Here is a 72,089-nt window from a genome sequence, read left to right as displayed (position 1 = left end):
AATATTTAATTTTGAAATTTGAAAATACTACCAAATTTGGCTTTATTAATTGACTAGGAATTGTCAAATATGTTGAGGTGTACTGTGGATCTTGGTTAATGATGTAGATAGACAATAGAAGGATTCCTTGGTATGATAATATAGCATTAGAATCTCAAAGACTGGTCAATATATTTTTGTTTTGTTTTGTTTTGTTTAGGGAGTACTCATGGTATTCAGAGTTTATTCCTGCCTCTGCACTCAGGAATGACTCCTAGCAGTGCTCGGGCACCATATGGAATGCCAGGGATTGAACCCAGGTGGGCCACACGCAAGGCAAACACCTTCTCGCTCCAGCCCTGGTCAGTATGTTTCTATCTAGTTAGAATTATTTCAAGCAAAGCTTTGTCTTCCTGATAATTCAATTTTTGGTTGAATTATTCACTACAATGTTCTTAGCCTTGTAATATTAATACTTGAAAATGACTAATATGATTTTTCTTTTTCATTCCTGTAAATTGAGCTCCTCGTTTCTTGAAATCACAAGTTTTAGAAATATTACGAAATTCAAGTTCAACAACTCCACTTTGTAGATAAGTCCTTCTCTCCAAGGTCCAAAATAATGGCAATAACACAAATTATTGCATTATTACATGTTATTTAATCTAGATAATATATAAGAGGGAAAAGTTTTTAAGGCAATTTTCTGGAATGTGAGAACAGTATATTCAGTATTAGATGGTTGCCAATTGACTAACAGACATTCAATAGAGAGTGAAAGTTAGAATTCTTAAATTGTTGGGAATTGGCATAATTTCTTTACAATGAAACTTCAAAAGTAGAAAAAGATAACTGAAGTCTCAGATAAACCAGAAAAATTTCATTCCTGCCATCCATGTGTTCCGGTTACCTATTGGATCAGAAACCGTTTAAATATGAAGAGCAATCCTTTTTGTGAGTTAACTGCTATGGATGAGTAATTTGGACAGGGTTCAGCTGAGTGATTTTTCTGTTGGCAAGGTTGGCTGGATTCAACTTGGAGCTATTCATCAGGCAGCTGAGCCAGTCTAGAGGGTCCAAGAAATCTTTTTGTTAACATGTGGGGTAGTTCAGTGGGTATGATGGATAGTTTTAGCTAGGACCAGAGGGATAGTATAGCAGGTATGGCATTGCCCTGCACACTGCCAACCCAGGTTTGATTGCTGGCATTCCATATGGTCCCCCAAGTTCACCAGTAATGATTTTTGAGTGCAGAGCTAGGAATAATCCCTGAGCACAGCTGGATTTGAGCCCCAAACAAAACAAAACAAAATTAGCTTACTCTACCCCTGACATATTTTATAGGGGATTTTTTTGGTTTCTTTGCAGGAGGTATGGGGAAGATTTTACCTGAAAGTGTTCCAGTGCTGTTATAATCTCAGATCTCCAGTTTATTGTGCTCAGTGCAGGGGATCTTGAAATGTGAATGAAACTCAGGCCTCCAGCCCTTTGAGACATCTCTCCCTGAAGTTTCATCTCCTCTTCACGTCCTCGCTCTACTGGATATTTCCTTTCTACAGGGTTAAAAAGTTAATATTAAAGACTTAATATTTTATGGAAACAAAAAGTAAAATTTCTTTTCTACAGAGTTAGAATTAATATTAAGGAGTTAATATTTTATGGAAATGAAGAGTAAAAATTGTCCATATCTTAGAAATAAGACCTTGAAATTCATGTGACATTCCTTCAAATAAAGGAAGAGGTTATGGGATAAGATACCTCCTTATGGTAGAAAAAGAATAAATAGCTACTTTAAACTTAAGATGACATAAAACAAATGTTTTATTCCAATTTCCCTTTTCTTATATAATCTGAATCATCTTTTGCAAAAACATAGGTTGATGAGATGGCTTGAGTAGTTTTCCTAGACATACATTACTTGTAAAGAGTCAAGCTAATTTAGCTATGTATATGTCACTACATCTAGTTCACAATTTAAATGCTAAGTTCTGGAAATAATTACGAACTTATAGTGTTCAATGAACTTATTTCTATTTCTCAATAGTTGGTATTTTCCTTTTCAGGTAGTCTTAATTAAAAATGTCTCGGTGTCACACCAGTTAGACTTGAATACCAACCAGCTGTACGACTGGAGTTGTGTGTGTGTGTGAGAGAGAGAGGGAGAGAGAGAGAGGGGTGGGGGGAGGCAAGAGATAGAAAGTGTGTGTGACTGTGTGAAAGCATGTTTGAGAGTGTTTGTGTGTTTATTTCTATTTTAGGATGCAATTAGCATAAAAGGGATTGGTAAATAGAGCCACGTGTTAGCTATTATTTATAAGGAATTGTATATTTCTTTTCTTCTAAAAGAAAAATAAAATGTCAGACTTAAAATTTGGTGTCAAACTGGAAATAAAAAACCTCAAACAGAAGATTCAAACTAAGTATCATCTAAATATCATTTTAATTTCATGGAGATTAAATAGATTTTATGACATTCCTTGGAGAAATGTGTATCTAATGGTTCATTCTTTGTTGGTATATTTTGTTACTTCTGAAGTAATAATATATTTCTCTTAATGTTTTTTTTATAAATTTTACATCTTACAATTTCAGCATTTTAATTAGCAATGTGGTATGACTATAAAAGATATTTCTAAATTCTTTGATTTAAAATTATTATTAAATAGATTTCCTTACAAAAGGCATAAACATTATTTATGAATTTTATATATTCTTAAGTTAGTTTCTCCAAATACAATTTTTTACAAAAGCATATTACAACTATCAAGATCCAGTAATTTAAGTGTAATAGTTCATTATAAATATATCTGTAGTCCTAACTCAAATATTTACTACTAAAGTTTATTTTTAATCTGACCCAGGATTCAATCAGAATCATCATTTCACTGAATTTCAGGTCACTTAATACCCTTAAAGTCAATGACGTTCTCTAATTTTCTTGTTTTTTAATAGCCTTGACAAACTGGAAAAAATATTGACCAATAATTTTGCTCTTTTTCAAAAAATACCACAGAAGTAGCTTTGTGCTTTCCTCAATCATCATATTAAAAACTATATCATGTGTACATATCTACTGTTATGCTAACATAATTTTGACTTAGGAGATAGTCACTAGTCTCCTCTACTTTTCAATAATAGTCTCTATGAAGTGTTTCATAAGGAGACATTTTAATAGTATATACATATCTTGTTTCTCATTATAATTTTGTCCACAATTTTTGACCTACATTAATGGTTCCTAACTGTAAAAGATATTGCTATGATTTCTACTAATGGGCCTTTCTATTTTAATCATTCTTTGTATATTTGTTCATTTATCCACTGCAAATGGTACTGGTTAATGAAACAGTTCTGCGTTTTTATTTTTCACTTTGTGGTTTTGTCATAACAATTATTACCATTTTTTTGAGAATTGTTCTGGGTTTCAGGTTTTATTAGCTTCACTTTGTTTCACTTGTCATTAAGTTCATTTTGTAGGGAAAGATTATTTTTGTGATCTCTGTAGGAAATAATATTTTTCTTTCTTTATATCACTTTCTTTCTTTTCTAAAGGTTTTTACTCTTTTGGAGGGCACACAAGCAGAGTTTAAGAAATTTTATGGCTGGAGCAATAGCACAGCGTGTAGAGCATTTGTCTTGCATGCAGCCTAACTGGGTTCGATTCCTCTGCCCCTTTTGGAGAGCCCAGCGAGCTACCGAGAGTATCTTGCCTGCAGGGTAAAGCCTGGCAAGCTACCAGTGATGTATTTGAATATGCCAAAGACAGTAACAAGTCTCACAATTTGTTGTGAGATGTTACTGGTGCCCGCTCAAGCAAATTGATGAACAACAGGAGGACAGTGACACTTCTCTTAATATACAGTCAGCCAGGCTGCTGGTTCAATGCTAGGGCCAAGGAGACAAAGTTATCCAGCCTGTCACTGTGTTTGGGGAGCTCCTTAAAAACCTTTTAATTGCGAATTGATATTTCCTTTTAAATGATATTTTGTGTTCCTTACTCTATCATCCCCTTATGCTGAAGATCTTTCCCATAATATAAAGACATCAAATGTGATACCATTTGATAAATACACTCATTAACAAAAGAGAAGGGATATTTTTCTACTTTGAATTTTGGTCAGAAAATGGACATATTAGGGCAATGAGAGAAAGTTAGTTTGCTTGGGCAAGAATTCTCAGTAATATTATTGTCCTGGCTTCAGTCTTTTCTAGAAAGACTAGTTGAAAGCAAAATTCAAACAAAACAAAGGGCTGGTAAGGAAAGAATTAAGTAAACAAGCTCCAAAAATGAGAATAACTGTCCTTTAACATGTTTTTAAAACAGAAGAATTTTAACAGGATCTTAAAATAAATGTTCCTGACATTGTTTGAACAAAAAGAGAAGCAACCTTCTAACCCTAGATCGAATGTTCTAGGGAGAATGGGATGTGTCACTTTGGAATTCCACAAACAACAGCAAAGTGGGGCTGGGAAGGTTGTTAAGATGAATGACTGGGATGATTCCAGAGGATCAAAAGAGGGCAGTAGTTAAAGAAAGATGTCAATGAAAACATTAATAAAAAAAAGTGAGCCATAAATTAAGTTCAGTCTTATCCTGTGTGTGATTAAGAAAGTGTATTACATGATTGTTCCGCAAGTGTCTAATCAGCTAACAAAGCATTTCAAAAAGTAGTCCTTCCATATAGACATTTAGCACTGATGGGTAGATGATAAGACAGTTTACTTGTAATCTCCTGATAAAGTTAAATAGCCCAATAAAAAGAGACAAAATGAAACGTTGGTCCTGTCCTTAACCTTTGCATACCTCTACCATTGTCTGCACAAGCTTAGTAGCAAATGATTTGCACATTACCTTGTCTATATCTACAAAGGGTTTTAAGCTCCCAAGATAAAACTTCAATCCAGCCTTAGAGGTGATGGCATAAAGAAACCATAGCAGATGTCATCTGCTACTCAATGTCCTTGAACCTTGCCGCTATTCGTGGACCACATCTGTGTAGATCTATGAAAAAGACCAGAAACCATTAGGAAGAAGACAGGAAGGCTTTTTTCATATGCTCTTTAACCATGTGCATTGTAAGTTACATTTTCAGAACACAATCTTCCACTTCTTAATGTTTTATCACATACTAGCTTAATGTCAGTTTTCTAATTTTTCCACTTTGGAAATGTTGAGATTTCCTACCAGAGAGAATAGCTTTGTGATTGAAAGAGTACTAGTAAGTACTAAGCAAACCAATTTCCATGCATTAGCCCACTCATATTTGTGACTTGGATCACTGTCATTGTCTTCCTGTTGTTCTTCAATTTGCTCGAGTGGGCCCAGTAACGTTCCCCTTGTGGTACTCGTTGTTACTGTGTTTGGCATATCAAATATGTCACGGGTAGCTTGCCAGGCTTTGCCGTGCGGGTGAGATACTCTCTGTAGCTTTCCAGGCTCTCGAAGAGGGGCGGACGAATCTAACCTGACTCAACCAGGCCTGCCGCACACAAGGCAAAAACCCTACCATTCCCCATGGGGCCCAGCATCCCCCCCACCCTCCATCCCCCCAGTCCCACCCTGCCTCTGTGGTGGAGGGATGGGTACTTGATCATACCCAAGCACAAGAATTTGTAAGTCTATAACTGTACCTCATGGTGTTTCACTAATAAAAAAAAAAAAACCCTACCATTGTGCTATCACTCCAGCCCTGGATATCAAATCTAATAGCTAAGACATTTATCAGTTCACATGTGCTCATTTTTGAGCTTTCCTGTGAAAATGATATCTGTTTTAACAAAAGTAAGAATAATTATGATTTCATTTTAATAGAAAATAGAAGTGAAGCTCAGAATAAAATGACTCGCCTCTAGATATATGTGAAAAACTATGAAAATCAGGATGTAAAGCTAAAGTTTAATATAATCTAATTAATCCTTGCTTATTTCTCCCGTTTTCTTCAGATTGAAGTTTCCACTTATAAGTTACATATTTTCTCCACCATAGAAATACACTCATTTATAAAAGGAAAAAATGTGTGATCACTTAATTCAATTTCTTTGCATAATTATCACTGGATATAATTTGAATTCCTAGTAGTATACTTTTTAAAAATCCAGTCTAATAATGCTTTTGGAATGGAAAAGGGTGCCATGTTATTAGTCAAGAAATTGTTGGAGTGATTTGGGACTGAGTGGGGACTGAGGGGCAAGAGATTAGTGTAGTGTCAAGAGACAGTCATATGTGGAAATAGCAATACCCTAGACAGATAAATTACTGGATTTGCAATGATTTACTTCCTTTAACTCCTATAATTCAATTCTGAACGGCGTATTATTTTAGAACTTTCTTCTTAATATTTTAGCAATACATTCTCCGTTAAAAATAATGTTGAACTCATGCACTCACAAAAGTATACACATACACACAGGGAAATTTTTATATTTTTGTAAGTTTCCTGTAAACTGGAATAATATTTAAAGATAATTTTTGAAAGGTTTGTATTACTTGACCAGGTAAGAATGCATCATTTCACTAGATAAGGTACAGACTGAGCTAAAGTAAGAGAGAAGGAAATGGCTGGAAGAAGAGGAATATTGTAGATCCAACTATGTCCATATGAATAGGCAGAAATGAGAAATAAGGAAGCTACATGTTTCTCTTTTAACGTGTTATCTAGTTATTTACATCTATTTTATTTTTTCTCTTAATTCCCCTATGCTTTTAAATAAAATATGTGTGATTAGTGTTAAATTCTATAACTCAATGTTTTAGTTGCATGATATCAAAAGGTGTGTGTGACCAAAAAAGGAATAAAGCATTATAACCCAGAATTAGAAAAGCAATAAATGGGAGTACCTATCACTTAGGAATATCTGATATAGTACCATAAACTTAATCAGGACTGTAACTGAATCATAATTTGTAAAGACTTATGAATGATGCTTTTCACAAAGAGAAATAAATAGGAATGCGTGGATTAAAAATTTAACCAAGTTTTCAAGCTTCATTGTATTGCCAAAAGGACTACTTGCTTCAAATTAAAGGGCTAATAGTCAAAGAAAATAAACTTTTAGGACCTCCTCTCCTCCAAGACTCTAAAAATAGAAGTCTGGTAAAACACAAAAGCAAAAAAACAAAAACCAAACATCCTAAATTACATATTAACTAATATCTTCTCATTTTTCTCATTTGGGACTAAAGAACATTATATATTTCAGAACATGAAGGTCAGAAAGAGCTATAGAGAACCACAGATGCTGCAAAGTTACCTGAGAGAGAAAAGGGTGAACATTGTTCACTTTAGAAGATATGAAAAAAAAATTTGAATTAGCATAAAAAAGCCAGTCAGGGCTTACTCCTGACTCTGTGCTCAGGGATTAACTCTGGTAGTGCTTGGGGACCATAGGCGACCCAGAGTTGGTAACATGCAAGTTGCCTTCATGTCTTCCGATACTCTCTCAAACCCTTCCATATATTTTTATATATGTACTTCCCCCAAATTGAGCCTCCCTAGGACATCTGAAGAAGCTTGGAGGTCATCCAACAGTGCTCCACCATGATATGCTTTCTGTGTCACCTAAAGAATTCAGTGCTTGTAGAGGGTGATGGTAATGCTGAATGGCACCAGGACTATACCGAGAAGTGCTCTGAGACATGCAGTGCTTGGGATTAAACCCAGAGTTTCACGCTTCATACTCTTGAGTTAGCCCTTTGTTCCAAAGGAGCCAAGGAGCAATTTTTAATGCAACTAAACGTATCCATTTTTTAATTGAATTGTTTGTGTCAGACATATATGAATTTCTGACATACAGTATTCAAGGGGGACCACACTTGGTGGTGATTGGGGCCACTCACAGCGGTGCTAAGAGATTATGCGGTGTTTGAGATTTAAACTAGGTCTTTGAACTGATCCACACAATTGAGTTGCAGAACTGGGTTGGAAGAAAGGGACTTTGGGGTCCCTGGCAGATGAACATGAGTGTGGTATTGGAATTAAGTGCATGAGAAAGCATTTTAATAGTATTATAAAACAAAAAAATCTCATTAAAATATTTTAATTAAATAAACAAACTAGACCTCTTGTAATCAAAGCATTTGCTCCAGCCCTGTGAACAATCTTTCTGGTACTATGAACTGATATTTCATGAAGAGCTGGAGAGATAGCACAGAGGGGAAGGCACTTGCCTTATCTGTGATCAATCTGGATTCACTGCCAGTAACCCATATAATTCCCCAAACCTGCTAGCATCAACCCCTGAGCACAGAGCCAGAAGTAAGCCCTGGAGAGTGGCCCCAAAACAAAACAAAAGGTACTTCATTGAAAAAATGAAGAACAAGTAGAGACCTATCAGTTTATTTTTTCTGTTGCTGTGGCAACTTCAGCAATAAAAGATGATGTCACAATGAGAGAACAATTAGATATGATAATAGGAACCAAATGTACAATTTACCTAAGCAAATAAATAATTCTAAGATGCTTCAAATTTCTTAGTTTTCTAAACTATTTGTTTATATTTTGTTATTAAATATAAGTAACAAGTCTCACAATGGAGATGTTACTGGTTCCCGCTTGCGCAAATCAGTGAACAATGGGAGAACAGTGCTACAGACAGTGCCATTAAATATAAAATTTTAGGTTGTTTGGATAGTTCAGGATATTGTTGTACTAATTAAGACAGAAAATTAAATATAAGAATCAAAGAGAAATTTAAGTACAAGTAAATATCTGTGGGCCTGAGGAATTTGGGCCATAATAGAAGGTGCTCCTGGTATGACTCAGGCATCTCTGTAGTTCCAGGGATCAAAATTGTGTTGATTACATCCAAGGAAGACTCCCTACCACTGTACTATCTTCCTACACATTGAGAAATATTTTATTCTTATGCAACAAATACTTCACTATTAAGGAGAAACATATTTGCCTACTTTCAGAATACAATCTTTAATTACAAGATTCAGTTTTGACTACTACTAAATGTGTCCTTAAACTTGTGAAAACTAGAAGTGTATATACCTCCTCTCAAATATTACTCTGATATAGATGACTTTAAATCATCTAAAATTAACCTAAAATGTCAATGGAATAACTAAGAACTTCTGAGTCATTAAACTGAAATACCTATGTATAATTGTTTAGTCTAAGACTTAAGCAGATACTTCGAGTAAAATCATTATTAAATCTTAATTGACCTGGAGTCAGAGATATAGTACAGTGAATAATGCATTTCCCTTGTATGTGGTCAACTCGGGTTCCATTCCTGGTACCTCTTGTTGCACAATTCTGAGCACCACTAGGAGTGATTCCCTAACAAAGAGCCAGTATTAAGCTCTAAGCAGTGCCTTGGATGGCCCAAAACATTGACCACCACCCCAATCAATTAAGATGAATTGTTCTATCAGTCACTTGTCACTTGACACTTGTCATCCTGTTGATCCTCAATTTGCTCAAGCGGGCGCTAGTAATGTCTCCATTCATACCTGTCATGTGCTCGTGTAGCCCAATGGCATATGCTCTCTCCAGGAACAGGAAGAGCCTCAAACTGTTTATTCAGGGTTTTAACGAAGAAGTCTGACCATCTCATACGTGGGTGGACATGTCCCATGGAATCCAGTCGATAACAGCTCTAGTCCAGCAGTCATCTCTAAATCGCATTACGTGTCCAGCCCATCTGATTTTCAACACCTTGGCAAACAAGACAGCGCCCCTGATTCTTGATTGTCAATAGAGGTCAGAACTCCGGATTCCTTTTCTCACTTGAGTGAAGCATGATACTCCAAGCATAGCTCTTTCAATTCCTCTTTGGGAGACTGGAACAGCGTTCTCATCCTGTTTTTGTGGGGCCCAGGTCTCTGAGGTGTATGTTAGTGCAGGAAGAATGGTAGAGTTGAAAGGATGTGCCCATAGTCGAGGGTTCTTCATCCTCTTAACAACTACTTTGATGCTCTTGAAGGCGTTCTCGCAACTCTCTTCCTCCTGTGCAGCTCTGGGGCCAGTTCATTCCTCATGTTGTGTTCTTGACCCAGGTACATAAAGCTGCTGCATTCAGAGATGTTTGTTCCATAGAGAGCAGATGCAACATCAGGAACTAGTTCATTTTTCATGAACGCTGTCTTGGTGAGATTCACCTGTAGTCCGACCTTTCCACACTCATGGTCAAAGTCGGCCAGCATTTGTGCCACTTGGCTAATGTTTGGTGTTATTAGAACAATGTCATCAGCAAAGCGGAGGTGGTGAAGTTGCCGACCATCTATCTTTACTCCCATTTCTTCCCATTCCAGTCATCGCATGATGTTCTTGAGGGTGGCACTGAAAAGTTTCAGTGAAATGATGTCACACTGCTGAACCCCTCTCTTGATGTCGATGATCACTTCCTTGTAGAATGGTGAAATCACAGCTTGCGGAGGATCCTGATGTACTGAGTTTGAAAGCCCTGTTTGGCTAGGGCTGCGATGACCACTTCAGTCTCAACAGAATCAAAGGACTTCTTTAAATCATTGAACGTTAGATAGAGTGACATCTTGAACTCTTGCGAAAACTCAATGAGCTTGGTCACCACATGGATATGGTCAATCGTGCTGGAAAAAAAAAGAATGTATCAGGTATGCTTTCAATTTATAGAGATGAGTTCTACAGTTTCTAATAAAGGATCTGACTAAAAGGAAACTAGAGTGGAAACTAATGAATTGAGTTAGCTTAGACATTCTAAAATAAATCAGACAATAGTAGTTAAACTCATGAAATATTAAAATTAATATGTACAAAAATCTGCCAGTAAGGCGGTTACCTGAGAGAAGATGAAATAGACAGTCACTTCTGTAAAGAGTCATATGAATGTCAATAAGCATAAGAAAAAGTGTTTGTCACCTAACATTAGGGAAATGCAAATCAAAACAACAATGAGAACCATCTCACATCAGTTAGAGGTAATTGTATACATCAAAACTTTGAGTCAACATTAATGTATGTCTGTGACTAAAACTATAATAATCATATATATGTATATATGATACATACATACTATATATAAATATGTGTATATATAAATCAGTTTGCTAAAAAGGGGCTTAGGAATGAGGAAACTTTGAGACAATGGTCAAGGGACATTGAGACTAGTGGAGGGTTTATAATTGGAACATTGTATGCCAGACTATTATTAATAACATGGTGCTGTCAGGGAGATAGTACAGTAAGAAATGTGCTGGTCTTGCATTTGGCTGACATTGGTATAATTCCTGGCACTCCATATAGTCCCCTGAATCCTATTAGAAGTGATACCTGAGCATTTGTCCAGGAGTAATTCCTGCGCATGACTGGATGTGACCCAAGAAATAAAACAATCAAGCAGACAAACATTGTAAATCATAGTGCCTAAATAAATTTGTTTAAAGGAAGGTGATCTGAGGAACTTGTAATCAAAACTGTATCATTATAACTACATATGCTTTTAAAGGCTATGTTTAAAATAGATTCATTGTATTTCTTTAAGATAAGAAAAGCATAATGTAAATTGATCAATATATTGATAAATATAACAACTTCCCTGTAAAAATTACTAGTAGTTTCATGTAAAGTCTTTATTTTTATTACAAGTTATAAATTTATAGAAAATCTGAAATTAATGTAATAAAATACATGTTTCATCAAATATATTTCAAATTAGGGCGTTTGCCTTGCACGCAGCCAACATTGCCGACCTGAGTTCGATTCCTCCGCCCCTCTCAGAGAGCCCGGCAAGCTACCGAGAGTATCTTGCCCGCACGGCAGAGCCTGGCAAGCTTCCCGTGATGTATTCGATATGCCAAACACAGTAACAAGAAGTCTCATGATGGAGACGTTACTGGGCCCACTCGAGCAAATTGATGAACAACGGGAGTACTGTGACAGTGACCATGATTGTTTTATAAGAATGCTACAATATTACTAATCTTATGTCTTAAATGAAATTTTTGCAACAATAGAGGCCAGAAAGTAAGGGAAAAGGAGAAAAGATAAAGAGAGGAAAAAGAAATAAAGAATGAAAGAGAAAGAAAGAAAAAAAGAACAAAAGAAAGAAAGAAAGAAGGAAGAAAGGAGGGAGAATCAAAGACAGTGACAATGAAATACAAAGAGAGGAAGAAAATAAGAGAAAGGAAGACAGAGAGAACAAGGGGGAATACCCTGCCACAGAGGCAGGATGGGACGGGGGACAGGAGGGAATGAGGGGTGGGAAGGGATGCTGGGACCCGTGGTGATGGATGACGGGCACTGGTGGAGGGATGGGCACTTGATCATTGTATAACTGAAATCCAAGCACAAAATTTGTAAGCCTATAACTGTACCTCATGGTGTTTCACTAATAAAAAAGGGAAAAAAAAGAGAAAGGAAGGAAGGAAGGGAGGGAGGGAGGGAGGGAGGGAGGGAGGGAGGGAGGGAGGGATAAGGAAGGAAGGAAAGAAGAAAGGGAGGGAGAAGGGGAGGAAAAGAGGGAAAGAAAGAGCAAGAAAGAAAGGAAGAAAGGAAAGAAGGAAGGGAGGGACAGAAAGAATGGAACAAAGGAACAAAGTAAGGAAAGAAAGAAAGAAAGAAAGAAAGAAAGAAAGAAAGAAAGAAAGAGATAAAGAAAGAAAAAAGAAAGAGATAAGAAAGAAAGAAAGAAAGAAAGAAAGAAAGAAAGAAAGAAAGAAAATCGTTTTATCTTCAGATAAAATGAAATCCTTGGATGACTTCCATAGCTGATGCAGGGGAAATCCCAGGAAACAGGCAGACTTCCAAACATAATGCTTTCCTCCACATCACACCTCATATAACATTTCAGATACCATAAATTTGAATGACAGTGAATGCTAATCACACCAGTCAGTACAGCTAGGAACCCTGCTTACAATGATTGTCATCTTTGTAAACTAGATTATCAATTTTTAAGCTAAATTTCTTAAATATATATATATATTTACTTTGCTTTCCCTTTTCTAACATATTCCCAGGGGGAAATCTAAAGAACAAATTGCTTTCAGTAGAAATTAGCAAATACCTCTCTCAGGATGTAGTTACCTCTATAATTTTTAAATCTTCAGGTTAAAATGACATAAAAATTCTCATTTGTCATGAATTTCTAATTCTCTGTGCTCGCATGTCCAATGCAAGCTTAATCTGGACCACATTTGTCTCCTTTTGTCAATACTGGTTTGCCTTTCAGTTTGGTTTTGTTCACTTTTTGGTCCTTGCCTTGCTGAGCACCTCAAAGCAGTCAACAAATACTTTTTTTTTAAGGTCTCTTTACTTAAAAAAAATTCTCTGTTCTTTACAATGATTATTGAACCCAAATCCTTACACATATATGAGAAATATTCTGCTACTGAACAACATCTCTAGCACACCTACAAGTGTATATGATACCTGTATCTTTATATGTAATATCTACTATAGCAATATATATATACTATATATATTACATTACTATAGTAGATATAAAATATGTATTATATAATATACATTATAAAATATGCATTACATTAAATGTAATATATATGTTGTATTATATTCATAATTTAATAACTGTGCCCTGTTTGGGAAGATTTTACATTGAGGAGTTTGAGGGAATTTGAGGGTTTTCTTTAAAATAGTGTTCTAATTCATTGTAGAAACCTGTCATTCATGTCAAAGTGAAATGTTTCAAAACAGAAAAAATAGATGTCAAAAGTGTGTGCCAACAACAAATGGAAGAATAAGGAAAGAAGCATTAGAGATATTCTAAGGAAAACAAAAATTTAATATTAAAATATCTTTGGATTTTTTTTTCAAAGGTTGAGGATTTGGACCCAACAACATGTATGGTTTTAGGATTTTGGTTGTAATTTCAGCAGATTATGAGTCTCTGCTATTATTTCCAAGGAACACAATCTGTCCTCAAATTTACCTTTGAGCAAATACTATCTACTGCTGTTTTGTAGTGAAAACGGAGGCACCTTAAAAACACACTCAGTTTACCAGTTTTTTCCCTATGCACCACAGGACTTATATCAAATTTCAGAAGCTTTTCCTTTTCTGGGAAGTCCAATTATCCTTTACCAATCATTCGTTTAATCTTTGCGAAACTCTCCTTTTGACTTTAAACCACATCATTTTATTCTCACTGGTTTATTCTGTTGAGCTTTCCTTCAGAAATGGGCATGGAATTCCCTCCTCGTTTAAATTACTTTGCATTCCGGTCATTAATTGGCCAATGTTGGGAGCGCCACATGTGTTTCACATAAAGCTACCAACTTCCTCTGGTGTTATGTGACAGCCTCCTTGAAAGCTGAAGACAAGGTACTTGCACTTTGTCTCACCCAAAGACATACTTTGAACTAACATAAATTTACAGTAATTGAGGTTACAGCAATAATCGAGAACACTGCGTCACTGGAAGAAGAGTCACAAGGACAACTTGGAAGAGCAATGCATTCTAGGAGGGGGTGGAAGCATGTCGTGCATGTATTTGGAAGTGTCAGAAGCAAGGAAGGAAAAAGAAACAGAAGTTGATTAAATATTGGATTGCTCTCCATATGCAAATTAAAAGCAATCTTGAAGTCTTGGTTGAAGTAAATAGAATTACACTCTGTAAAGCAAGAAGTGCTTCTGAGGTTAAAGAGATGCTTACGGTACCTGTGCCAGACTTATGCAAATATCTTGAATTCTTTTTGGGCAAATGTTCCCTTCTAGATTATTTGCAGGCTTGAATAAACATACATATGTAGACCTATAAATTAAAATTAAATGTGTTTGTGTATGTGTTTAAAATGAACTCCAAAGAAAGGGATTCACTAAGAGGAGAGCTGCAAACCAGACTAGGAAATAGACTTAAATTAGTATTATGTGTTCTTAAAGTGCCTTTATTCCCTTTCCTTTACTGAATTAAAAAATAATAACCAATATAAAATGAAACATGGAGAAAGATCAAAAGTATCAGAACTGAAAATGGACATGGCAACATAAGTCAATGAAGAAAAGTAAAAGGAGAAACCAAGAGAGATGAATTGTGGCAAAGTATAAGGAGAAAGCTAAAGACTCTTGTGGCAATAATAAATGACCTCTTATTGATATATAGCACTGTTAATTGAATTTTTTTCTCATGAACTCAAGGGGTTATTATCACACATATTATTTAGAAACATTTTTAACACCTCTCTATTGTTCAAATTGAGAGAAATTGTTTAGAAAGTTTGAATATAGAGCAGTGGAATTTTGCAATATATTTAGAGGTGTCCTTCGGATTATCTATATTGATGATAATGATGATGAAGTCCAACAACTTTTCATATTCTAGCTTGTAAGTCCGTGTGCTGTGTAAATTTGGTGCCATTATTTTTTATTTCTTAAAACTTCATTTAGCTATTCTCTACATGTCTAGAAAAGTCAATTTTATATAAACCAATAAAATATAATGTTGTTTATAAGAAATGAGATGGGTCTTATGCCCTGCAAAAGTAGATTTTTTTTATATAGAAATGATTTATTTAAAAGTCATTTCCATTGACTACCAAGTTCATATTTATATTTGGTTAAACTTGAAGTACTTTTACTTTTGTCTTATTTTTTTTTTGCAATAAAGTACTTTTGTAGAAGTAGTTTGTTTTTTACTTATGTGAGAATTTCAAAATATGTCACATCACATTTTAATACGTAGATCAAAATTTGCTTTAGAGATACATATTTTACTTAAGAGATAATGTCATATTTTGCTCATCAGATCAGAATTTACTTTATTCTATACCTAAATAGACCCATTCACAGTCACGGTCCTCCCGTTGTTCATCGATTTGCTCGAGCGGGCCCAGTAACATTTCCATCATGAGACTTGTTGTTACTGTGTTTGGCATATCGAATACATCATGGGTAGCTTGCCAGGCTCTGCCGTGCAGGCAAGATACTCTCGGTAGCTTGCCGGGAGAGGGGCGGAGGAATCGAACTCAGGTCGGCCATGTTGATCGCTTGTAAGGCAAACGTCCTACTGCTGTGCTATAGCTCTAGCCCAAATAGACCGATTAATATCAAGAAAATCAAAATTGTAATCAAAAGTCTTCCCAAAACCAAAAACCCAGCCCCAGATGGATTCACTAGCAAATTTGTCCAAACATTTAAAGAAGACTTGTTGCCAGTTCTCTTTAAGCTTTCCCAGAAAATCGAAAAAACAGGAACTCTCCCAAACAGTTTCTACAAGGCACATATCTCCTTAATATCAAAAGCCAACAAAGACACCATTAACAAATGAAATTACAGGCCAATATCTCTCATAAACACGGATGCAAAGATCCACAACAAAATATTAGCAAACAGAAGCCAATAACTCATCAAAAAGATCATAAACATGACCAAGTGGGATTCATCCCGGAGATGCAAGGATGGTTTAACATTCTGAAATCAATCAACATAATCCATCAACAAAAGTAAAGATAAAAACCATATGATCATATCAATAGATGCAGAGAAAACATTTGACAAGATCCAACACCCGTTTTAGATGAAAATTCTCACCAAAATGGGCTTAGAAGAAACTTTCCTCAAGATAGTCAAAGCCATCTATGACAAGCCTATGGAAAGCATTATCCTCAATGGGGAAAAACTAAGGGCCTACCCTCTAAGATCAGGGACAAGACAAGGATGAGCCCTCTCACCACTTCTGTTCAATATAGTACTGGAAGTACTTAGGCAACAAAAAGATATTAAAGGCATCCAGATAGAAAAGGGAGAAATCAAGCTCTCACTATTTGCAGATGTTATGATACTGTATCTAAAGAATCCTTAAGTCTCTACCAAGAAACTCATAGAAACAATAGACTTGTACAGTAAACTCGCAGCTTATAAAATCAATACTCAAAAATCCATTACTTTCCTATACGCAAATAATGAGACATAGGAAAGAGACATGAAAAAACAATCTCATTCACAATTGTGCCCCAGAAAATCAAGTACCTTGGAATCAGCCTAACTAACGAGGTAAAGGACCTCTACAAAGAAACTACAAAACATTACACCATGAAATAAAAGAGAATATGAGGAAATGGAAACATATTCCTTGCTGATGGATAGAAAGAATTAACATTGTCAAAATGGCAATACTCCCCAACGCACTTACAGATTCAATGCGATCTCTATAAGGATACCCATGAAATTTTTCAAAGAAATACATCAAGCACTCCTTAAATTCATTTGGAACAACAAATGCCCATGAATAGCTAAAGAATTCTTGGAAAAAAGACATTGGGAGGCATCACCCTCCCCAACCTCAAACTTTACTACAAGCGGCAACAATTAAAACAGCATGGTACTGGAAGAAAGGCAGAGTTGCAGACCAATGGAGCAGGGTGGAATATCCTTACACACAACCCCAAATCTAGGAACATCTAATCTTTGATAAGGGAGCAAGAAATGAGAAGTGGAACAAGGAAAGCCTCATTAACAAATGGTGCTGGCATAACTGGACAACCACATGCAAAGAAATGAGCTTAGGCCTTGACTTAACACCATGCACAAAAGTCATCACTTAATCACTTAACTTCCTGTTAGTCGTCGATTTGCTCGAGCGGGCACCAGTAAAGTCTCCATTTGTCCCTGTCGCGTGCTAGTGTAGCCCAATGGCATCTGGTCGCTCCGGGAACATGAAGGGCCTCAAACCGATCGTTCATGATCTTGACGAAGAAGTCTGACCATCTGGTAGGTGGGTGGCCACGCGGTCTTTTGACATCCCGTGGAATCCAATCAGTAACAGCTCTAGTCCAACGGTCGTCTTTAAATCTCATTACGTGACCAGCCCATCTGATTTTCGACACCTTGGCAAATGAGACAGCGTCCCTGATCCTTGATCGTTGACGGATGTCAGAACTCCGGATTCGTTCTCTCATTTGAGTGAAACATGATATTCCAAGCATAGCTCTTTCTATTCTTCTTTGGGAGACCTGAATAGCGTTCTCATCTTGTTTGTGTAGGGCCCAGGTCTCTGAGGCATATGTTAATGCAGGAAGAACAGTGGAATCAAAGAGATGTGCCCGGAGCCAGAGATTCTTCGTCCTCTTCAAGGTTCTTCGTCCTCACAAAAGTCATATCAAAATGAATTAAAGACCTCAACATCAGACCACAATCTATAAGGTGCATTGAAGATAAGGTCGGCGAAACCCTCCACGATACTGAGGCCAATGGTATCTTCAGAGATGACATGCCGCTGATCAACCAAGTGGAAACAGAGATAAAGAAATGGGACTATATTAAACTAAGAAGCATCTTCACCACAAATAGTACAGTGACCAAAATACAAAGACAATCTACAGAATGGGAAAGGATATTCACTCAATACCCATCTGATAAGGGGTTGATATCAAGGATATACAAAGCAGTGGTTGAGCTCCACAAGAAGAAAACATCCAACCCCATGAAATAAAGGGGTGATAAAATAAACAGAAAGAAATCCAAATGGCTAAAAGGCACATAAGAAAAATGCTCTACATCATTAATCATTAGGGAGATGCAGTTCAAAACAATGAGATATCATCTCACACCACAGAGGCTGGCCCAGATCCAAAAGAACAAAAGCAACCGGTGTTGGCATGGATGTGGGGAGAAAGGGACTTTCCCTCACTGATGGTGGGAATGCCAACTGGTCCAGCCCTTTTGGAAAACAGTATGGAGGATTCTCAAAAAATTAGAAATTGAGCTCCCATTTGACCCAGCAATACTACTTCTGGAATATATCCTGGAGAGGCAAAAAAGTATAGTCGAAATGACATCTGCACTTGTATGTTCATTGCTGCACTGTTCACAATAGCCCAAAACTGGAAAAAACCTGAGTGCCCAAGAACAGATGACTGGTTAAAGAAACTTTGGTACATCTACACAAAGGAATACTATGCAGCTGTTAGAAAAGATAAAGTCATGAAATTTGCATAGAAGTATCATGCTAAGTGAAATGAGTCAGAAAGAGAGGGATAGACATAGAAAGACTGAATTCATCTTGGGAATATAAAGTAACAGAATGGGAGACAAACACCCAAGAAGAGTTGAGATAAGTACCAGGAGGTCTGCACAAGGGTTTGGAAGCCGGCAGCACATGCTAGGAGAAAAGGCAGCTCAGATAGAAAAGGGAACACCAAGTAAAGGGTGTTTAGAGGACTTGCTTGGGATGCAAGATGCTTGCTGAAAGTGGACTCTAAACTGAACACGATGGCCACTCAATACCTCTATTGCAAACCACAACACCCTAAAGGAAAGAAAGAGCAAAAGGGAATGCCCTGACACAGAGGTGGGGTGGGGTGGGGCAGAAAGTGGGGGTGGGTGGGAGGGCTACTGGGTTCATTGGTGGTGGAGAATGGGCACTGGTGGAGGTATGGGTACTTGATCATTGTATAACTGAAACTCAAGTATGAAAGTTTGTAAGTCTACAACTGTACCTCATGGTGTTTCACTAATAAAAAAACAAACAAATAAATAAATTTTTTAAAAAAGAATTTACTTTATTCTATATTTACTATGGGCTGCAGCGATAGCATAGTGGTAGGGCATTTGCCTTTCGTGCAGCCAGCCCTAATGAGCCAGGTTCAATTCCTCTGCCGCTCTCGGAGAGCCTGGCAAGCTACAAGAGTATCTCGCCCACATGGCAAAGTCTGGCAAGCTACCCATGACGTATTCAATATACCAAACACAGTAACAAGTCTCAAAACGGAGACCTTACTGGGCCTGCTAGAGAAAATCGGTGAACAATGGGAGGACAGTGCTACAGTTCTATCTTTACTAACATTATTGTATTGGATCAAATCAATCAACATAAGTGAAAATAAAATAATGCTGATTTACCACTATAGAATTTAAGAATTTAAACGTAAAAAATAGCAAATCAGTCATAAATTTCAAGATTTGATGATGAGAGAAAAATTTTTAACTGATATGCTCTATGATTTTACAATGGGGTACTGGGTAGTAAAGTGAAATTGCAGCCAGATGTAGATAAGTGAAAAATTCACATTTTTCTTGAGTAACGTTTAAAGCTTTCAGAACAGTTGATACATGCTATTAGGCCACACGTTACTTTTTTGACAGCTCAACTGATAAAACTGGCAATTAAAATATTTTGGAACTACATAAAACTTTTACAGATCTCTTTTGGCAATACAGATTACTTTACATATAACTATCAATACGCCCACTCCAGCAAATCGATGAATAGCGGGATGACAAGTGATACATGTGCTAACTATCAATAATGAAAATGCTTCAATCCAAAGGAAAAACAATTGAAAAAGTCTGCAATGTTGAGAAAATACAAACAATGTTATTTTTAATTTTGAGTTTCCCTAACTGGTTTATATACTTCAAAGTTATTTTGCAGTACTAAGAATTATAGCAATTATATCAATCACAGCATTTTACTGGTTTGGCAATTCATATGTTTATTGCCATGATTCATCATTACCAGTTTCATACAAGATTGTCTTTCACATAGAAGAGAATATGGAGTAAAGTATTAATTCCCTGGCAGAGATGTGGTTAAAAGGTAGCGCACATATCTCCCACTTAAAAAGCTCTGGTTTTTACCCCCAGAACAAAAGCAAAAAAAATGAATTAACCTCATTCATTTGAAAATGAATGGACCATAGGTAAAGTAAATAAAGAGGATCTTGGAAGAAAGAAGAAGGAAGGAAGTAGATAAAATACTGAATGAAGCACTGTAGAACTGTCCTCCCATTGTTCATCGATTTGCTTGAGCAGGTCCAGTAAAGGCTCCATCATTGTGAGACTTGTTGTTACTGTGTTTGGCATATCAAATGCATCACAGGTAGCTTGCCAGGCTTTGCTGTGCAGGTGAGATACTCTCGGTAGCTTGTCGGGCTCTCCGAGAGGGGCAGAGGAATCAAACCTGGGTCAGCCAGGTCTGCTGCATGCAAGGGAAATGCCCTACCTGCTGGGCTGTCACTCCAGCCCACTGAATGAAGAGAGAAAGAAGAGAAATTAAAAAGACAGAAATAGTAGTTTGAAGGGGGCCAGAGTGATAGTACAGCAGGTAGGGTGTTTGCCTCATAGGAGATGAACCCAGGATCCATCTCTTACTTAGTTACTATCCCTGCCAGTCTATTTGGTTCCTCAAGCCCACCAAGAAAGATCTCTGAGATCACATCCAGGACTAAGCCCTGAGAAATGTTGGATGTGCCTACCCCCTCAACCACCCAAACAGGGTAGTTTGAGGGAGTTAGGGTTGTAAGTTAAAAAGAAAGCCTATGGAAGGAATTTTCTAGAAAGAAATATTTGTTTGCTACCAGCCTGCTATTCTGTCACAAGAGCCTATCACACTTATTTTGGATTGCAAGGCCCACAGCAACTTAAAACCAATCCCTCCAACTATGCATAGAAATACTTCCATAGGGATACAGGTGTTGGTAGATAAATGTAGAAATACATAAAATAGACAAATAGATATGAATATATTCTCTAGAAAATGCTGATCAGCATAGATATTTATGAGGGGTAATAAGACGTTTTCTGTCTACAGGGAACTGCAGAGCAGAGCTAAATCAAATGCTGGTCAGTGGTGTTCAGGAGGAAGATAGATACCCAGTGACCTGGATCACCAGGGCTACCACCAGGTGCTTAGGGGCAATGTGACTGGGACTGAGCCCAATTCCTCCTGTGTACTAATCATAAGCTCTATCATTTCAGCACTTTGCTGGCATCAATCAACATATGACTTAATAAAAATAATAGCCACAGAGCCACATATTATGAACTCGAAACTTGAAATCAGTGACAGAGTCCATACAGGGATTAAGCCAATACGAATAGTGGACTTGGTCACCTGGACCAGAGAGATAGTGCAGGAGGCTGGGTTCTTGCCTTGCTCACAGTTAAGCTCAATTCGAATTCCTGGCACTGCATAGGGTCCCGTGAGCACTGTCATAATAGATCCCTGAGTACAGAGCCAAGAGTAATTCCTGAGCATTGCTAAGTTAGGAACAGAGACACAAAAATGAGTTGGCATCCTTAAAATTAGAGACTCACTCTCATTTTAGTGAGTCTCTACAGACCAATCTCCCATTATAAAAGTGAGTAGTATGGCATTACAATATGATCAGATCATGCTGCTAGGTAAAGAATTAAAAAATGTGAAGAAAAGTCTTTAGGACTTATGGGTACTTTCTAGTGGGGCTTGAGGGACCATACTAAATGCCAGGGAGTAAATTCGAGTAGGTCTTATGAAAGACAAGCACCCTACCTAATGTACTATTGCTCTGGCCCCTAAAATTTTATCTTTGAGACAAACTAATTCACCCAGATTTTTGTATTCTCGTGTTGTACAATTCAACTTGGAAGCTTATTTTGCCTTAAAAGTCAAGTTACACAAATTCTTCTAAAATTTCAACAAAATGTCGATGTTTTACCATAAAACAGTAATTAAGTAAAGCCCATTTCTGTAGAAACTATTAAAACTACAAATACTTATGCATCAATACCTTAAAGTTTAATAAATAATGCAGATTCAAAGTTTAAAATTTACAAATTATCTACGATATATGAAAGAGGTATATTTCCATCATTTTGCTAAAGCAAAAAAAAAGACCTTTTTTAAAAAGCATAGCTTAAAACGTACGTATTTCCTCAAAAGTCACCATCAAGCAATAAATATTCTAAACAAAGTAAGAAAATGAAACAATTAAATTTGGTTTTCCTTCTTAATCTAGAACATTGAGTTTTTGTGACATGAGGAACAGTGTTACCCAATAGTTCTTAGGGCTTACTCCTGGCTCTGTGATCAGGAGTACAGATACTTAGGAGACTATATACAGAGTTGGGGATTGAAAAGCATTTGGAGTATAGAAGACATATTTTTGTAATATCTCTCTGAATCTTGAGAAATCCTCTTCTTTTATCAGAAAATTGATTCATTCTCAAAGCATTTGTATTTCTACTACATCAGAGGTTACACTACATGAGAGGTTTCCAAACTTGTCTGATCAATTGGCCATTGTTCAGATAAAAAAAATATATATTCAGAGTTTCTTTGGAAATTTCCCTTCCTTCCTTCCTTCCTTCCTTCCTTCCTTCCTTCCTTCCTTCCTCCCTCCCTCCCTCCCTTCCTTCCTTCCTTCCTCCCCCTTCCCTCCTTCTTCCCTCCTTCACTCCTCCCTCCCTTCTCCCTTCCTTCCTCCCTTCCTCTTCCCTCCCTCCCTCCTCCCTCCCTTCCTTCATTCCCTCCTCTTTTCCTCTTTCATCTCTCCCTCCCTTCCTTCCTTCCTTCCTTCCTTCCTTCCTTCCTTCATCGTCCTTCCCTCCTCCCTCCTTTGCTCCTCCCACTATCCTTCCTCCCTCCCCACCCCTCGCTCCCTCCCTCCCTCCTTCCTTCCTTCCTCATTCCCTCCCCCTCCTTCTTTCGTCCTTACTCCCTTCCCTCCTCCCTTCCTCTTCCCTTCCTTCCTCCCCTCCTCCTTCCCTTCTCCCTCCCTCCCTCCCTTCCTCACTTCCCTCCTCCCTCCTTCTGTCCTCCCTTCCATCCATCCTTCCTCTTCCTTCCCTCCCTCCCTCCCCTCCCTCCCTCCCTCCCTCCCTCCCTTCCTCCCTCCCTCCCTCCCTTCTTTCCTTATTTCTTTCCTTCCATCCTTTCTTCCTTCCTTCTTTCCTCAATCCCTCCTCCCTCCTGATTCCATTCTTCCCTCCTTCCTTCCCCTCCTCCCTCCTTCTTCACTCTCTCCCTCTTCCCTCCTTCTCCCATCTCCCTCCCTCTTCCCAACTTCCTTCCTCTCTCCTTCCTTCCTTCCTTCCTTCCTTCCTTCCTTCCTTCCTTCCTTCCTTCCTTCCTTCCTTCCTTCCTCACTCTCTCCTCCCTCCCTCCATCCTTCCTTTCTCCCTTCCTTCTTTCATTCCTTCCTCACTCCCTCCTCGCTCCCTCTTTTCTCCTTCCCTCCTTCCTTCCATCCTCCCTTTCTCTTCCCTCTGTCCCTCCCTTCTTTCCTTCCTCCCTCCCTTCCCTCTCCTCCCTCCTTCCATTCCTCCTTAACCCACTCCCTCTTTCCTGCCTTACTTCCTCCTTCCCCCCTTCCTCCCTCCCTCCCTCTCTCCTTCCTTTGTCCCTTCCTTCCCTCCTTCCTGCTTTCCTTCCTTCCTCCTCCCTCCCTCTTCCCTCCTTCCCTCCTTCCTTCCCTTCTTCCTCTCTCCTTCCTCCCTCTTCTCTCCTTTCCTCTTTCCTCCCTCCCTCCCTCCCTCCCTCCCTCCCTCCTTCTTTCCCTCCTTCCTTCCTTCCTTCCTTCCTTCCTTCCTTCCTTCCTTCCTTCCTCCTTCTTCCCCTTCTCTCCTCCCTCCCTCCCTCCCTCCCTCCCTTCCTTCCTTCCTTCCTTCCTTCCTTCCTTCCTTCCTTCCTTCCTTCCTTCCTTGCTTCTCCCTCTCCCCTTCCTTCCCTCCTCTCTCCCCTTCCCCTCATTTTCTCTATTTTGGGTGAGGGTACATCCAGCAGTGCCCAGCGACTATTTTACTATATTCTGGCCTGTGCTCAAAAGTGAACTCTGGCTGAGCTCATAGGACCTTATACATTGCCAGTGATTGAACCCTGGGTCATCCAAATGGCTGCCTGAAGAGCAAGTGCCTTACTTTCTGCTCTATTTCCTTCAGCCCTGGAAATCTATCTTTGTCAAGAAAATAAACAGAAAGCATTGCCACCCAATCCACTCAAGACTACTACTACCAGCAATCAGTCCCCCACAGTGGGTGTTATTGTTGAGCATCATGAGATGACATTGGCGACCCTAGCATTGAACTATAAACCTACATGACAGAGTTTTTCAAAACTGATACATATGCACTATTTGGGAAGCCTGTTATGCCAAAAATAGAGCCAGTATATTATATGTTCCCTGATTATATGATATTGAAATAGAAATAGAAACATAAGTCAATGGCATAAAATCCAGAAACTATCCCAGAAAATTACTAATATTAAATATAAGATAAAATGGAACCTATACAATGGAAAACAGAAAGTCTCTTCAACAAATAGTGTTAGGAAACTGTACTCTCACAGGCAAAAAAATAAAACTGGACTAACCAGCAGTCCAATTTTTCAAATAAATTCAAACTAAATAAAATGCCTCAATGTAGGATCTGAAACCATAAGGAATTTAGAAAATAATATATGTGACATATTTTACGATATAGCATTTAGTGGTATCTTTTAGTGGTGACTTTGGGGACGCTAACCCAACAGACAGTTATGTGAACATGACAGAAAAAGAAGATTGCAATAAGTAAAAAACTTTATATAGCAAAAAATAAAGAAAATGATAAAACAACTGAACAGGAAATATTTGCACTTTATACAGCTGATAATGGTTAACGCTAATATCCAAGATATAAAAAGAAGTTTTATAATTTATTACCAGTCTCGTGCCTACCCTCCAAAATTTTCAGTCAAAAAAATGGATACCCAATCTTTATAAATACTTTGCAAAAGCGGAGCTACATATGGCCAATAGGCAAATTTGACAAATGTTCAACATCACTGATTAACAGGGAAGTTAAAAATTCAGATGTCTCTTCATATCTGTGAGAATTACTTACATCAAAATCAACAAACACTGTTGGGGAGGAGAAAAAGTAAGCACTGATGGTGGAATCTAAATTGAGGCAACAACTTTGAAAAACTCTATGGTGCTTCCTCAAGAAGGCATAGCTAGAGCTACTATAAGACATGTGATCCTTACCACAATGTCAACATAAATGGTTACATTCACTCAACATGTGTCCATTATTATTGGCAAAAGGTAAAAGGTAAAGGTCCTCCCGTTGATCGTCGATTTGCTCGAGGGGGCCCAGTAACGTCTCCATTGGAGACTTTGTTGTTACTATGTCTGGCATATCGAATACTCTCGGTAGCTTGCCCGGCTCTATTATTGGTAACTATTATTGGTATCTATTATTGGCAACTATTATTGGTTACTATTATTGGTAGTAACTGAAATTTGAAAGAAATTAAAGTGCACTTCAGTTGAGGATTTGATCATGAAAATTTGTAATAGATTAGTATTTATAACAGATTAGTATTCAACTATTTGATATTTTGCTTGGTATTTTGATAACTATTATTGGTAATCTATTATTGGTAACTATTATTGGTTACTATTATTGGTAGTAACTGAAATTTGAAAGATATTAAAGTGCACTTCAGTTGAGGATTTGATCATGAAAATTTGTAATAGATTAGTATTTATAACAGATTAGTATTCAACTATTTGATATTTTGCTTTCACAGCAGAACTGAAGCATCCTAAACAATGTATAAGAAGCGAAGTAAGAAAGAAAATTTTACTGTTTTATTTCACTATTGTTTCTAATATGAGGATATAACATTGATGAACAGACAAAGTACAAAAGAAAACCAATAAATACTGATTGTTGAACAAGATTACCTGAGGAGGACGTGGGTTGACGTTAAGGGTTTGAAATTAATTTTTCAGCTAATAAATGGAAGTGAACAATTTTAGGAAACTGATTATAATTTACCTTTCACTGAAATGTATATTCTGAGTGAGAGAAGAAAGAGTTATTTTCAGTAAAATTATATACTAGTTAGAAAGTGTGTTTATAAATTTATCCAAACTCAATAAAAATTTTAGAGTGAAGTTAAGAGGCTATAAGCAAAGTACAGAGTTTCTCCAATTCTTTGATTTTTAAATTTGTATAACTCATCCAAGTGATTTGTTTCTCAAATATTTTTCTATTTCTTTCAATAAAATATGTGGTTAAATTGCCATAATTTAAGTTATGTTTTATTGGCTTCTTCCCACCACATATCAAAAGCAACAGCTTCGTTTTTACTTCTGTGTTTCTTTACTTTTCTTACTATGAAAATTTTTAATTTTATTTGTGCACTGAAATTTGAAAAAAATTTAAGTGCACTTTAGCACCTCTGAGCATTTTTTATTGTTATGCTGATTGAAGATATACAAAAAATACTTTCTTAAAAAGTATAGTGTAGTGGACAGAAAAACAAATAATAAAATTAATTGGTGCTATGATGTTTAGCAACCAGTTATTGTGGGATCAACACTATTTAAGGCATTGGAGTAGAATAAAAGATGCTTAATGAAGATCTCATCTGAGCAGAATTTCAAAGGATGAGCTAGTATAAATAATGGTGAATACTGACAAAGATCATTTCACAGAGCTGAAATAACGTGTACAAAATAAAGAAAGTCTGAGAAAATAAGGGTGTTGCGTTTCTTACAATATGCAATTTGGCAACAAACTCTTCTTAATGGTTTATGAGTCTGCTTTTGCCCAAAAATGCAAACTTTTTTAGTAGGGGAGAGGTGGCGGTTAGGCCACACCAAGCAGCGCTCATGGCTTATTCCTGGAACTATGCTCAGGAATCCCTCTTGGTGGTACTCCTGAAAACATCTGCAATGCCAGGGATTAAACTGGGGTGAAATATGCATGCCAGGCAACAGTTTTAATTCAGGGACTATCTCTCTAACCTGCAAACACTTTTGGTTGAAATAAAATTATCAACAGTAAGAACAACTATAAAAGAAGCTTGGAGATGTGATATGTCAATACATTTACTACAGGAAATTTTAACTCAGCTGTTCTACGTACTGCACAAGTCAGACATTTAAAAATCTTTTTTAATTGAATGCATATACTCACAGAGAAAAAGATTTTCTATCCAAACTTACAAAGGGATTTCACTGTATGTCAAATCAGATCTGATAAAACATGAAAAAAATGGAAATGTTTCCAGTAATAAAAACCATATTTTTCTTTTCTAGACTATTTAGTAAGGTCACTTGAGCATTCAGCAAAGTCATTCTAAGATTAATCACTGCATGATAAATGCATATTGAACATGAGAGATGTGTAACATCCAAGAACTTTGCATTTGTAGTTAAAAAGAACTCTGCTTCCAAAGAATATTTTTCATAGCTAGATAGCCTATAAACATTTCTCTAGTACCAAATAGGTGAATCTCACATATTTTTGCTTTTATTGCAACAGAATTCAGAAAATTAGGTTTTATATTATATTGTTTTATCTTGAAAAGTCCAGAAACTGCATTATTTACTTTAGGGTCATTAAATATGGGAAAATAAATAACATTTGTAGCTTGATTTTGAAAAGTTATGACATCAAAAGGTAAAGGTAAAGGCCCTCCCGTTGATCGTCGATTTGCTCGAGCGGGTCCAGTAACGTCTCCAATGGAGACTTTGTTGTTACTGTGTCTGGCGTATCGAATACTCTCGGTAGCTTGCCGGGCTCTCGGAGAGGGGCGGAGGAATCGAACTCGGGTAGGCCATGTTGGCCGCTTGTAAGGCGAACGCCCTATCACTGTGCTATCGCTCCTTGGCGATGGGACCCTCGGGGCAGCTGGTGACCATCAGAAGGAGCGGGCTGGGCGGAGCCCACTTCCCGCTGACCCTCAGCAGCTGCCTGTTTGGAAGGGACATGGAGTGTGACATTCGCATACAGCTTCCCATGGTGTCAAACATGACATCAAATAAAGAGAAATTATATAAAGTATACAATATACAAAAATTAAATTAACAAAGTCTCTAATGGAGATATTACTGGGCCCGCTCGAGCAAATCGACGAACAACGGGAGGGCCTTTAACTTTACCTTTACCTTTAAATTAATATAATAATTATTTCTATTATTATTATTCCTAAGTGGATTTTGTTCGTTTATAAATGAACTTTGGCATTAAGCCCTCAAAATAAACAATAAAAAACTTGTCCCCACAACAAATGACATATCTATAATCATTTTTATAGTCAACGAATAACTTTTATCACCCCTAAAATTCTGACCTTGTACTAGAAAGCCAAGCATGAGAAACTGTGTAAGAAAAATAAATGCAGAGACATACAAATTGCAAAATGATAAATTGATCTGTTCATAAATAATATAATTTTATACTATAAAATATTAACAGTTATCCTCCAAAACTAAGCCTTAATAATAAAGGTAAAGGTAAAGGCCCTCCCGTTGATCGTCGATTTGCTCGAGCGGGCCCAGTAACGTCTCCATTGGAGACTTTGTTGTTACTGTGTCTGGCATATAGAATACTCTGGGTAGCTTGCCGGGCTCTCCGAGAGGGGCGGAGGAATTGAACTCGGGTCGGCCATGTTGGCCGCATGCAAGGCAAACGCCCTACCCGCTGTGCTATCGCTCCAGCCTTAATAATAAATTCAATACATTTTCATTACATAAAAATCAATGTATCAATTGTTTTTTAAACACTAACAATTACAAAAAAAATTTAGAGGGAAACAGCAGTAACATGGAAAAATGATTATATTTAGAAATAAATTTAATTGGAAAGACATATAACCTGTACACTAAAATCTATAAAGCATCACTGAAAGAAATTAATGAGTCATAGATTAATAGAAATACAACTTGTATTTCTATAATGGAATGTTTATTATTACAATGCCTAATCTACCCAAAGCAATCCATCACTATATCACTGTCATACTGTTGTTCATGGATTTCCTCGAGCAGGCACAAGTAACATCTTCGACCTAGCCCTGAGATTTTAGAAAGTGTCACATTCGGTGCTCTTTCAGGGTCAGGATAATGAGACCCATCATTGTTACTGTTTTTTTTGGCATATTGAATACGCCACGGGGAGTTTACCAGACTCTGCCGTGTGGACAGGATACTCTTGGTGCCTGCCAGGTTCTCCAGAGTAAGAACTAGATCACAGCTGCGCGTGCTTCCAGGAGCTGGGTTTTATAGTCTCTGAGTCTTGGCCGTTGATGGGATTACGCAGCGCTGGGGGCAGTTGGTGAGTGTAATGCCTACATACTGGAAGATGGGGGATCTGGGTGGAGGACGCCCAGTCCCAATCTGAGCAGGCTTGGAGATCTCAGCCCCAGGTCCCGCACACCTGGGTTCCTCTGCCTGTTCCTTCATGTGTGAGGCTGGTCCAAACGTGTGGAGAGTGGTCTTAAGAATGGCTGTGACTGGAACCAGAGGTCTTCAGCTGCCGGGGCTCTGCTCAGAGAGGGGAGGGAAACACAATCCACCCTGCTCCAAGGGGCCCCGGTGAGGACAGCCATCTATAAATACATGAAAAGCATAAATCCCCTCAAATACTCAACAGAATTTAAAAAATAGAGAAAAAGATCCATCTGGACTCTCAAAGGACCTTATTAATCAAAGTATCAATAAAAAGTATTGGGGGCAAAAGTGATAGTACAGGGGTTGCGGTGCTTGCCTTATATTCTACCAACTTCAGTTCATTCCCTGATAACAAATATAGTTCCCTGAGCAACACCAGGAGTCACTGCAAGCAAAAGAAAAAAAGGAAAAGAAACCACCACCACCCCAAACTAGGAACAGTTCCTGATTTCTGACTGCAACACCCCTACCAAAGAGAAAAAGTAAAAAATTAGAAACACTGCCCTATTCTTAACTATATTTTAAAGCTATGTTGCATGTTCCTAGAAAGAACGGATGCCATTGGGCTATTCTAGCACGCAACAGGGATGAATGGAGACGTTACTGGCACCCACTCGAGTAAATTGATGAATAACGGGGGATCAAGTGATCAAGTGAAGTGATTTTAAAGTTATAATAATCAAAACAGTATTGTAATGACATATAATACAACAAACAAAACAGAAAACATAGGTACTAGCTCGACGTACCTGATTCCCATAAATATGTGAACATTCCACTATGGGATAAGAACTGTAGCACTATAGCACTATCCTCCCATTGTTCATCGATTTGCTCAAGCGGGCCCAGTAGTGTCTCCATTGTGAGACTTACTGTTACTGTGTTTGGCATATCGGACACGTCATGGGTAGCTTGCCAGGCTTTGCTGTGCAGGCGAGATACTCTCGGTAGCTTGCTGGGCTCTCTGAGAGGGGCGGAGGAATAGAACCCAGGTTGTTCCGGTCAGTCTTGTACAAGGCAAACGCCCTACCCACTGTGCTATTGCTCCAACCCCAATAGTAAATCATAGTGCTTCAAATTGAAAAAAATATATAAAAAATCAGATTGATATCTTAACAATGAACACTATAAATCATGAACGCAGAAAGTATCTCCATTTGTTTTCTGCAAATCTTAAACAGTTTTGTTCTTTAGAGCTAATAATTTTATGACTTGGGAAATTACTACAAATACTATTATTACATTTTAGATTTCGATTTTCAATTATTCATTGTTAGAATACAGAATACAATTTTTACTCTTGCATTCTGCAATTTACTAAATTTATCAATTTCAGTTTATTTTTGTAGATTCTTGGGAAAAAATTTATATATTCGTACTGCGTGTGTACATGTTACATATTTCTCCCCAATCTCTCTGCCCTATTGTTTTTCTTATATCCTTTTTAATTTTTCTCACTTTTTAATTTTTCTTATGGGATAAGAATAGTTACTTCAATAGGTGGGTGGTGCTGGGGCAAAATGATAGATATTCACACACACAGAATATTAATCCCTATAGTACACTATAGTTGTAAATTAGGTAAAAATAAAGACCTAAAGTCTTGAAACCATAAACCCCCTAAGAAGAAAATATACGAGAAAACTTTCATAATATTAAATTTGCTAATATTTTCGTGGATATGACACTAAAAGCACAGGAGAAAAAGCAAAAATACTTAAATGGAAATACATTAAACTAAAACACTTCAGCGTAACAAAGAAAAAAATTAACAGAAGAAACAGTAACTCATAAGATGTGAGGAAATTTTCAAGCTATGTTTTGATAAGGAAGTAATACACTGAATATTCTTAATATGTGCTAAGATTTTGATGCAAAAAGTAATTTTAAAAATCACAACTGTAATCTTAAAAACTATTAAATGACAACTTCAATGTTATGTTTATTACATGAAAAATTTAAACTTGTTAAAAACAGAATACAAGTTTTTATTATAAAAAACAATTCTTTTAGATGTAGTAAAAACCGCAAACAAATTCTCTTGATTTTTTTTCACTTCGACCATCTATTCAAATAATAAAACACCCTCCAGTATTTCTGAAAATCAAAAGGAATAAGTTTACATGCAAAAAATGAATACTGAGTCTTCTTTTCAAAACTGTGAGGTGGGTGGGGCAAGGGAAGGCTATGGAGAGATAGGACAGCAGATTAGCACTCAACCTTTCCGAAGACTGGATTCTGAACACCAATTATGGTTCTCAGAACACAGCTGGATGGACCCAATCTCTTCTCCACGCATACACACACATAAAAATATGGGAAACAATTGGTTAAGAGTTAACCTCAGAAAGTATATGGTAGATCTGTAGGAAACAGAATATGTTAGCTCATACTTTTCGGATCAGTGGGATCAATGTATCTAATAGATTGCTCTGTCACCAGATACCGGACAAACAGAAAGTACGTAAGTAAGAAAGAAAGTGAGCGACAAACAGAAAGTAAGTAAAATGTAAATACTTAAATAGATCACATACAACGACATTTTCAGCTGGTGTGTAGTAATTTAAATTAATGATCTCCACCATGTTATTCATTGCTATGAGTAGATGAGTAGAGAGAGGATTTCTTGGTTTTCTCAACTGATCAAGCAAAAATTGATGACCAGGAGGTGGCAGTAAGACACAATGAGCTTTATTTGGAGATGTTTTGACAGATTTGCACCAGGGGCATGTCCCTAATAAGGAGGTGCCCTTCCAGAGATGAGTTCTGAGAAGATGAAGAAAACTAAGACTTCTTGAGTTGAAAGATAAGAAATAAAATTTAGATATTTTTCACAGCAGTAAGATGTGAAGTCTGTGCGTTAGTTTTGCAAGGAGCAATAAGCTATTAGGTTCAATAGCTAAGATGTTGTTTGTAATGTATATAGTAACACAAAAGACAGTACAAAAGCTGGAGCTTAGCTCCAGCAAGCTTTTGATCTGATGAGTTCTATTCTAGTGTGAAGTACACACAGCATCTGACAATACAGAAGAGACCAATTTATTTTATCTATATAGTATATATGTCAGAAAGTTATTAACAGTGAACAGGAATACAAATGAATTCAATAAATTCAGCATCTAAAGAAAAATAATTGTTTCCTTCAAGTGTTTGAAAATAAAGTAAGATATTTTTTAAAGAAGAAATTGTGTCATTTAATCATTCTTAGAAAATTTATTTTGTAGCTTATAAAAATGTTCTCCATATTTATGATGGTAGAAGGAATCTATCTTTTCTCTGCGCTTGATTTATTTGTGCTACAGACAATTTTTTTATCAACATTTTGAGTTTGGGGGAAAGTTTCAAAGAGAAATATTTTTGGTTATGAAAGTAGATCAATCAGTTATATATATATAAAAAATTATTTTAAGTAGAAAAACTGTAGTTGAATTAACTCATTCTTTAAAACCTCTTTAATAAGGCCATTAGTAGATAACATTAAAATAAAAATAAAATATCTCATTTTAATATTATTTGATATATACTTTAAAATTTGTAATTTATATACATAATATTTAAGATAAACTCAATACATTCTAAGAATATGACTTCCGTGTTTATAATAGGATAATTTTCACTAATAACTTTCACTTTGAACTCTTGAGTTGCTATTTTCTAAATCAATTAATAAACTAGAAATAGTGGGATTATTTTGCACATAATTTTTATTAGGTGCTCTTATGATAAAAATATAAATGTGCTACATTTTCATTTAAAAGATTCTCATGCATCAATACACCGCAAAGGATGATCCTCTCTTATGAAATGCCTTCATGCTGCTAGAATCTTATTCAACACATCCCATCATTTTTAATAAGTATGTAAAGCCCTGAATCATACAGACAGCTGAAATTAAAGAATTCGGAAACCTTAAGCAAGAGCAGTTAACCCCAATCAAGTTCCAATAATTAATATCAGTAGTTGGCAGCTGAGCCAGGATGCCATCATATATTATAGATGAGGAAGCTAGAGTGAATTAAATCTTGCGGTTGACAAGACCACTTTAACCATGGTTAGAAAATATCTTTTAGCTCTTCTTTTACCGCCAGGTGTACGGCTTTCACCACTTGAGCAGCACTGTTGGGACTCACATAATTATAAACGTGAGCTGGGAATAGTTGGCAATTGAAACGTTAGCCATTCCAAAGTGAAATTCCAAACCTAATTGAGCATCAGTGGTTGTCAGCAGCTTCCATGCTCGTTAAAAATCTTCTCTTCTGCCTAACCCTGCTATCTTTCTTCGGAGTCCTCTATTTAACAGGGGATTAACCATGCGCCCTCTCCCAGTCTTGCAACTTTTCTCAGCTCTTGGCTGACTTCAGTTTTTAACTTATGACTTCAGAGGTTACATTTTCTGTTGGCAGTTTTTGTATTTGCAAGTTTTTTAGAATTGATCAGAAGGCTACCTTTGATGGTAGGTCATTTGTGTAAAATTTAGCTGACACTGAAGATCGTGGTGTGAAAATTAATAACTGAATTCTGTGAATCATTAAATGATGACTATATTTTTGCAATTTGGCTGTCGAAAAATTTCCTTAATATTTTACTTTTGTGTGGTATGAGGGGGAAAGGTCCAACAGAAACATGGAAGCTAACTGGGATAGCAACATTATTTAATATCTTTCTTTATGATGAATCTTTTTGGTTGAAAATGGTAGTTGTGTATTTCCTTTCCTTTCCTTTTTTTCTTTACTTTACTTACTTACTTTCCTTTTTTTCTAGTTTTATGAATATGGTGGAAAGCTATTCAGGTGTTTGAATTAAACCTCTCATCAATGGTATGCTGTCAACTTAGTTAGGCAAGACCCTTAGACTAGCACTTACTTGCATGCAAAACATGATTCATGAGAAATAAGTTTAATTTTAAGCAAATGCATGAGTAGTATTTCAACAGCTCTAGAATCTGGTTAATATAAACTGGGGATGGAATTAAGAATTAAGAGTGTTTGTGCTAGAGATGAGAAAGGGTGAATTTCTAGTTTTGAATCTACCAAGAACTCAAAATAATAAGGAAAACAGATGTTGCCTCTAGTTCAACATATAGAGGCCCATGATTCCCTCACCCTCTGCAGACAGTGCTCAACATTTTCCTTCTAAACCTCTCGAGCTTGTTCCCTCTGGTCTTGTTCAACACTCCAGAGATGGTAGCAAATTTAAGCATGCAGGACACTGCGAGTCAGTCAGGCTGGCTACTCGAAGAGGTCAATTCACCCTGACCCAAGGAAGCACTCTGAACCATGAGCAATGAGAGTAAATGTGGGTTTTCTTACATACAACTTGAAGATAATTCAGTGATAGAAAATATGGAATAATTAGAGACTGATGAGATAGTACAGCAGGTCAGGTGCTTGCCTTGAACGCAGGTGACCTGGGTTCCATCCCTGGCACCCCTGAGCACTTCCAGGGTGATCCTAAGAACAGAGGTAAGAATGGCCTCTCAACACTGCCAGGTGAGGTCATTAAAATAAACAAATAAAAGAAATCATTAGTGTAATGAATTTTTAAGAGATGGCACCTTCTTTTTTCTAGTTCAATATATTGAACTGAGTTCAGCAGGTATATTATTTTTATCTCCAAGTGAGAAATGTGGATAAATACATTAAATGTAGGGAATTAATTCATCATACGCTAGAAACATAATTTTACTCTTATCTGTTATAATCTTAAAATGTAAGTATGGATTTAAGCTATAAGGAAAATTTTACTTACAATAGAGAACAAGTTGCTTTTCAAAATAAAAAGGCTATATGTTAAAAAATACATGGATTGTTATTTTAGTCTTTCTTTCTGGACAATTTAGTTAACAAGGCATCTATTAAGCACAGACACTGGTTTTTAGCAAGTCTTAATAAGCAAACAATATGGTTCTCAGTTTCAAGGTACTTGCTTTTAAGATAAGGGAGAAATTTAAATAAGTTTAAATACTTAAGAGATTTAAGAAAAACATGATTATTACTTGACATCGCAATGACTTCATTGACAAATTACCTACATGGAGAGTTATTCAATAAATGAAAAGAAGGTCAGAGGTTCATGGAGTTTGGAATGGATGAAGGTACTGTGCCAGTAGGTGCTAATGAGTCTTGAAGGTCAAAAAGATTTATATGGACAGGAAGTGGGGAAAAAAATCACAGAAAAAGCTAGCAACCTCATCTCTGGCAGTCGAACATCCTGTACTCTTTCACAACAAATCTATTTTAAAAAATCAATTCCTCAATCTATGATTTTTAATGATGATTCAATTTTATGACACCAGTATCTTGATGAAAGCAATATTCTAAATAAAAAGACCTCAAAGCAAAGTGTGTTACTAGCCTATTGTTAGCTAGAAGACTTAAAAGGATTAATTTAATGCTCCTAACATTAATTTTCCATAATTTAAAGTGGAGATACTTATACAACTACTTGCATTGACCCAATGCCATTCAGAGACTCCAAGGAAATGAGGGATCAATATGCAACATAAGTGGAAAAACTTAATCTTAAGGGAAAGTTTCTTACCCAATTATACAGTTTGTTACCATATGTACAACAATTGACAGATAAATATAAAAATATTTTCTTTTATATGCTAACAGGATTCAATTGATTTGAAGCAATACTTATTTTGACTTTATCATAATTTTTAATTTAAAATGGAGACTTTTAAAAAGATAATGTGGAGAATGACATCTGATCATTCTGCTATTGATAGGTGCAGCCACAGGGTGTCATTCTAGTAGTGCAGATTAATCTATTTAGAAAAATTCATCTGGCAACAGATATAAGACAACATGTAACATTCAAGGTATTAAATAAATCAGGAAAACTCCGAAATTATATATAAACAGAATCAATATTTATCTATATTAATGTAAACAGCAGAACATATTTTTTGGAACTATTTTGAAATTTTTAATTGTTCTCTTTTCAGAATAAAATATGAATATTGTAAGGTAAAATTTCTGGACTTGAATCAACTTTAGTACACTGAATCAGTCAGTAATTATATTAAGAATAGAATTAAAACATATTCTACTTATTGCTCTTTTATATTCAGAATTTTATGAGGAAAATTAAGACAGATGGCTTAAACTAGATTTACAAAAAGCATTATTCCATATAAAAGTATGTTTCCATTTATTTCACCAGACTTTATTGTAGGAGTTTCACAGCTCAGATAAATTCACACAAGGTTTATATAATTAATTTGTGATGAATCTCAAAACCATTCACCCTTTAACACAGATGCAAAAAAAACTACATTCTAATCAAAATCAATTTAAAGTTGGTAAAATGTAGTACATCCTCACCCCCCAACCCCTCCATCTCCACTACTATCTTCATTATTTATTCTTTCACCATTATGGAGAAACCAGGTAAAAGTGATCATCTGTGTTCAATAAAATAGTGACAGCTTAGGGTTAATTAAAAATAATATTAGTTGACACTTTGAACTTTCCTTCTCTTGTTCATGATAATTTGGGGCAATGTAAGCCTCTATCTGAACTAAGTTAAAAATTCCCTCATATCTTATTGTTTTGCTTATCCTTCAAATAACTATGTGTAGGAAAAAGATAAATGCTTTACTCAATAATTTAATATATCTATTTTGAAGTACTTTGCAATGTGACCAGAAAAAAAGACATGATCTTGATTCTGTTCTGTTAGTTCTGTTAGTCTTTGTGGGGTGAGAAAGACATGAACCAAATAACCACATAAAATAGAGTGTTCCCAACGGTTAATGTTGCGAAGAAGTACGACACATGTTGCAAACGCTTCGATAATCGGGCATTTTACCTACTCAAAAAGATCAGAAGAGAAAAGTCAGCATAACCCAGAGCAGAGTGATCAATGAGTAAGAGTTAACCAGCCAAACAGAGGTCAGATTGAAGCTGTTGTCAGGAAGACAGAGTGGTGAGCTCCTGGAACTAAGGATGCCTGGCTTGCCCTGCACCACAGTGCAGAAGCGGGGTGCAAGAAAATTGAGATGGGATTCAGTTAGTTGTGTCAGGGATTTCAACTTTCATCTCTGGGCTTCATCCTCAAGGCAAGGGGAAGCTGATGAAAGATTCTAAGCGAGAGCAAAGCTGGAGGAGGGGAAGTAAGTGAGTGCAGGGGCAGCTGACTTGCACTTTGAGAAAGGCTACTGTGAGCTGTCCATGCAGCAGGAATTTTGGAGGACAGATTGGCTGCAGGAAGATTAGTTAGAAACTAGATGCTGGGACCTGGGCTTAGAGAAGTAAACACTGAAAGCTGAAAGGAGGGGATAGTTGGAGATTAAAGAAACTAATCCCTATCTGTTTAGGGTTTCCCTGTGGTAACAGATCTTTGATTTCATTGCCTTAATGAATAGTCAGTGAGATGCCTTCCTATAAAAGAAGTTGTTGGTTCAAGAGATTAAATTTTTAAATCACCATCCTGAGTGACTTCCTGACATGATGCTTCAGTATTTTAGTAACTGACCGTGTGTTTAGATATATATAACCACATGCTCCTCCGAAAGTTGCTATACCAATTTAGGCTTTCATATAAAGTATCTGTGAGGTCTAATTCTCCAAAATTCATACCTTTCATCACAGTCAATATGTTTTCCTTCCTTATAAGATTTGACCTGTAAAAATCTCCTTATGTTGATATTTATTCAACTATCAAAAAAACTAAATATCTTCACCTGGTTAGTAGCTAGTTCTAAAAATTACTTGTTTATATCCACTTGTCCAGGCTACTGTAGTTTTGTGTTTTATCTAAAAAATTTGTAGGAGATCTTGCCTTTATATATACTACAACTCATTAATTAAGGCTACAGCTCAAACAGTGCTTTTTTAATTCTTCTGCTATCTCAGCTTTTAATTTTCTCATGATTGTAGGTGGTTAAAACCCCCCATAAGGTACTCTGAGTCCACCAGGATTGATCCTTGGTGCAGAGCCGGGAGCAGTCCCTGAGTAGTGCCCAGTGTACCCTCCCAATAAAATTTCACAATCACTATCATCCTGTTGTTTGTCAATTGCCTCGAGCAGGCAACAGTAATGTCTCCTTCTTCCTAGCGCTGAAATTTTAAAAGAGCCATATTCAATGCTCTTTCAGGGCTAGGAGAATGAGACCTATCATTGTTACTGGTATTTCGCATATTGTGTACAACACAGGAAGTTTGCCAGACTCTGCCATGCGGGCAGGATACTTTTGGTAGCCTGCCGGGTTCTCCAAAGTAAAAATGAGATAATAAGATGTCCAGCTTCCGGGAGCTGGGTTTTATAGTCTCTGGGTCTTGGCCGTTGATGGGACCACCTGGCGCTGGCGGCAGCTGGTGGGTGTAACGCCTACCTACTGGAAGATGGGGGATCTGGGTGGAGAAGGCCCAGTCTCGATCTGAGCAGGCGTGGAGATCTCAGCCCCAGGACCCGCATGCCTGGGTTCCTCTGCCAGTTCCTTCATGCATGAGGCTTGTCCGGACGTGTGGAAAGTGGTCTCAGCATGGCTGTGACTGGTTCTGGAGGTCTTCAACTGTTAGGGCTCTGCTCAGGGAGGGGAACTCAATCATCCCCCCTGCAAAGGGCCCCAGTGAGGACAGCCAGGCGCGAGGGCAAGAGACTCTCCCAATAAAAATTTAAAAACATAAAATAATCAAAAAGGGAAATTTTTAAAATAGTATAGTTACTGGTGACTACTTTCTTGCTTTTTCTCACTTCATCATTTCACTCACCATTGGGTGAATAAAACTGACTCAGAGAATATTTGAATCCAAACAAAATAGTTAAATAGTGAGAAATATTGTTTTCCACATAGATGAATATATAACTTTTTGTATTATATATAATTTTATATATAGGTAAACCTAATATGAAATATTAAAACCCACATTATCCTCTTCTCAATTTGTTCATTTCTTTATCTCCCCTTGAGTTTTTATTTAAGTGCTGCAACTTATAACATTGTTAAATATAGTTTCAGCCCGCAGTTTCCCAATGCCATCCTCACCATCAGGCTGTCAAAGTCCCTCAAATAGTGTGTCAGTGTCCCCTCCATCTCTTATCCCACCCAGTTGGCAACTTGGCAATTTAGCAATCTGCTTGTCATGTGCTAGTCCCTTAGTGTGTATTTTTATAATTCATAGATGAGTGAGTCTTTCTGTATTTGTACATATCACTATGACTTTACTTAGTATGTTACCTTGTAGTTCAATCCATAGAGTAGAAAATTGCATGATGACATTGTTTTTTGTTTGTTTTGGTTTTGGTTTTGTAGCAACACCTGACAACGCTCAGGGCTTACTCCTGAGTTTGTGCTCAGGGATCACTCCTGATGATGTTTGGGGAAACTTATTTTTAGTTTCAAGGAGAAAACTTGGATTTTGTTAATGCAAACCAAATACCTTAACTGCTACACTACCTCTCAGTCTGTATTTCATCCATCCTTAAGTTTGAGTAACATTCTATTATGTCTAGATACCACAGTTTATTTATCCACTCATCTGTTCCTGGGAACTTGGGTTGTTTCTAATCTGAAATGCTGTGAATCATGCTGCTATGAACATGAGTACAGATATGATCAACATTATGCTATTTATCAAGATTATTTTAAGGTACATGACCTTAATATTGTGTTTTGATCAAAACTATAAATATTTATTCATTCACAAAGTTTTGTTGCTATGGCAAAGCATGATTTGACTACAATAATCCCTTCTCATGATCTAATTTTAGTTTCTTTTTTTAAGTTGCAACTAGAACTTAAAGTACTTATTATGCATTATGAATATTTATTCCTCTATATTCTCCCCCAATCTTTTCTGGTTGTTTTGCCTACTTGTATTCTTGAACATTTTGTTGTTATAATAATTGTTTTTGCTAAGCAAGGAAAGTTTTATGTCAATAACCAAATTTCCTACATTCTTTAATTTTTAACAGAATTTAACACAATATTAAATTTATTAAGAAACTATATTTAAAACTATAAATGGGTTTTATGATTTTCAACAAATGCAATTTATCTGGTATTTTTCCTTCATATGTCCACAGTGTATTCCCACACTTTCTTTGGGTTTATACAGAAACAAATAAGTTCACAAAAAGTTACTGTTCTATAGATAACTTCTATGTTTTCCTGATTACTATCACTCATATTGTTTAATACCACCTGCCATCTTTTTATATTTACCATTTGTACCATTTTCTGCTTAAAGTTTGTTTGTTTCTTTTTTTTTATTTGTTTTCATTTGCTTGTTTTGGAGCCACACCTGGTGGTGATCTGGGCTTACTCCCGGCTCTGTGCACAAGGATCACTGCTTGCAGGGTTCAAGGTAACTTCTCAGTTCCTGTAAGGAAAGCAGCTTGCATGCTTATATCTCTCGGTGCCCTTTTTTTGTACAATTTATATGTCTCTCCTTTATATGTGTCACAGTACATGATCAAAAGTAACTGTTGATTACCAGATGCTGTGAGTCATGTGTGAAATATCAATAACTAGCGCTAACAAACAGGTAAAGAGAAAAAAAAAGAAAACTAACTGTTAAACTTAGTGAAGACATTAACAGGAGAAGAGAGATTGATAGGAATGAGCAGAGGAATTTTACTGGTGGTGGGAAGGCACTGGAATTCTACAAATGGGAGCAATGAATATTATGCAAATATTGTGCTAATTTGTAGAACTCTAAATGGATAAACCAATACTAAGTTAATATAAAGAAAAATAAAGATTCTTACATCAATACATAATATAAATTTGAGCCTGCATTTTTGCTTAATAAAAGCACTCAATCTAGATGCTTCAAGTAAATGAATAAAATTCACTATTTCATCATTCCATCTTCATTTTAATCAATAAATGAATTTCTTACTTTTTTCATTTGTTCCCATGATGGCCTTTGAGTTCTGACCAGATCAACCAACACACAAAATAGGAACACATGCATGAGTACATTTGAAAAACACATACATTAAGCAAATGCTAAGGGAAAACTCTATAAGAAAGGAAAAATAAAGAAGCAAGAAATACTGAATGCCTCAATTTGACTTTGACAATTGAATTTTTATGGGGAGGTTTTAATTAGTGTTCAGGAGGGCCGACATACCATCAGTGATTCATAGCCAACTATGCCAACAGTCCATGATGCTTTGGGCCTGTTCTAGAAGGGGTTACTCAGGCCAGCTTGACAATGTTGGGACTTTGGGGGTCACACCCAGTAGTGGTTGGGGTTCTTCAGGCTGCATCTGGTAATGGGTGGGAGAGCATATGGTATCAGGAAATAAACTCAGATGGAGCACATGCTAGCTATTTGCTCTAATAGCTGTACTATCTTCTAGCTTCTGTCTTAGCATATTTAACATGAAAACACAAGGTTATGTTATGATTTCAGTTATAACACTGCAAATCCTACTAAGGAGACTCTTGAAGTTAAGGTTTTGTTGTTGTTATTGTTGTTGTTGTTTCCTTTCTTTTTTTTTTTTTTGCATAAGCAAAGAAAGCTAGTTTGAAGCATAAAGCACATTGCTCTCAGAGATGAAGTGAAGGAAAGATGGCCTGCAGATGTCATTGCAGAATATTAACTATTTTTTTCTAAGATAGATCTTTAGCATAGGGCTGGAGCTATAGCACAGCGGGTAGGGCATTTTCCTTACACGTGGCTGACCTGAGTTCGATTCCTCCATCCCCATCAGAGAGCCTGACAAGCTACGGAGAATATTCGCCCGCACAGAAGAATCTGGCAAGCTCCCCGTGGAATATTCGATATGCCAAAAAGAGTAACAAGTTTCACAATGGAGACGTTACTGGTGCCCTCTCAAGCAAATCAATGAACAACGGGAGGACAGTGCTACAGTGCTACAGATCTTTAGCAATTAAATAATGCTTCAGATATAAGGAGATTATATATATATAATATGTAATATATAAATAAATACATAAAGTTCAAAGACATTTGCCATCCAAGGCAATCATTTGCAGTGTAAATTCATAAAAAAGTTTTAAACAATCTGATCATTTCTCAATATTGAACTTATAGAGAAAACTAAGAATATTTCATGCCCCCAAAGTAAAGCCACATTAATATAGAGACTGAATCAATTTCCTTATATTTAAATATTGGAAATGTTTTATCCCCTCCCCCTTATATTTTAACTGAATCACCTTAAGATAAACAATTACAAAGTTGTCCATAATTGGATTTCATTCATACAACTGGCACATTGGTAGTGGGTAACGTATACTGGTGAAGAGTTGGGTGTTTGAACATTGTACAATTGAAACCCAATCTTGAAATCTTTTTATGTACTTTTACATAATTATGCTAACATTAAATGTTTATACATTCATACATTAAATAATAACTTTTGAAAAGTTTGTTCATGTAATATTATAAGATGTTCATGCTATTTTAAGTTCTTTATCATTTATTGTATATTTAAAACTAAATAAAAATCATGATACAGCTAATGAGTAGATGTGTTTATATATAATTTAGTGATTATGTGTGATATCCTTCACACCTTCACACTTTTAATAACATACTGTAGAAATCCCGGGGTTGAAGGGGAATCTTTCTCAATAAAGACAAAACTCACAGACTAAAATTGTAAAGACACTTTAATCTGCCAAATTATTCAAATTTATTGTCCAAAAACTTGCTCTTTTGGGTAATGTGGGGGGAAGGGTGAGAATGGGGGCTCCCTAGTGGTGCTCGGTAGACCCCGGTGGACCTCCAGAATTGCTTTTCTGCTGATCCAAACCAGTGGCAGAGAAAGTGACCAAGCACCTAAGCCCTATACAAGCTCTCTAGCCTCTTAAGAAAATACTCATTATGTCTTGGTGTAGCTTTCAACCTGGGTACATTCAGTTTCACAAAGTGCTAGACCATCATTCCTTCCAATCTATCAAGTTTCTTCTTAATGCATTGAATCATAATAATACATTCCTATAAAGAACCTAAACCTTTAGAAACAATTTTTCCATTATTGATTGCTATAATGTGCCATTCCAATGAGAAAATCCTTAATATTGAAGATTTGTTAAACATTTTTGACCCATCTTTAACGATATATGTAGGCAGTAAGTGTATCCAGGAAAAGTAATGCAATCTTGATGAGATTATCAATCTAATGTATATTCAGAAGTCATATTACAGACTTCTTTTAGGTTCAGAATGCTTGAAATCAGGCTGGAGTAAAGCAAATTCTTATATAACATACAGTTTTTTAAAGGATTTATCTCCTCTCCTTTATTAAAATAACCAGATAATAAAATTTAAACAATTGACTTTTGTGTCCCCTTGTCATAACTCATGGAATACAGAGCATTAGTTAGTTACATGGACATTGTGTTCTAAAAAGACATACTTAATCTTCTCCACATAAAACCAATTTTGGTAATGAGGAATCTGAGTTTTTTCTTTCTCTTTATACTTCTACTGTAACAACTAAAACTCCTTCTGAGGTGAATGAATTCATTTCATGAGGGAAATAAAGACAAAGTATACATAAATGAAATGGAAAGCTCACTAATAATACTAAGTGTCTCAAAATGTTATTCTATTATGAAATGTCTTCTTTAGTAAATCAATGTGGCACTAAAGTGAAATTTTATGTACCTAACCTTAACAGGTTACCTCAGAGGTTCCCAAACTTATTTGGCTTAACATTCACTTTTAAGAAAAGAACAATTATTCAGTGCCCACCTGGAAGTCTACATTCTAATTCATCAGGCAAAATGTGCCCTCTGGATCTTTCCAAACACAAACACCCACAGTGGGCAGAGTATTATTTCCCACTTTGGGAAAAACTGATCTCTTTCCTGACGAAAAATAGTTGAAAGTAAGGTACTTCGTCAAACTGTTTTTTTATCCTGTTTATTAAATGATCTCATAATCATTTCATTATTTTGTGGTCCACAACCCTTGCATTAGCCTATGCCAGTGAGAAATCCCACGTGCAAAGACTTAGTTACTTTAAGTTCAGTGAGAGCAACTTGACTGTTCAATGTTAGTGGTCTCTAAATCACTTGACCATTATTTTCTTTTTTTATAATTTATTAAGTACAAGAATGATAGGCTGGATTTCATCCCCTCACCCCTCCTCCTTCTTCTCTTCCCTCCCCTCCCTTTTCTTCTGCTCTTCTCTCTCCTCCCCTCCACTAAACTTCCCTCCCCTCCATTCATTTTCTTTTTTGTCACTTTCCCTTTCCTCCCCACCAGCCAGGGAAATATTCTATTTTTTAAATATTAATATTGACATCTCACAAAGAATACTCTCTTGCTGGAATAAAAAAATTGTATTTCCATAGAACAGTGAGCATGTGTTACTATTACGAATTATATGACATCTTTATCCACATATTTTATGCAGAAATTTTAAATGTGTCAATCACCTGCTACTTTTGAACTCATTCTTCCACCAAAACTTGAGAGTGAGAGAATGAACAAATGCACCAAAATGATACCACTCTATATATTTTACCATAATAAAATGAATAAATTGTCATCTATGTATAGATTTGTTCATGTACATATGATACCATGGAAAACTATAGGAAGAAAAAAGAAACAAGCATGACAAAAGATGATGCTAACAGCTGTGATGAAGGAACAAATACAGTTATAAAATGAGAGCGAAATGAGAAATGTATAACTTTTTGCTAATGGGGTTATTAGAAAAAATGTTCTACTGAATCTATAAGTCCACTGAAAAGTTCTGGACTTCTCTACAGTTATTCTATTCTTTATATTATACCCTGAACAAAGTCTCCCCATCACTGCCACTTCTATTAACTTCTAGTTTATTGAATACCGCTGAAATTTCAAATTCTGCAAACTCGTTTTTGCAAAGATTTAAGAAAGCAATACATACAGCCAGATTTACTACCATAATTTTGATAAAAAAAATTTTGCTGGAACCCACACAGATTGTTCAAAAAATGACTTGATAGTGATTTGTTTCCAAAACCATGGATTTGGCTGACCTAGACTGACCCAGTTATATTTTTCCTGGCCATCTCTTCAAAGACTACTGGTTGCCTTATGTTGGGGCTAATTCAAAAATTATTCTTCCTCATCAGCCACACACTTCAGTCTTCTTTCATTTCCAACTGCTGCTGTGAGGTTGGAGATTGTCAGTCATAAAACCAACAAGCTCCTGACATTATAAACGGATTATCTTTGACCCTTTAAAAAAACAACTACATAGAAGATTTTCAGTCAGTCAGAGTTTCAAATTCAAAAACATCAGTGCTCAACTGGCATGTACAAATTTTGTGCTCTTGTTTTCCACTATTCTCAAATTTTGTTTTCCAGTTCAACACTTTTCTGGTCTTTATGCAATGCCAATGACATTATAAGGATGTTCACATGTAAAGTGTTTCACTGCAGCCAACAAGTCAAAACCATTAGCCAAATAGTAAAGACACAGTATATGATAGATCAGAGAGTTAAATATTGGGAAAGTTGCTATCAAAAATTTAGTTCTTGCTTCCCTGAACTTTAAATAGCAGAATACAGTTTATTACTTAATTATTTTAATGATTCTCACAAACCATTAATGCTATACGATACTTTTTTCTGTAATGAGAAAATCTAGAAACCTTAGGTTTTCTAATCTGGAGAAAATATTTGTGCATCTTGTATCAGAAAATGGATTAACATCCACAATATATAAGATATTCAGAGAATACAGCTACAAGAATTCAACTCCATAACAAGTGGGGAGAAATACTGAATAGACATTTTATCAAAACAACAATAAATGATGGCCAATAGATATATGAAACTAAGTTTATGATTACATTTTTTTCAGGAAAATGCAAATTTAAACAATATAAAACATGTCAGACCCGTGAGAATGGGCTGTATCAAAAATATTAAAACCAGTCAGTCCTGGCAAGTCATAGAGAAGAAAGAATACTCACACACTGGTAGAATATTTATTGCCCTAACCTTTATAGAAAACATTGCAGGATGCTGGAACAATAGCACAGCAGGTAGGGAGTTTGCCTTGCATGCAGCCGACCTGGATTCAATTCCCAGCATTCCATATGGCCTACTGAGCACCACCAGGAGTAATTCCTGAGTGCATGAGCCAGGAGTAACCACTGTGCATTGCCTGGTGCTACCCAAAAAGCAAAAAAAAAAAAAAAAATTGCAGAAATTTCTCAAAAGTTAAAAAAACGAACTTGTCATATGACAGTCTTTCTAATCCTACTGAAAAAAGCCTCCTTTGGCAATTGATATGTTATTGAGAAATTTGTTTTGATAACATCTCTTTACATCAATATAAAAATGTAGAACTAAAGATGGAATCACTTGACTTCAAAGAAGTCTAAGTTTGAAATGTGCATCTCTAACTTAGTCTCACTTCTTTCAAAACCACTTTTGTTGTTTTGAAAGAAATGAAAGTAATAATTAGTTTGTACCAAGATTTAGAAATGTACCACAAACACTAATTTACATACCTATGTTCATTGCAATGCTATTCACAATAGCCAAGTTATGAAAGCTAAGTCCCCAACAATGGGTAAGTGGATAAATAAGAAATAATATGGTAGACAACGGACTGCTACTCAATTATAAGAAAAGATTAAACCCTTGTCTCTTCCTCAACATTGCCCAAACTGAAGGCGTCCATGCTAAGTATAACAATTCAGAAAGAAGACAAATTCTGATCTCACTCCTAAATGGAATATAAACAAGAAAAGCCAAAGAACAGCATTGAACACACCCTTAAACTCTGAGGAAAGAACTAGTCATGGATTAGTAAAGGGCAAGTGCATCTAGGGATCAAATAATTGGGAAGTTCAATGAACTGTGGTTGAGTGAGAGCAGTATTTTAATGGTTGGTATAGAACATATTTTAGACTAGAGTGAAATTGTACACCGAAACATGAGATAGCACCAAACAACATTACCTTTTCTAACAAATAAATGAAGGTCTCTGAAGAGTCTAGAATATTAATATTGCATCTAGCTTCTAAATGTTGACATGTATCATTTTATGTTAAATGAATGCATTTATAAAGAGATAATATGTGCTAATAGAAACAAAGGGAGATATGATTATATTTTCTTTTGCATAACTTTAATTTTCTTTTATAGGGGCATGCGTAGCAGACAGCTCCCAGGAAAGTTGTTAGTTCAGTGCTAAGCCCAACAGTGCTTGAGACCGTCTGAGACAACCCAGTCACATTCAAGGGACCATGTGTTGGACCACGTGATAAAATTCAGGCCTCACACACACAAATTATGTCCTTTACCATTTGAGCTATACCTTCATATCTCTGGGCTGATTTTTTTAATTGATACTTGTCATGTTCTAGGTCTGTACTAAAGTCCCACCTCCATCTTCTGCTTTGTTTCACCTAAGATTTATGATTTTTTTTTAGAAATTTTGACACTATTTAGGGTGAGCATATTAACAGACTTTATTGGATAATCATTTCACAATCAATAAAAATTAAACTGTTATGTTGTATACCTAACTTTAGTACAATGTCAATTACATCTCAGCCAAATAAGAAGGCATTCTCCAAATTGCAATTAATTATAATTTTATAGAAAACTTGTAGGTACATGCTGTAGAAGATTATGTGGCATATTTTGTAGTTGCATGCTGTAACTATTATAGAAGAGTCAAAAATACTTAGCTCAGTTAAATATACACAGTCTAAGAACCCAGAAAAACAAAGATGGATGAGGAAGTAATGAAAAATAGAAAAGTTAAAGGAAACCAAAACATATGAGTTAAATATCAGGAGGATTTCAAAATCTAAAAATAAAATACAGACCAAAAGGGGAAATCTATTACTTGATCATAAGGTAAAAATGAGTGAGCAGTGTAGAGCAACAGTCAAATATTAGATTATGCATGTTTGAGGTGATTATACTAAGTGGAATAAGTGAGAAAGTGAATGTAATTATTGGATAACTTCTTATACATATGGAATATTGGAATGACTGAGGGAGATACACTGTCAAGAAACTGAACTCTGCAAACTGCTGGTTACCAGAGCAGAAAAACAGAAGAGGTGTGGGAGGAATGAGTAAAGGAGTCATTTTGGTGATTGGATGGCTCTGGAATTTTGGTGTTGGGAATGATGACAATTACTACGAACAGTCTCAGTAGTTTTCAAAATCATCCACTCCCTTTTCTTAATAAGACTTTTTCCTGTCTTCCATAAAGTCGTATGTGTTTTACTTTTAAATTTTGCAATTGATGATCTTTGTCGCTTTATAACCCACAGTATTTAAATCACAGAGCTCATGTCTTATTCTTCATAAGGGAGCTTAAGGCACAATTAGAACTCTTACAAATGGACACATACACTATATATACATATATATATTATATATAGCACTGTAGCACTGTCCTCCTGTTGTTTGTCAATTTGCTTGAGCGGACACGAGTAACGTCTCCATTATGAGACTTGTTGTTACTGTTTTTGGCATATTGTGTACTCCATGGGGTGCTTGCCAGGCTCTGCCATGTGGGAGGGATACTCTCGGTAGCTTGCCAGGCTCTCCAAGAGGGACGGAGGAAGCAAACCCTGGTCAGTTGCGTGCAAGGCAAACACACTACCTGCTGTGATATCATATACACAGAGGGGATACGAGATATATATATATATTATATATATTCAGAGGGGATACGATATATATACATATATATACATACATACATATACATACACACACACATATATATATAAATATATATATATATATATACAGCCACAAATGCAGGCCGACTTTGACCATGAGTGTGGAAAGGTCGGACTACAGCTGAATCTGACTAAGACAATGTTTATGAGAAATGGTCTCGTTCCTGACATTCCATTCACTCTCAACGGAATGAACATTTCCGAATGCAACTGTCATGTGTACCTAGGTCGAGAAGTCGACATGACGACTGATCTGGCACCTGAGTTGCGCAGGAGAAAGAAAGCAGCTTGGAACACCTTCAAGAGTGTCGAAGAAATAGCTAAGAGGATGAAGAACCTCCGGCTCTGGGCACATCTCTTCGATTCCACTATTCTTCCTGCATTAACATACGCCTCAGAGACACTGGGCCCTACGCAAACATGATGAGAACGCTATTCAGGTCTCCCAAAGGGGAATTGAAAGAGCTATGCTTGGAGTATCACACTTCACTCAAGTGAGAGAAAGAATCCAGAGTTCCACCCTCCGTCAACAGTCAAGAATAAGGGATGCTGTCTTGTTTTCCAAGGCGGCAAAAATCAGATGGGCTGGACACGTAATGCAATTTGGAGACGACCGCTGGACTAGAGCCGTTACCAACTGGATTCCACGGGATGTCAAAAGACCACTTGGTTGCCCACCTACGAGATAGTCAAACTTCTTCGTCAAGCTCCTGAACGATCGGTTTGAGGCTCTTCATGTTCCTAGAACAAGCAGATGCCATTGGGCTACACTAGCACATGACAGGGACGAATGGAGACGTTATTGGCACCTGCTCAAGAAAATTGATCAGTAATGGGATGTCAAGTGATCAAGTGGTCAAGTGATATATATATATACATATATATATAATAAAAATGTGTGTTTTGAATTCCAGATCAGAATGTATAACCACCTACACAATGTTTTTATTCCTTATCTTAAAGTAAAGTAAAGTAAAGGCCCTCCCGTTGATCATCGATTTGCTCGAGCGGGCCCAGTAACGTCTCCATTGGAGACTTTGTTGTTACTGTGTCTGGCATATCGAATACATCATGGGGAGCTTGCCAGGCTCTGCCACGCGGGTGAGATACTCTCGGTAGCTTGCCAGGCTCTCCAAGAGGGGCGGAGGAATCCAATTTGGGTCGGCCATGTTGGCTGCGTGCAAGGCAAACGCCCTACCGCTGTGCTCTCGCTCCAGCCCATCTTAAAATACTTTCCCACATATCCAAAACCAAATTGACATTTATTCCACCATTTCTCCTTTCCAAAGTATTACTTCAGAATTCTGGGACTTGATGAATAGCAACACTAACAATTCAAACATGTGTGTTTCCTTAAAGTGCTGAATTTACTACTAATCACTACTTCTATAAAATAATTTTCTAATTTTTCTTCAAATGATCTGCTTATCACCCTTCAATAATAATCTAGCTAAATTCACCATCATTAATGCATCCATAGTTTTCATTATATCAGTTTCCAAATAGGTCAACCAAAATTCTGCTCTTGGCATTACCTAATTCTAATTTTTCTTCATATTATTATTGTTTTATTTTATTTTCTACCCTCAAACTTACCGCCAAGTTAAAAGTTGAGACCATTCTACTTTATTACTTTACAAATATCCTAGGTTAGAAATATAATCAATGATGGGTTCAACTTTCTTTCCTAATCTGACTCTTACAAAAGTGAAACCATGATGTAGGAACCATTATATTCAATTTGGGAAATTCTGATGGAGAATATGTGACTACAGTCACTGAAGGTATTGATCAATTCGGCCCTGTGGTTAAAAGACCAGGGTCACCAAGGGCCAAAGTGATAGTAGAGTGGCAGGCTCTTGCCTTGCACAATGCCAACTCGAGTTTAATCCCTTTCTGATCCCTTTCTGGTCCCCTAAGCAGTGCCCTGGGTGTGGCCTCAATACAACAACATAAACACTGGTGTCTCTGTTTTCTTGCTGTCAATGTATTAGGAGCATGTCTATCTAAAGATTATCAGCCTTTAAGACTCATGGAATTTGATAGAATTGAGAGATTATCCAAAACAAGCTCACTGTATTTAAGCTCATCATTTAAATTTTCATCTCAAAGTTTCCTTGTCATCAGATGCTCCATATTCGCAGATTTCAGAAACTAGGTTCTAGAGTGTGGACATCCTTAGAAGGTTGACCTGTCTACCCCAGAGGTCATTTTACCTGTGGTTTAATGATAAGTTTCCTTAGCACAGACAACATAAATCTATAATATATGGTCTAAAAAAGTCCAGTCCTGAGATACAACTTTTCCCTTCTTTTCTCTACTCTTGGCTATACTAGCCTTGTTTAAAGCCCTATATTTGTATGTTTTCACTCTCTCTAAGAACATCATATATGAGGCTCTCTGCTCTCAACATCTTTCCTCCAATTTGTTCTCAGTTAAGTTCTATTTTATATATATATATATATATATATATATATATATATAATTTAATTTTACCTGAAGATAGACTTCTTGGTTAGGACAAAGTCTCATTTGTAGCCCTGTATGCTAATTTTTCATAATCTGTCCCAATGAAAAGTTTACCTCATTCTGTGATGATTTTGGGGACCCTATCTTAGGCAACATGACCACAAGGCAAGTGCTGTGTCCACCACCAACTTCCCAATGCGTGGAAAGATGCCTGGTATCTTGTGCTTAACAGACATTACTTCAGAAAATACTGTGTGTGAATAGTAATAAATAAAAGTTCTCCAGCTTGGGGAGGAGGCCCACAGGACTGGAGCACATGTCATTATAGATCATCATTTATGTGACCTATTTATCCAGTGGGAATAGGCTAAGTTAAGCTGTAGTAAAATTTACTCATATATAAAATGTTAGCATTTCATGATCATGATGGTTTGTTTATTTCTCACTCACTTTGTGTGCACTGTGTAGGTTCCCTGGGGATTCCTTTTAGACTCCCAGAATCACCCGCAGATTTCCATGTTTCTTTCTGAAAAGGGATATTATTGCAATCCATTTTTACTTGCTCCTGCCTAACTTCAAGGGAGCAAGGAAATGCAACTTCATTGTGTTCCTCTAAAGTAGAAGGAACATGAATATATTTGAAACAATAATAATAACTGTACCCAAATATCTTGGAAGACTAAATTTATATTTAATCTTTTTATAATTTTATTAAGTGCTACAATATTTTTCTCTGTTGTTGGATATTTTCTTTAACTTTTCCTTTTATTATTTCTTTAAGCACTGGGTCAAAGCACTAGATCAAGAAAAATATTATAGTGACAATATAATTATTGTTCTTCAATTTCATAATAAATTTCTGCATTATATTCTAATTCTGCATTATAAGATACTCTCTTTACATTTCTTGGAATTCTCATTCTACACAAAGGCTAGACAATAAACTATTCATTGAGCAAATGTAAAGAAATCTCATTATTCTAGTGTATGATTCTGCAAATATCAACTTGTTTGGAGCCATGACTTTATAAACATGGTTTTATATTGAGAAACTAAATCTATTTCAGTGAAGAGAAAATACTTTGGGAAATCAAAATAAACTAGAAATCTGTCATATTTTAATTTATATAACAATTTGCAAAGTTAAGCCATAGATTGTGATATAAAATCCAATGTATTCTGACTAGTTCTACATATATTACCACATACAAATAATGTTCCTATTTTTGAAACAATAAGATAGTACCTATATTTATCTAGCATCTGTTTAATAATGACTAAAGTGAAAAATTCTTGGAACAATGTTTGACTACCAGAAAGAAATATCTTCATAGTGAGATATTGATATTTTACTTAATCTCTAGGAATAACGAAAATTATTTTGTTTAAGAAAGCAGGCATCCGTGGGGGGCTAGAGTGATAGCACAGCAGAAAGGGCATTGGTTTTGCACTTGGTCATCCCAGGTTCGATTCCCAGCATCCCATATAGTTGCCCGAGCATCTTCAGGAGGAATTCCTGAGTGTAGAGCCAGGAGTAACCCCTGAGCATCGCTGGGTGTGACCCAAAAAGCAGAAAAAAAAGGCATCCTTATAATCAAAATCTGCTCTTATAAACCAGCTGATTAATGACCCTTTCTGGTGGCTACAGATCTCTCAATTCAAATGCATTCATGGATGTCATTACGTGTATGTGGCATAGGTTCAGTGCTACACATTTTTATCTGCCTTTAAAAATAAGAATTTATGCCATTTGCTTCAGTGGCATAAACTATCTACAGACTTATTTACTCTGGATTCATATATCTAATGGAAACTGTATAATTAGCAAAAAAATAAATCAATGGCCAAACCTAGGCTCCAAGACAGAGGCACACAGTGTCAGGAATTTTCAGCTTCTGTATACAGAAAAGGGACATGATCCACCAACAATAACACAACAGAGACATACTCACCACACATAGATTCTGAATTCAGCATCAGGAAAAAACACACAAAAATAATCTTAAACAAATGAAATAAATATAATTGATATATATTAATGTTATAACAAATAAAATATTAAAGAAATAAAACAACAATAAATCCACTGAAATTAGAAAAATAAATAATTTTTGCAATTTCCTTTAGAATTATTTACTTCTTTTCCATAGATGCCTCCTTTGTACTATTCTTTTCATTTTCCTCCACCCTTTAGCCTGCAGGACATTAATTTTGCATTAAAATTTTCAAAGGAAATATTCATTTAAAATTTCTTTGGTGACTCACATCCTACTGCTCTTAAATTCCTGATGCATTTCCTTTTTTATGTTTGGTTTATATTATTCCCTATAAAATTTACATAGTAAATCCAGAAATGCATTATGAGTCATTCAAAGTATCCCCTTTACCTGCTTTGGAGGGAAAGAAAGAAAGCAGAAATCACAAGTAGAGTATGATATAATCATATGTTTCAAATATAAAGAATAAATAGACACCTCTCAGAAAATAGTCCTCCTATTAAAAAAACATTTATTTTTGGTTTGGGGCTACATCCAGCTGTGTTAAGGGCTTACTTCTGTTCTGTGCTCAAGGATCACTCCTGGTGGAATGAGAGGACCTTATGGGGTGACAGGGGTTGAACCTGCTCAGTGAATATGCAAGGAAAGCGCCCTATCCTCTGTGCTATCTCTGGGGTCTACTTGAGAAAGCATTTCAGATGAGCTGGTATTCAAGGTCAGTGTTGCCCTTAGCATGAAAACTGGCATGCGTAAGTTGGAAACATCATGGAAACTTTGTGTCACTTATTTCCTTAAGGAGATCTATCTCATTTATGAGTTTTATGTAAGATTAAATATTAATTTAATTATAAACAACAAAGACATGTAGAGACATCTTTTTAGAATGGATCATTCTTTTGAACTTATTTATTGAATCACTGTGAATAGATCCTGACAAAACTGTTTATGATTGGATTTCAGTCATACAGTATTTCAACATCCATCTTTCCACCAGTGTGTATTTCCCCACACCAGTGTCCCCAGGCTTCTCTCTCTCTCTCTCTCTCTCTCTCTCCCTCTCTCTCTCTCTCTCTCTCTCTCCCCTTTTGGATTTCATGGTTTGCAATTTTGATACTGAAAGGTTATCAAGAATATTCCTTTGCCTACTTTCAACCCTCAGATCTTGTCCAGTGTGATTATTCCCAGCTATTATTGTCATAGCATGAATCCATTTTCTGTCGAACAAGCTTATAAACTTTGGTACAAACTAATTATTGCCTTTAAATAATTCTTTTGAAACAATAATTGTTTTTTGCATTTCAATATTCTTTACTTATTATTTATTTATTTATTTGGGGCTGGAGCCATTGCATAGTGGTAGGACATTTGCCTTGTGCATGGCTGAGCCGGGTTTGATTCCTCCACCCCTTTTGGAGAGCCTGGCAAGTTACTAAGCGTATCTCGCCCACATGGCAAAACCTGGGAAGCTACCCATGACGTATTCAATATGTCAAACACAATAACAACAAGTCTCACAATGGAGACGTTACTGGACCCACTAGAGAAAATTGATGAACAATAGGAGGACAGTGTGCTACAGTGTGCTATTTATTTATTTAATCAGTGAAACACCATGAGGTACAGTTGTAGACTTACAAACTTTCATGCTTGGGTTTCAGTTATACAACGATCGAGTAACTCATCCCTTCACCAGTGCCCATTCTCCACAACCAATGAACCCAGTAGCCCTTCCAGCCACCCTCCCCCCATGTTATTCTTGCACTACACCCCATCCCACCCCACCTCTGTGGCAGGGCATTCCCTTTTGCTCTCTCTTTCCTTTAGGGTGTTGTGGTAATATTTTTTTAATGAAATAAGTGAAATTACCGATGTACAAAGTAAATTACAGATGCACATTTCAACATTGGACCTCTCTACATTCAAGTGATCCCAATATTATCCCAATATTATTATTATATTATTCTATAATTTTATATTGAAGTAAAAGACAATATCTCAATATCTGTCTCAATATTTGTTTAAAATTTATCTCAATATTGAGACAAATATCTCAATATCATATCAATCCCTCCAAGTTTTTTTTCATAAGAAATGAACTGTGTTTACAAAGTCAGCAGTTTTTAGAATTCAAAATGATATTTTTTCTGACCTCCATTCAGTCTAAAATTTAACACCTGTACCATGATTTTTCTGAGTCTCCCCATGTTTCTTCATACTGCAAACATTAACAATTACTTTGTGGTGTGGTTGGGTTGTGAAAACTTTGTCTACTATAACTGTCACATATCCCAAGTGATAAAATTCAAGTGAAAATACTCAAACAGCAGTGGATGTAAAGCAAAGATGCTGAAACTGGAAAAGTTTAGAAAAGAACTAGAAGATGTGAAGCATTATTAGGGATTTTAATTTCAACATTGGTTTGCTTTGTTTGGGGATCACATTAGCTGTGCTCAGGGCTTACTCCTGGCTCTGTACTTAGTCCTGGTGGTGCCTGAGGGACAAAATGTGGTGACAGGAATCAAATGCGGTGGGTATCATACAAGGCAATCACCCTATCTGCTATACTATGGTTCCAGCCCTTCATGAAATATTTTGTAGCAAAATACCAAAGAACATAAACATATAAAAGCTTCTAATAGATATTTTTAGCACAAATAGCTAAAAGAGTTCCCTAAAAATGAAATGATTGTGGGTTACTCTTAAGTGTAGTGAGTTTTACAAACCAACTTTTTGAAAACAAACCACTGATGTATTAGAACAATAATTATCCTAGAAGACTTTTGTCTAGAGATGAAACCTCTGACACCTGTTGAAAGGACTTAGGACATAGTTCCATTTCTAGTAATGCCCTACTGTGGGGCAGGCATTGGTTTGAGGGGGGAGGAAAAATCACTCATTTGTTCTCTCCAAATTGCTATGATCATCTGCTACATTGCATGTGAAATTACAACAATACTTTTACTGTAATAATGTCTGATTTGTATTGCTTCACATCATCAATAATTCTATGAAATATATAACTGCTTAAAATAATTGTCATGGAACAACTAACATTTTATTATGTCATGATAAAAATAATAATAAAATAATAACCAAAAGCTACTACATTATTTAGATATGAATTTCAGCGCACATCTTGAGAGATTATCTTTCAACTCCTAGGAGTTTGTTTTACTCTATTATCTCCATCTAAAAATAAGTTGTCTGTGCAACTAATTTTTTAAAAAAGAAAATGTTTACTGTTATGTGTTTCCGCTTTGGCCTAATTATTTTATCTTATTGTAGGTAAAGCTTTAAGCATAAATCCAAACATCCACAATATTGAAGTCCCAGTAACCTGTACTGATATATAAATATGACTCTGCCATTTGGAATTTAGAAGAAGAATCAGACAAATGAAAGGGATTTCTAAGACTTTTAAACTCAGAAATTTAATAAAGAAGAGAAATTTAAAGGGAAAAGAGGAAAAAGAGGCTGGGAAGTTGAAAAAATATTTGACAAAAGAAAGGTGTTTAAGAGATTTATTTTTATGATATGAAACCCAGTGATTATTTTTCTCCAGTGTGCTTTAACAGAACACAGCATGTAAGGATTAGCTCAAACTGATTTGAAGGAAATAATCTCTTTGTGAAATATCTTTCAAAGTAAAATATGATGTGATCTAGCACTGGGGAGACAGTGCCAGGTCGCTCATTCAGCAGTTTACTTTCCAAGTAGGAAATATTCATTAGACATAATACCGAGTTGTTTGCGGGCACTTTCGTGCACCAACTTGTTTCTGACATTTCTGTAGGTTTTAGTCTGGTCTCATTTCAGAGATGGCTTCTAATATTATCTTTTAGCTATATTCCTGCTTGATATTTAATATGCAGAGTGTGATTAAACTAGTTAACTTTTACTTTAAAAATTTAGTACAAAGCTCAGAGTGATAAAAGAGGTTAAAATGAAACCCTGAGTTCAGCTGAGCCAGAGTCACTCTCTGGAGCCCCAAAATACTATGACCACCACCAGGGGGAGGGTGGATGGTCCCTGAGTACCAAAGGGTTGCCTGAGTAATTTCTGGCTAGTCAGTAAAGCATCCTCAAGCTTTTATATTGAATTGATAACCCGGTTGGTTAGCAATTACCAGCAGTGGTCCTTCACTCCCACACCCTCAACACCACTTTGAAAGCTTAATTTCACTCATAATAAGATATATAGGAAAACTGAACCCCCAAGCAGAAAATATCCTCACGTATATGTAAGTACAAGTAGTGGAGTATGGGGAAATAAGAAAAACTATCACTGATGAAAGTAAAATATTAATATATTATAGTTGTGATTTCTAAGAAAGAAGTCTATAAAGAATAGTTCATCTTAATCAGATTTTTTTGCTTAAAGAATGAGAATAAAAACTAAAGAATAAACTGATTCAATCATTCAAATGAAATATTTATGAATCTCATTATCATAAAACATGATAAAACATTATCTAATCCCTTTGGTAGATGATTCACAAATACTTAGTCACTATCATGTTAAAAACACATTTCTAAAGAGTCACTATCCCATTCTCACAAATGCACACATATATTTTCCATTGTGAATTTTTCATGGAAAATAATATACATCACCCCACCCCCAATCAAAATCTCAGAATAATGCTTCCTGCTGTCACACCCAAAGCCAGATGACCTAATCCAGTAGAAACCACATCCTATTTAAGTGTGGCTCTTACTCTCTTTAGACAGATTTTTGGCTGAGCTTCACTCTTCCTTGGTTATCAAAGCAAAGATAAGACATGCTGGAATTTCCAAAACAATCCAAAATAAGAGATTGAAACATGGTGGAGATAGATGATTTTCCTTGCAAAAAATAAATATGGGAGCCTGAGTAATAGCACAGCTGTGTAGGGTGCTTGTCTTGAATGTGGTTGACCCAGGTTTGGTCCCTGGTACCCTATATGAATTATGAGCACTGCCAGGACTGATCCCTGAACACGGAGCCAGGAGTGGTCCCTGAGCACAGAGACAGAAGTATGGTCTGAATATCGCCAAAGGGCGATCTGAAGAACAAAAATAAATAGATAAGATATGAAAGTATATAGTGAAATAAGATAAGTTAATTTGGGAAATATGAAGATAGTTAAAGATGATTATGCATTCAAGAGAGGATGCAAGCACTTCCTGATTGGAGAGAGCCAAGTACGTGTCCCAAGTAGAGCTGTGTATGAATCTCTAAGATGGAGAATTGTAAAAAATGTTTGATGGTGGCCAGGGGGAGGCCCCAAGGGCTCTTCCTCTAGCTGCCTGCGTTCAGGGTTCCTTGGGCTGCTCACTCTGCCAGGGCGGCCCGGGTCATGGGGCAGACAGTGGATGAAATGAGGGCCAAGTCGGTTGATTGATCAGTTGCCATTCATTCCATTCTCGCCACGTGCCTGCCCCAGTTTTTCTAAGCCTCTCATTCTGGTCTCATCCTGCCTCTCATTCCTGTCTCCTTCTGTCTCTCTCCCTCATCTTTTCTCTCCATCTCACAGCCTGGGTTCTCTCTTTCTCTCTCTCTCTCTCTCTCTCTCTCTCTCTCTCTCTCTCTCTCTCTCCACCCTCCCCCCCAAGTGCTTGGTCCTATATTCTTCTTCTACATTCTTCTCTCTCTGTTCCCCTTGCTAGTGTCTCTGTGGTTCATCATGCTGCCCTGCCTCTCCTGCCTCCAACTCCCCTGCACTCTGGGCTGACACTACACCCAGTTAGGTAGCCAAATTAACATAAGAAAGCCCTTCCTGAGGGCCCACCAAGTTCAAAAGGAACACCCGTGCCAAAGCCCTTCCTGACTGCCCCAGGCAAAATACCTCTTAAGGTGTTTTTCTCCTTTCCTCAGTCTGATCACTATCAACATATCAATACTAGTTATTTTTGTATGGACACAGTAAGAGAGAACATTGAGGCTTGTAGGCAGCTCTCCTGGGAACATCTTGCCACAGACTCAGACAGACTAAAGTACTCAGGGCAGATTGATCATTCCTAACTCTAGCAGGGTCCAAATCTGGTTATTACTTTTTGGATCATGACAGCATTTCTCCATTCCCAAGCTCTTAACTTATAGAACTAATAGTTAAGCATTATGGCTCTTTGGCCAGGCCCATCTTGATGCCAGGGTAGCACATAGCTTACCCCTTGCCCTGGTTCCATCCAGTCCTTCGTCTGGACCCTGCTTTGGGGGGGTGCTAGGAAGTAAAGGCAGCTGAGGCTTAGGTGAGAGAACATATGCCCAGGAGGGAAATATCACTGAGAGTCATATTACAAAAGCATGTCTTCTTGTGTCCATACAAAAGGACATTGCTCTGAATAAACTATGCAAAGGACTTAGGGAGAAGAGAAAAACAATATTTACAAGTCAACAGAGAACAAAGAAAGAAGTTACAAATAAACACAGAGGAATGGGAGCACTGTGATGGGAGCAAGCCAATAAACCTAAACTACCTGAGACTCTGCAGGAAGGACAAAACAGTGTTATCCTACAGAGAATGAATTAAATTAGCAAAAGAAAGGGATTACAATCCAGAGATGTAGATAACTCTAAATTGGGGAAATATGTGTGTTTTGTTTGATACAGATTTTATACAGATTTCTGAAACTACCCTCTATAGTGTTGCATTATCTGCCTTGGAGATTTGACCATATCTTGACCTAAGATGTATAATTTCTTTCATTTACTTTATGCTTTATTGGAGACTTTATATTTTGTAGAATCACCTGCATCTCAATTGAGATGTGTGCTCTTTTTTGGTCTTTTCTCTCTGAAGAAGCCCATATTAATCTCTGGTCCCCACCCTATCTCCATATTCCTCTAAATAACTTTTTTTTTTTTTTTTTTTTTTTTTTTTTATTTATTTATTGAATCACTGTGGGAAAGGTTACAAAGCTTTCAGGTTTATGTCTCAGTCATGCAAATATCAAACACATTTCCCTTTACCAATACTTATTTTTTACCATGAAAAACCCCAATAAAACCCCACCCCCCACCCCTCCCCGTCCCTGTGAAGCAGATGAATTCTAGTTAACACTCTATCTGCTTTGATTAGATTCATTGTTTCAATAAAAGATTCACCACTATTATTTAGAGTTTACCCCCCCCCCCCCCCAAATCAGACATGCTGAAAAAGCATTGTGAAGTGATTTGCTTTCTACGGCTGGGTTCAAGAATTAAATGTTGGTTTTGGATTTCTGCTCTTTTACCTATTGACCCTGGAAGTATTTCTACTGAAAGTCAGATAGTTAAGAAATTGGTTTCTGTGTTCTGGAGTCCTGGCCGTGCTGGAGAGCCGCTCGCGGGGGGCAACCGGTGGCCTCGGTAGGGCGTGAAGGGCGGACCGAAACGCCCCCCTTCCCATGAGGTTTTAGTCGCCCCCACACTCCCGGCTCATACCTGCTGTCCACAAGGCTCCCATGTGGCCGCCATCTTTCTTTCCAAAGAGGAGAGGGCGAATGGGGCAACACCCTTTCCCCTCCGGCAGACTTGATGGCCTGGATCAATGCAGAGTCCGTTCACTTTTCTGCTCCAAGCTGCTGGGTTCTGCATTAAGTCCTTGTGCTTCTGGGGCCGTGGCCGTGCTGGAGAGCCGCTCGCGGGGGGCAACTGGTGACCTCGGTAGGGCGTGAAGGACGGACCAGAACGCCCCTCTTCCCATGAGGTTTTAGTCGCCCCCACACCCCCGGCTCATATCTGCTGTCCACAAGGCCCCCATGTGGCCGCCATCTTTCTTTCCAGAGGGAGGAGGGCGGAAGGGAGCAACACCCTTTCCCCTCTGGGCAGAAATGATTGCCTGGATTAACGCATAGTCCTTTCACTTTTCTGCTCCAAGCTGCTGGGTTCTGCATTAAGCCCTTGTGCTTCTGGGGCTGTGGCCGTGCTGGAGAGCCGTTCGTGGGGGGCAACTGGTGACCTCGGTAGGGCGTGAAGGACGGACCGGAACGCCCCCCTTCCCATGAGGTTTTAGTCGCCCCCACACTCCCGGCTCATACCTGCTGTCCACAAGGCTCCCATGTGGCCGCCATCTTTCTTTCCAGAGAGGAGAGGGCGAATGGGGCAACACCCTTTCCCCTCCAGCAGACTTGATGGGCTGGATCAACGCATAGTCCGTTCACTTTTCTGCTCCAAGCTGCTGGGTTCTGCATTAAGTCCTTGTGCTTCTGGGGCCGTGGCCGTGCTGGAGAGCCGCTCGTGAGGGGTGACTGGTGACCTCGGTAGGGCGTGAAGGACGGACTGGAACGCCCCCCTTCCCATGAGGTTTTAGTCGCCCCCACACCCCCGGCTCATACCTGCTGTCCACAAGGCTCCCATGCGGCCGCCATCCTTCTTTCCAGAGAAGAGAGGGCGAATGGGGCAACACCCTTTCCCCTCCGGCAGACTTGATGGCCTGGATTAACGCATAGTCCTTTCACTTTTCTGCTCCAAGCTGCTGGGTTCTGCAATAAGTCCTTGTGCTTCTGGGACTGTGGCCGTGCTGGGGAGCCGCTCGTGGGGGGCAACTGGTGACCTCGGTAGGGCGTGAAGGACGGACCAGAACGCCCCTCTTCCCATGAGGTTTTAGTCGCCCCCACACCCCCGGCTCATACCTGCTGTCCACAAGGCTCCCATGTGGCCGCCATCTTTCTTTCCAGAGGGAGGAGGGCGGAAGGGAGCAACACCCTTTCCCCTCTGGGCAGAAATGATTGCCTGGATTAACGCATAGTCCTTTCACTTTTCTGCTCCAAGCTGCTGGGTTCTGCATTAAGCCCTTGTGCTTCTGGGGCTGTGGCCGTGCTGGAGAGCCGCTCGTGGGGGGCAACTGGTGACCTCGGTAGGGCGTGAAGGACGGACCGGAACGCCCCCCTTCCCATGAGGTTTTAGTCGCCCCCACACCCCCGGCTCATACCTGCTGTCCACAAGGCTCCCATGCGGCCACCATCCTTCTTTCCAGAGAAGAGAGGGCGAATGGGGCAACACCCTTTTCCCCTCTGGGCAGAAATGATGGCCTGGGTTAACGCATCGTCCGTTCACTTTTCTGCTCTAAGCTGCTGGTTTCTGCATTAAGTCCTTGTGTTTCTGGGGCTGTGGCCATGCTCCAAACTTAACTCTGATTTTCAGGGAGAAAGATTGGGTGGTTTACTTCTCATTGATCACTTTGTATATAGAGAGATGTCGCGTGGCCGCGTAAGCGGCCGCGCGGTTTTGAGAAAAAGTCCTCGTTCCCGCATACTCGAGCTGTGTTTGTAGAGGCTTCTGGTCACCAGGGTTCCATCTGGGGGAGGCGGGATGCGGCGCCTACTCCATCTGGAACTTCCCGGTGCTCTCGGCTCTTTTTGGAACCTGTTTTTTCTTTTTTCTTTTCCTCCGGGATCCCGTACCCTCCATGTGTTCCTTCTCTTATTCTGAACGTTTCAAAGATGGCGCTGGGGGGCGGGCTGTGGGCATGACTTCCGGGATCAGAGGTTACCTGGGAGGTGTAGTCCGGCAGATTTGAGAAAAAGTCCTCGTTCCCGCCTACTCGAGCTGTGTTTGTAGAGGCTTCTGGTCACCAGGGTTCCATCTGGGGGAGGCGGGATGCGGCGCCTACTCCATCTGGAACTTCCCGGTGCTCTCGGCTCTTTTTGGAACCTGTTTTTTCTTTTTTCTTTTCCTCCGGGATCCCGTACCCTCCATGTGTTCCTTCTCTTATTCTGAACGTCTCTAAATAACTTTTTAAAAAAAATCTGTTATACATAAAATGTTGTTAGGGTGTTGTCAAGGGTGAGAGTTCAGATTTTGATGGATTTCTGTGTTTTTCTTTGCATGGTCTTTGTTCTAGCATTGGAGCCCCTCCCCCCACACACAATACTCTAGACCTGGCATTCTGCTTTGCAAACCCTTTCAGGCTTCTTCAAATGGTTCTTATCTTAAAGGCTTTTACAGGGCTGGAGAGATACCATAGCAGGTAGGGCATGCCTTGACAGCTGACCCAGGTTTGATTCCCAGCATCCTATATGCCCCCAAGCACCATCAGGAGTAATTCCTGGGTGCATGAGCCAGGAGTAGCCCCTGTGCATCTCCAGGTGTGATCCAAAAGGCAAATAAATAAATAAATAAAGCTTTTACAGGGATTTGGGAATTCTACTGTTTTTCACCAATCCACTTTACCAGTTTTCCAAATTCCCATCTCTCTACCTGTAACAACATGGTGATTTTATTTAGCATTTTATAATTAATGTTACTCTCTAAGGATTGTAAATTAGGGACTGAATAGGCATGGTTAGCAATGAGGCTCTTTTGGAAAGGGTAACTTATGAAGAATTTTTGGATGAAATATTTTGAAAAAAAATTGAGATATAAATGTTATCCATCATGCAATCAGTTTGTTTCATACAAAAGGCAATGTAAATCTGGCCCAGACAAGGTCAGATCTGAACACCTGAAGAACCTGTTGTCAGTACATTGGCTCGGCTCTTCATGCACTACCTGTCTGAATGCAAAGTTCCATCCCAGCGGAAAACTAGCAGGACTGTATTACTGTACAAGAATGGTGAAAGAATCCATATTAGGGCATCAAATTTTTGTGTACTTTAGCTAACTTGCAACATTGCTTTCTGTAAAACTGCTTGGCTGCTTTGCACCTGGGGGAGAGGGGACTTGCAAAGTGAACAGGGCATAACTTCTTTCTACAAGATTCAGGTGTATTTACTGTCCCTGAAATGTATTGTCTCAGTAAAGCACCCTGCAGATTTGGGTAAAGGCTAACTCAGGATGCTGGTGGTTGGGGGAAATTGCCCTTTCCTGGAATGTATTGTCTCACTAAAGCACCCTGCAGACTTGGGTAACACAAAACGAGGATGGTCAAGGGAGATTACCTAAGGCTTAATGATTCCAGCTATAACCTTGCTTGTGCTGACAATCGATATACGTAAATGCTGATCTTTGAATCTATAGGCTAAGGAGTGAGGTACTTTTAAATGGATTGGTTAAGAAAGTATATGTTGTTACAAATCTATTGGCTATGAAATGCGCGGGCTTTGCTGTAACGGCCAGTGAAGGCCTATATAAGATCCCCTTTGAAGAAGTTCGGGGCTCTCAGCCACTGCCCATTTCTGGGGTATGCTGCGGAGCCCCAGCATGCTGGTCTAAATAAACCCCGTTTTTACTCCTGCAGGAATTGTGTCTATCTGGTCTCTCCGCGCCTCCCAGGGCCAGGGAACTCCCGACCCCAACATTTGGAGGTCCCACCGAGATCACCGAGGACCCTGCCCCAGGGACGCAGGATTGAGCCGCGGGGTAAGTTAAGGCGCCTCTTTCTCTCTCTTTGTTTCTCCGGTACCGTTTTACTCTAGTTACCGATCGGTGACACAAGCACAGTGGTGTGCAAGCACAGTGACAGTGGTGTGCAGCACACTGTTGTGTGTGCGAGCCTTGTGTCTGACAGACGTGTCGGGAATAGACCCGGGCCGCAGCCCTGGGGGACGCCCCGGAGGTGGATGAGGGCCAGGGACGCCTGGAGGCCTCTTTGGTGGTAGCCTCGGAGAGGCTACATCTGGTGTGTCAGGAATCATCGGCCGCTCTATTACTTCTCTATTCTTCTTTCCTCTCCAAAAGGCCTTGCGCTTGCGTCATTCTTTTTTTTGTAGGTTGGATCACGCTCGTCCTTTTTCTCTACCGAGACACCGTCTTTGGAACCATGGGACAATCTCCGTCCACTCCTCTCACTCACTCTCTCCCACTGGTCAGAGGTCTGCTCTCGTGCTCAGAATCCTTTTCTGATTGTTAAAAAGCCTAAATGGCAGACCTTTTGCTCTGCAGGATGGCCGACGTTCCAGATTGGTTGGCCCCCCGAGGGATCGTTCCACTCACCGCTTATCTTCCAGGTCAAGGGAGTCATCTACCAGCCTGCTCCCCGGGGGTACCCGGACCAGGAGCCTTAGGCAGGAGTGCCAGGCCGGGGGGAGAAGGGGCCCCCACTTACTCTGCTCCTCCTCTGCCCCTGAACCCCGAACTCTCTATTGCCACTCCCGGGCCAGCACTGGCCTTTCCCTACTTCTGATCTCTTCACTTGGAAGAACTAAACCCTCTGGAGGTGAAAAATCATGTGCATGCCCTTTGGGCATATTTGGGAGTCCCAGGGTGACTGGTGAGTGTGGTGCACACCCTTGTGAAAGAGTGGACCGGTCCGAGCGAGTGCCTAAGTGTGAGCTGTGCGTGTATCCATAGTGTGTGTATTTATTATCTTTCTCCTAATTCTGTTTATTAAGATTGTTTAATACGGGTCAGAATTGATCACTTCTCTGAGATCCACAGGAAAGCTCAGGATCTGGGCTTGACGATCAAGAAAGGTAAATTTGACACTTATTGTTCATCAGAATGACCTTCCTTCGGTGTGGATTGGCCCCCACGAGGTTCCTTCTCTCCAAACCTTGTGACTCAGATAAAGGAGGTAATCTGTGGAAGATCTGCTGTGAAGTTCTCCTCCAGGCAAGCATCTGAATAGTCTCTGCAAAGAGGCACCCCTCCTTTGTCTGTCTTGCATCACCATCCACTATTGGGGGGATGGGAGGAAAGCCCACTAGTGAGAAGATTCTGGGAAACTAAGGCAGATCAATTTACAGGCAGAAAATCCTTTTCCCCACCCAGTCTCAGCTAGAGGTCAATTCAAATGCTAATGAAGGCAGTCCAGATGTAAGGCAGAAAGAAAAAAAAAGGGGTAAAAGGCAGGTAAGAAGCCTAAGAAAAGCAGCAAGCCAGCAAAAGCAGGGAAGATGTAGCAAGCTGAGAGAAGGCAGAACTGTTTTTTTTAAGGAGCAGAGTTTTTAAGACCACAGCACTAAGTTCGGCTCAGGCACACAGCTGTGGGTCTGCCCAAAGCCAGGCCCACCCAGGTAGAGATGAGCCTCTGAATAAAGGCCAATTTAAGGGAGGTTAGAGTCCCCTTAGGAGAGGCAAAAGTGATAGACCTGGAGAAAAGTTTTGCCAAGGAACCATCCCTTTTCATAGATTATTGCTTGCAATTAGGAAATCATCTGAGGAGCTTCCAACTAGGTAGTTTTAGATAAGGAGATCTTATTGACCTCTGTAACACCATGTGGCCTGAGTATATTGGGGAAAGATAGCCAGTGAATGGCAGTTTGCATTACCAGATCATTTTGCAGTCAGATCTTTGCAGGTAACAAAAGAAATAGGAGAGTATCAAAGCAGAGGAGGCAGGAAAATGCGAGATCTTATGATTAACTGTTTGACATCAGAAACAAAGAAGCCTATCCCCATGTTTGATAGGAAGGTACTAGTTCCCTGCCTCAGAATTAGCCTTGGCGAAAATATGGTAACATCTTTGTCATAGTTTATTTTGCCGGCTTATATCAACAAAAGCGCTTTCTTGACCCATTTTTAACAAGTGGGAGACTGACTAGTTAGGCTGGGAAATGAGGAGCAGAGTTCCCAATCAGCCGCCCTGGGAGCTGTCCCTTCCTTTCTCAGTCCATCAGTTTCTCCCTGCCATTTTTTTGAAGGGTCAGATTGATCGATCAACTACAGATATGTGCACATGTACGTGTGGTGTTTTCGTCAATTCACTGTCTGTCTGTCTGTGTGTCTGTGTGGAACACTTGAGTGTTGGAACCAGGCTGAAATCAGAAGTAGAAATTTTAGAGAAGTTAGTGACATGCAACCCTGTGATTTAAGAAATGCAGTTGTTTTAGGAACCTGTTAGACAAGGGTTAATCCTTATCAGAAGGTTGAGCCTACAGAGAAAGCAGAATTCTCAATCTAAATTTCTTGTTAGAAGAACATTGATTATATTATTAACAGTTGAAATCCTTTTTGAACTTAAGAATCTTGTACTGTCTAGAAGAGCTATGGAACTAGAGCCTGAAACTAAAGTGAAATAAGAGTTCAGAGAAAGCAAGAACTTGTCTTACAAGCCTCAGCTAACTTTTATGAAAAATTTGTAAGAGGCAGTTTCCCTTTTTCTCACAGAACCTAGCAGGTCTTAGATACGGAGATCTCAGGTGCTAGCCAGGCCTGATCTTTGGGTTGCAGATTCCCAGCTCTAGGCAGGCTAGTCTTTGGTACGAGAGTGGAGAGAGGATTGGAATAAACTGCAACTAAGATCAAGCAGCCTGGCCATAAGGTTTCCTTCCTTTTCCTGCCCATCTCCATCTACCTCCCTGGAGTGGGGGAAACTACAGAACGCTGGCGGTGGGAAAGATAGATTGTTGCCATCCTTTTTGTGCTCACACAACAATTCAAATATTTTCTTATGCTGATATCAAAGTTTGGTTAAAAAAAATCCAAAGGGCTTTTTCTGTGTCTGAAAGCATGTTTGTATTTCTGTGGAATTGTTAAAAAGTATCTGGTGTAGAAAGCTCATGATTTTAAATAATTAAGGTACAAGAACTATTGAAATTAAGCCAAAGAAGGTTTTATCATGTTTTATAAAAATTGATTGTTTATAGGTCTTATGCTGTTATGTTAATGTACATATTTGTATCTGCATTGGATTAGAATATTTGACCTAGAAAGAGTTAAAATAACTATGACACATTAAAACTGGTTTAAAAGTAATGGTTTAGTTTAATCATGAGTTTCTAGAGTTATAAAATTGGTTACAAAGTTTGTCCTACCAGTGCTCTATCTGATCTCTGAGACTCTTGGTAACTAAAATTTCTAGGGCTACTTAGTAATAAGTTGTATTGAATTAGTCTCAGATGTCAGCCTGACAATTTGAAGCCATAGCATTGCTTGTCTAGTGCTTGAAAGTGCATGCTATTATTTTGATAATTTTATTTTATGCCAAGGTTTGTCTCCAGGTATCAACCTAGCCCTGACCTGAGATGCTTTCTGCTTCATGGTAATATATGAGTGTTTTAATCTTTTTGTATTTGTGTTTTCCTCTAAATCAGAATTTTAAGATGTCTCCTGGTTAGTTTCTAATGTAAAGTGATCTTTTGCCCAGTGGATATACCTTGTAAAAGCTTTAATTGTGAGCATTTTTAAGCATTTTGAATATCTATGGAACTGATCTAATGCTTTTGAAATAGTACTGCAGAGTACAGTTTTGTCATGTTAAGTGAGATGGTTGGTAACTTGTGTCTAAATTTGGGAGATCACATTGTACATTGTACTACTATAGATGTATGCCATAAGTCAGAAAGATAATGGATGGAGATATCGTCAGTGGGAAGAAAGGAAAGGAATTCTGTTAAAGTGAAATTGATTTTTAAATGAATGAAAGTTACAGAATGTATGTAAAGGAATGTGTAGAAGGTTTGAGGTTGTTCTAAAGAAAAGAAACTGGTCAAACTGTTATAAGAAACGCTTTAAATCACATGCAGAATTCTTCTAGCACCTTTGTGGTAAGATCTATGGTAAAGATGATTGATGGATTATCTGGACTCCTGTTACAGTGCTCTTAAGATCATTGACTTTTTCAAAAGTTGCAGAAATCAAGGGTTTTGACATGGGATTAAAAACATGTTAAACGGTATGCTTTATCTCTACAGATTTTAGCTTCTCTGACTAGGACCCACAGCAAACAGGTGTATTACATCTCTGTGAGTAAAGTGAAATACTTGCTTTTCTCTTCTTTTGTACCTTCAGTATATTTTTTGATGTTTCATGGCACTATGTTGGTTTGCATAAATCCAGATAAGTCTTTCCTCTCTGTAATAGGGTCTACCCCTCATGCAGACAGGAAAAACCAGCCATGGGACCCCAAAGCCCTCTTCCAGGGAAACAGTCAGGGGATCTGTCTAAATGACAGGAGCAGGGATTTAACAGGTACTGTTTCAAGAACCCTACAAACCTCAGAGCGACCCTAGAGGCAGGCTGGCTCGAGAAAAGACTGGAAACCATCACTGCTATGGAGAATGAGGAATCTAGGACTCTGCAATGACTAACTCAGTCTGGGCCTACTCTCAGCGTCAAGGAAAAACCTGGAAACCAGGATTTCTCCCAGCCCTGAAGAAGGGATGGGATGGATTCCTTTCTGCCAGGACATCTCTGTGGAAAACGAGGACCAAAGCCACAACCCAAGGGCTCGAGACATCGCGGGACATCTTCTGGCCAGGCCTGGGTAGCTCTGACGTGCCAGATAAGATTAATGAAGATTAATGCCACTATTGTTGTGTCTCCTGTCTTTAGCTGATCCCCAGGACTTCTCAGTAAATAATTGGGTATCCCAAATGGAGAGTTCTCTAATCTTACTGTGTTTATGCAAAAGAACAAGCCAGGTTTGTTAAACTATCTTGCAACGTTTTAAAATGAAGGTGGAGAGAAAACCGTGTTTCTGTAACTTGCTTTTTGTAAGAATCAGATTCTAATTCTACAGAGGTGATTGAATAAATGTATTCTAATCTTGATCTAAAAGGTACCCCCTTTGGGGAAATTTAGATAAAACTTAGTTTACTGTCTGTAGGTAAAACAGCCTAATCTGTAAAGGGAACTCAATATTATACATGCTGTCACTAGTCTGATACGAGCATTGAAAGCCAGAGCTTTACTAGGGTGAAGCTCATCTCAAAGTGCAGAATTGCTTTCCCCCGGTCTGAATTGGCCAAAGTGTCGAGAAAGGCATCTAAACTGGTCAAATTAGAGTAGATTAATATCTAGTTCTAAAATACTGTGAATTTTCTTTCTATACTTTATTGCATCTCATTTTCTGTGAACAGTCATTTGGAGAGAACAAGAATATTATCAGCTCTTAATTTCTGTTGCATCATGGGATTAACAACTCCTGAACCAATGCAATGGAATATTATTAAAGGGTTATGTTTTAACACTAGTGAGAACCATCTTCCATGGGGAGGAACTGAACAGCAAGTAAGATAGAAGTAATTCAGAACTGTGCTTTCTGTGCCATTAATGAACCTAGTGGAAATCCTGAGCCTCCTCTCCTAACACCTGTTCAGCATCAAGGAACTTAGAGGTGAATCGGCAGCTTGACCTTATACAAATGATCAAATGTTCATATGTTCAAGGTATAAATATATGTTGGTTCTCATTGATAGCTTCAGTATATGGGCAGAAGCTTTTCCAGTCTGTACTGAGAAAGCCAGAGAATGGCTTGGTGTTTCTGTGACCATTAGAAAAATCTGAACACAGGAAGTTATATTATCAACCAAACCTGTTTGTAGAGTTAATCCTTTTCATTGTTTTAATGATAGAGATGGGTATGGCATTATGTTGCTTTGGTTTCTGTTGCTTTAACTCTTTTTAAGACCTCATCGAGAAATCTCTCACATCCCTGTTCGAGATAGTCTCCCAAAACCTGAGAGGACTCGACCTTCGACCTGTTGTTCCTCAAGAACAGAGGGCTTTGCTCTGATCTGGTGGAGGGATGCTGTTTCTACGCAGACCACACTGAGGTTGTCAGAGACTCTATAGCCAAGCTACGGGAAGGCCTTGAACGACGTCGGAGAAGCCTGGGAGAATTGGTTTGAGTCTTGAAGATCCTCCTAATTCGGGGCAACAATACCGGACTCTACCCACTGAGGGAAGCTACTCTTAACCACGGGTCCTTGAATTAGGCCCCGACCCCCCCACGATCTCTAGGATTAGAGATGCTCATGAAAAGAAGTGGGGAATGAAAGAATCCATATTAGGGCATCAAATTTTTGTGTACTTTAGCTAACTTGCAACATTGCTTTCTGTAAAACTGCTTGGCTGCTTTGCACCTGGGGGAGAGGGGACTTGCAAAGTGAACAGGGCATAACTTCTTTCTACAAGATTCAGGTGTATTTACTGTCCCTGAAATGTATTGTCTCAGTAAAGCACCCTGCAGATTTGGGTAAAGGCTAACTCAGGATGCTGGTGGTTGGGGGAAATTGCCCTTTCCTGGAATGTATTGTCTCACTAAAGCACCCTGCAGACTTGGGTAACACAAAACGAGGATGGTCAAGGGAGATTACCTAAGGCTTAATGATTCCAGCTATAACCTTGCTTGTGCTGACAATCGATATACGTAAATGCTGATCTTTGAATCTATAGGCTAAGGAGTGAGGTACTTTTAAATGGATTGGTTAAGAAAGTATATGTTGTTACAAATCTATTGGCTATGAAATGCGCGGGCTTTGCTGTAACGGCCAGTGAAGGCCTATATAAGATCCCCTTTGAAGAAGTTCGGGGCTCTCAGCCACTGCCCATT

Source organism: Sorex fumeus, unplaced genomic scaffold (assembly GCF_029834395.1).
Source record: "Sorex fumeus unplaced genomic scaffold, SorFum_2.1 ptg000039l, whole genome shotgun sequence".
Taxonomy (NCBI): Eukaryota; Metazoa; Chordata; class Mammalia; order Eulipotyphla; family Soricidae; genus Sorex; species Sorex fumeus.
The sequence above is the reverse complement of the archived record's forward strand: the minus strand, read 5'-3'. Positions refer to the sequence as shown.